The sequence below is a fragment of the Schistocerca cancellata genome, chromosome 12 (genome assembly GCF_023864275.1).
Source record: "Schistocerca cancellata isolate TAMUIC-IGC-003103 chromosome 12, iqSchCanc2.1, whole genome shotgun sequence".
NCBI lineage: Eukaryota > Metazoa > Arthropoda > Insecta > Orthoptera > Acrididae > Schistocerca > Schistocerca cancellata.
This window is the reverse complement of record NC_064637.1, coordinates 166,843,214-166,915,302: the sequence shown is the minus strand read 5'-3', so window position 1 is coordinate 166,915,302 and position 72,089 is coordinate 166,843,214.

The window sequence follows — 72,089 nt, the reverse complement described above, 5'->3', positions numbered from 1 at the left end:
TTCCTGCGTAGTCATTCTGACATCCACAGCTTCAAGAGGGGTTTGAAGGGGCACAGGTTCACTACAGACTTTTAGGACTCCACCTGACACTCGATTATAGTCGCTACGGTTCCTGTAATATCCCTTACAGCCAAGGAGGCCAGGGGTCTAAATTGACGGGAACCAGGTTTCCTGGAGGGCAATGCAGATAGCAGGTGTAAAGCTTAACAGTTGCCGTAGCTCAGCCGGGCGGTGGTAAAAACCGCCGCAATTCCACTTGAGGATGGCATGATTGTCAGACTGGGAAGGCATGGAACATTCAGTGAGACAAGAAACTTCCTGGCAGATTAAAACTGTGTGCCCGACCGAGACTCGAACTCGGGACCTTTGCCTTTCGCGGGCAAGCGCTCTACGATCTGAGCTACCGAAGCACGACTCACGCCCGGTACTCACAGCTTTACTACTGCCAGTACCTCGTCTCCCCCAGGCTGTGGCTGTCTCCGCAATATCCTTTCTTTCAGGAGTGCTAGTTCTGCAAGGTTCGCAGGAGAGCTTCTGTAAGGTTTGGAAGGTAGGAGACGAGGTACTGGCAGAAGTAAAGTTGTGAGTACCGGGCGTGAGTCGTGCTTCGGTAGCTCAGATGGTAGAGCACTTGCCCGCGAAAGGCAAAGGTCCCGAGTTCGAGTCTCGGTCGGGCACACAGTTTTAATGTGCCAGGAAGTTTCATATCAGCGCACACTCCGCTGCAGAGTGAAAATCTCATTCTGGATTCAGTGAGGCAGTTAACGCCTCGGGGTCACCTGCTTCCACCGACTTTCTGCCTGAGCGGTCAATACCCATTGTGTCTGAGGGTCTAACGAAATCTAGGTCCTCAGCGGATGCCAGAATCTCCACCCCGTCCTCAGCCGCAGAGCTCGTAGGTAGCGGTCGTGTGGGCGCCACCGCAATTTCCTTCTTATTAGGGGTCTTCTTTTTCGGTTTCTCACGCTGTTTCTTGGGTTTCACTGGCTGGGAGGACTTCACTCAGTCTCCAGGACTGAGGATAGGCGTTAAGCCCTACAACCAGCTTCTTTTAAGCTGTTCAGTCGCTGGTGGGTGTCATCTTTCCCATAAGCAGAAACCTGGGAAGGAGTTACACATAAGGGACCCCTTCCTAGCGAGAGGAGCCAAAGAAGCCTTACACTTCTCTGGACTGAAATCCTCGATGGGTGGTGGGCGGGGGGGGGGGGGGGTTGTTGTTGCTACCGAAGTAGGTGGTGCGGGAGCAACAGGGAGGGAAGTGGCCCCTACTATCAAGAGGGCAGGTGTAGTCTTCTGGTTCTGAGAAGCGACGGGAATTCGATGAACTGATGGGGCGAGAAATGTTCTCGTAGCAGCAGTGTATGAGCAGGTCATAGCCACAGGATGTAGGTGCTCAAATTTCCTCTTAACCTCAGTGTAGGCCAGTCAGTCCAGGGTCTCATATTGCATGATTTACCGCTCTTTTACAGAAAGAGAGGAAAGTCTGGCGAGATGCTCTCTGCTGTTGACACAGATGGGAGGCGGGACGCAGAGTATTGGGATGCGATGGACGTCCACAATCTCGGCCATATGTCTTCCCGCCTTACTTCCAGCCCCACCTGTCGAGATTGTGGGGCTGGAAGTAAGGCGGGAAGACATATGGCCGAACTTCCTGCACTTAAAACACCGCATCGGGGGAGGGATATAGGGCTTGACGTCGCAGTGGTAGACCATCACCTTGACCTCCTCAGGCAATGTGTCACCCACGAAGACCAAGATGAAGGCACCGGTGGCAACCTGATTATGTCCAGGACGCCGATGGACGCGCCAAACGAAAGGAACATGTCGCCGCTCTATATTGGCGCGTAGCTCGTCGTCAGAAGGTCCGTGTGGAATGTAATACCCTGGACCATATTTAAGCTCTTATGAGGCGTGATGGTAACAGAAACATCCCCCAACTTACCACAAGCGAGTAATACCTGGGACTGGGCAGAGGATGCTGTTTTTATCAAAACTGACCCAGAGCGCATTCTGGACAAGCCCTCCACCTCCCCAAACTTGTCCTCTAAATGCTCCACAAAAAACTGAGGCTTCATGGACACGAAAGATTCATCAACTCTCGTACATAGGAGGTACAGGGGCGAATAAATTTCACTCCCATCATTAGCCTGGCGTTCCTCCCGTGGTGTGGCCAGGGAGGCAAACGACTTGGGGTCATATTTCTTAGCATTAAAGCTAGACTTTGCCCGCTTAGAGACTGCTGGCGGCGGACGACCAGCAAGAGATGATGCACTATGCTTCATGGCGTGTCATCCGCCCTGATGCCACCCACTCTGACCAGGGGCCCTCCCCACGGGCGCCACCCAGCCGCAGCAAAGGCCACCTGGCAGGAAGGCCACTGCCGGGAGACGCGATGCCCCAGGGTGACGGGCATCTACTACTTGGCATAAATGGGGAGTTAAGGGCGCAGGCATCAGCAGAGCGATCCCTGTGTGGTCAGGGGGCTACAGCCAACAGGGTACATGGCGGCCCCACCACAACGGACTGGCTACCGTGCCGGATATGAGGTACAAAGAAGTCCACGGTCGTCGTCGGCACAGACAGTGACACCGCACAGTGCACGGTGGAAAACGCACCCAGGAAGATATCTTCGCCCAAGACATGGAGGATGAGCGGGACTGCAATACCACGACGAGGAAGTGGGCTGAAGATCTCAATGCACGATGGACACTATGCACCATGTAAGGCGCCCTTCCCCTATTGTCTCGCTCTTCGGGAAAATTTCGAAAAACGGAGGTCAAACCCTACAGGGGACCACCGCATAAGGGCCGAAACGTGAGAGACTCCTTTTAGTCGCCTCTTATGACAGGCAGGAATACCTTGGGCCTATTCTTACCCCCCAGACCCGCAGGGAGGATTTTCAGTTATTAAACCACTTATAAAACCGAACTGTACATTTGATAGCAAATTATGTGAAATAAAATGATTTCCTTTTCGGAAACTTTAGCAAATGCCAGTAGCATAGAAATGGGTCTAAAATTGTCTACACTATCCCTTTCTCCCTTTTTACAAAGCGGGTTTATTACTGAGTACTTTAATCGTTCAGGAAACTGTCCATTCTTAAAGGAAAAATTACAAATATGGCTAGGTACAGGGCTAACATGTGCAGCACAGTACTTTAGTGTTCTGCTAGACACCCCATCATATCCGTGAGAGTCCCTAGTCTTCAATGATTTAATTAGTCACTCAATCTCCCTCTCGTCTCTATCACAGAGGAGTATTTCAGACAGTCTCGGTAAGATATTTTCCATGAGAGTTATGTGATTCCCTGTGAAAACAAAGTTTTTATTTAATTCACCAGCAATGCTCAGGAAACGATTGTCGAATACTGTACGTACATGTGACTTATCAGAAACAGAAATGTGATTCTTCTGATGATGGCAACAAGGTCGATTGCCGAAACATTGTGTCCTTTGTACACTCTCACTAGGCTGTTCACACGAGATTTATTTCGTCAGAAACTGAAATATTTTTACTACGCACTGACTTTGTATCGTCGACCTTGTGCACTTTCTTCGCAACTGACCATAAGGTTTTAATTTTATCCTGTGAATTAGCTATTCTATTTGCGTACCACACACTCTTTACTTTCGTAATAACATTTTAAGCACTTTACAGCACCGTTTGTAATCGGCAACTGCAGCTTGATAGTGATTACTTATAACATTTTGATGTAATTCCCACTTTGTTCCACATGATACCCTTAGCCATCAGCCAGCCACCCAGGTTGCCTTGTACTGCTAGTACCCCGTTTAGAAGATTCTAATGAAAAGCAAATTCCGAAGAGCATGAGAAATGTGTTAAAGAAAGGTTTATATTTGTCACCTATGGTATTGGCACTCGTAACATCCTACCACTCTTGATCCTTAAAGAGGTTTAAAAACTCTATTGCCGTAGGATTAGCTTTTCAACGTAATTTGTAACTATATATAACATTTGCTTGAGTACGATAACCTTCTAGTGTTCAAATTTGTGCATCATGGTCTGAAAGGCCATTGACCCTTTTACTAACGATGTCCATCTAGTAATGAAGAATGAATAGAAATATTATCTACAGCTGTGCTACTGTTCCCCTGCACCCTTGTTGAAAGGAAAAACACCGTGGCCATCAGATCATATGATTTCAGGAGATGTTCTAACATCCTTAATATTTTGGTCAGCACATATAAATGATTTTTGGTACCTCCTATAAAATGAACAAAGAACACTCTCTCGCTTGAGCAGAAATGCTCTGAAGTCAGTGGACCTATAAATAACAAAAATCGGAAGCGTGGTTTCACTAAATTTAACTGCCCCTCCACCACATTCAAATCCCTGTTCATTGTAGTGCTGTGATACGTCTACGGACTCAAATGGAATACTTTTTTTTTCACGAATATGGCTACTCCTCCACTCCACAAGGAACTCCTTGAAAAACAGCCAGCTAATCTGTATGCTGTTAAAGGAAGCCTCTGAATTGTCAAATTATTTAAGTGATGCTCCAATACACAAATAATGTCAGAGTCAACATCTACAGGGTGTTACAAAAAGGTACGGCCAAACTTTCAGGAAACATTCCTCACACACAAATAAAGAAAAGATGTTATGTGGACATGTGTCCGGAAACGCTTAATTTGCATGTTAGAGCTCATTTTAGTTTCGTCAGTATGTACTGTACTTCCTCGATTCACCGCCATGATTTCATACGGGATACTCTACCTGTGCTGCTAGAACATGTGCCTTTACAAGTACGACACAACATGTGGTTCATGCACGATGGAGCTCCTGCACATTTCAGTCGAACTGTTCGTACGCTTCTCAACAACAGATTCGGTGACCGATGGATTGGTAGAGGCGGACCAATTCCGTGGCCTCCACGCTCTCCTGACCTCAACCCTCTTGATTTTCATTTATGGGGGCATTTTAAAGCTCTTCTCTATACAACCCCGGTACCAAATGTACAGACTTATCGTGCTACAATACGCCATTATCCAGGGCTGCATCAGGGATTCCATGCGACGGAGGGTGGATGCATTTATCCTCGCTAACGGAGGACATTTTGAACATTTCCTGTAACAAAGTGTTTGAAGTCACACTGGTACGTTCTGTTGCTGTGTGTTTCCATTCCATGATTAATGTGATTTGAAGAGAAGTAATAAAATGAGCTCTAACATGGAAAGTAAGCGTTTTCGGACACATGTCCACATAACATCTTTCCTGAAAGTTTGGCCGTACCTTTTGTAACACCCTGTATAAGCACTAATTTTATCTCGGGTCGACAGAAGCGTCCGATCCCACGCGTCGGCTTTGACCCGTGACGTAAGGGTGTTGTCGTGTGTGACGTCATGACGGCGCGGAGTTTGGTTTGAGTGTGGCTGTCTCCAGTTCTGTTTTATCTTATTTTGTTTACTTTTCTGATCTGTTCGTTCTATCTCGTGAGATTTTTTTAAATTTAACAACGCTTATTTCTTATTTTAATTATCTGTTTCCTCCTATTCCTGTTTTAGTTTATTATATTTATCTTTCTGATCTGTTCGTTCTATCCCGTGAGATTTTTTTTTTTTAAAAAGACAAAAAACACTAATCAGCTACTGAAGCATCTTTATCTTCTATGGGTTGCAGGGGTTAGGACCCCTGGGGAGGTGGGTGGGTATTCATGCATGGCTGTCTTCACTTACACGTTGTAGCTACGCAAGGCGTCTAAATTTGTTTACATTTAGTTTGCCCCCCACCCAACCCAAAACACCCCATTTCCCGCGCTTGTCCCGTTAGTGTCATTAGGCTTCTTGTGGAAAGTGTGTGTGTTTGTTTTTGTTTCCGCCATATTTGTGACGTCGTGGGTCAAAGCAGACGGGCGGGATCGGACGCTTCCGTATTTCCTTTATCTCTAATACCTATTTTGATGAAATGTGCTAATTCCTTCTCTACTTGGAAAACATTCCGTCCTCTGAAGGTGAGCCCTTGGTTAGAGGGACTTCCTTTAAGCAGGTATACCTATCAACTGACTTCAATCTAAAAAAGGTGCAGCTCCAACTACTACAGGAATTTTTCCCACCACCACCCACTACGCTGTCAGCTATAAGCTTTGCCAGCCTCCCATTCCCATGCCTACTGAGGTGCAGGCCACGCCTAGTGGAAACCGATCTACTGATAGACACCACTGAGATGTGACCCATGCCTTCTGCCATCAGCACCCTCCCCAGGCCCATTTTAACGCGCTTAACAGCCGTGTTAAGATGAGGCCGATCATGACGCCGAAACAGTTGCACGAAATGCACATTAGTGCCACCAGGTCACCACCCACATCATACTCCCGGTCCCTGTCAAGACTGTTCCCTGCTCCACCCACTATCACTACCTGACCCTACATAGCTCCCCTATGTCACCTGAGCCAACCCTGCACTAGGCTTCACAATGCTGGTGCCCTGGTACTCACTCCCCAACACTTCCTGCAACTGCTGGCCCACACCTGTAGCATGTGAACTACCTAGCAGCAGAACCTTCTTCTTTCTGTTACAATTTGCAACTGACTTAGGAGCCCTAACTGCTGAGGACTGCTGCATGCTCCCAACACATACAGCTACAACAGACTCATGTCCATTCAACTCTGACATTTGGTAAAATCTGTGTGTTATACGCAAAGTACAAATGTCTCAATATCTCCTCCTCTTAGCTGCCTTCTTACCAACTTCCTCCTCAAACTTTCTAGTTCCTCCTTTGCGTATTGTAATTACACCTGAAGGGCACAAATCTTACGCTCCTGTTCCTCTGTCAACTTATTTATGCTATAAATCCTGCATTTCTAGTAGAGGATCACGCTAGGATTCGCAGTGGCTTCCCCAATGCATCCCCCCCCCCCCTAATGAATGAACAAATCTCTCACCGTAAACCGCTACTCACAAATCTACGACAAACTCTTCTCATAAAAATATGGTTCCGGACTGCAGCGCCTAGAACCGCACGGCCACCGCGGCCGGCTAGCACTTCTCACTCACGGTAAAATGTCTACAGTTACTGAAAAAACTAAACGTCTACGTTACCTAAGTTCAATTACAACAGCAGAACTATTTAAAGAGCTGGCAGTAGTGATCCTGAATTTCGCTCTATGCTAAGAAAACAACTACTTTTATTAATATTACTAAACCACAACTAATACCGATACCACGAAAACTTCATGCAATTTCTTATCTAAAACCAAAAATTCAAGCGACGATTGGAACACTCAATGAAATTAAACACAGTGAATGAAAATTTTACTGAAATATTTCACTTCAAACAATAAGAAACGTCAGCTGAAAGCTGCTGTACTAAATTCATAAATGACTTCAACGCACAACTCTAAAAAATACAGAGGGCTAAGTTTCCGAAGGTTTATTAAGCCCTTATTTCGCGAGAAACAGTACGAGGCACCGTTGAAAACTATTAAATTTAATAACCGAATAACGGTAATCAAACAACTTTGTCAGAACTTGAGAACCGCGACAGGTGCAACTGCACGCCGTGAAATGTAAACACACTGCTAATATTTGGGTGAACGACTGAAACCAACTAAATTTAATATTCGAATACAACTTTGTCAGTACTTACCTTTAGAACCGCTACAGCTGCAACCGCGCGCCGCGAAATGTAAACACACCGCTGCGACTTCGATGGACGACGGAAGCACAATCACGAATAACAGACCACTCGAATCAAAAACAAAGATTGAGATGAATGAAAATCCACTAATAAATTAGTTTACAGCAAATATTAACACCAATAAACTTTAAAATAAGTATCGGAAATGTAAAACTTCATGAAGTGCCGGCGAGCGATTTGAACAGCAGTCCACAGTACGTGACGTCACACCAAAGATCTCAATCACAAACCATCTCCCCAGAGTGTAAAAATTTTTTGTTGGCGCCAACCTACATAGCGAGAAATGATCACCGTAAGAAAACAAGAGAAATTAAAGCTCCCACGGAAATATTTAAGTGTTCGTTTTTTCCAGCGCGCTGTTCCAGAGTGGAACGGTAGAGAAATAGAGGGTTCGATAAACCCCCTGCCAGGCACTTAATTGTGAACTGCAGAGTAACTATTTAGGTAGATGTAGGTATATGTTTTTGTACTTTCTACATTGCAGCACAGTCACGTGATAATCTAATATATAAGAAACTGTCACCTTGATTGCGGTAATCAAACCAATCTTTACCTAGGTTTCAGCCCAAATAATTGAGCCTTCTTCAGAGGATATGTCTGAACCTATAATTTGTTTAAGAGGGCATTGTCTAGAAATTCAGCCTATTCAGGCTGTTTCAGTTTTATTTCTAGACCTTGCCCTCTTAGACAAATTGTAGGTTCAGGTATAGCTTCTGAAGAAGACTCAATTATTTGGGCTGAAACCTAGGTAAAGGTTGGTTTCATTACCGCACTCGAGGCTGATAGCTTCTTATATAGTAGATATATGTAGTAATAACCGGATAAGAAAAGCGGCATATTAATGTGCCGTAGCAGCAGTGCTGAAATTTTTGGTTTTTAAGTAAAATACTTTTAAAAATGCGTAACGTTCATTCGTAAAACTTCCATTCTTTTGAAGTACTGGAGTATTATAGACAGTGGTAAAAGCGATCGCCACTATTTTAACAGCAATGCGTACTGTTAGAAACTGGGAACAAACACGTGACACGAGAATCGGCAAAGCACTGCAGATACAGTAGTGTGCGCGCTGCCGTGAGGCGTGTCGTGTAGGACGGTTTGTATGTGCAGCGTGCGGGACACGTACGGCAGTTCCTCAAAAAGATGATTCAAATGGCTCTGAGCACTATGGGACCTAACATCTGTGGTCATCAGTTCCCTAGAACTTAGAACTACTTACACCTAACTAACCTAAGGACATCACATAACACCCAGTCATCGCGAGGCAGAGAAAATCCCTGACCCCGCCGGGAATCGAACTCGGGAACCCGAGCGTGAGAAGCGAGAACGCTACCGCACGACCACGAGATGCGGGCGGCAGTTGCTCGCAGTCATCTTCAGACACCCGTTGTACGCCAGAATGGCGCCATCCCTGGTTCGTGGAAGTATTTTAAGAAGTGCGGTAGCAATGAGGTACGATGCTTCATTTGGTTTAAAAGATTAAAAATGGGAGGAGGCACAAGAAAATTGTGACATCTACAAATACATCTAGATGGATACTCTGCAAACCACATTTAAGTGCCTGGCAGAGCGTTCTTCGAACCAGCTTCACAGTTCTCTATTATTCCAACCTCGTATAGCTCACCGAGCGAGGTGGCGCAGTGGTTAGCCCACTGGACTCGCATTCGGGAGGACGACGGTTCAATCCCGCATCCGGCCATCGTGATTTAGGTTTCCCTAAATCGTTCCAGCCGAATGCCGGGATGGTTCCCTTCAAAGAGCACGGCCGACTTCCTTCCCTAATCCGATGAGACCGAAGACCTCGCTGTCTCGTCTCCTCCCCGAAAACAACCCCAACCCAAATCGTATACCACGCGGAAAAAAGGAACACCTGTATCTTTCCGTGCCATCTCTGATTTCCCTTATTTTATCATGGCGATCAGGTCTCCCTACGTAGGTCGGCGTCAACAAAATATTTTCGCTTTCGGTGGAGAAAGCTGGTGATTGAAATTTCGTGAGAAGATTCCTCCGGAACGAAAAACGCCTTTATTTTAATAATGTCCACCCCAAATCGGGTACCATGTCAGTGATAATACAAAACGCGCTGTCCTTCTTTGAAGTTTTTCGATGTACTGCGTCAATTCAATTCGGTAAGGATCCCATACAGCGCAGCAGTATTCTAAAAGAGGACGGACAAACGCAGCGTAGGAAGTCTCTTTAGAAGGTCTGTTACATTTTCGAAGTTTCCTTCCAGCGCAGTCTATGATTAGCCTTCTCCATAACATTTTCCACGTGTTCTTTCCAATTTAAGATGTTCGTAATTGTAATTCGTAGGTAATTAGTTGGATTTACGGCCTTTAGATTTGACTGACTTATCGTGTAACCGAAGTTTAAGAGATTCCTTTTAACACTCATGTGGATCACCTCACACTTTTCGTTATTTAGAATCAATTGCCAATTTTTGCACCATACGTCTTTTCTAAATCTTTTGCAGTTTGTTTTTTTTGATATTCCAATGACTTTACTAGTCATCTGCAAACAACCTACGACGGCTGCTCACATAGTTTCTCTAATCGTTTATGTAGACAAGGAACAGCACGCGGCCTATAATACTACCTTGGGGAACGCCAAAAATCACTTCTGTTTTACTCGATGACTTTCCGTCAGTTACTACGAACTGTGACCTCTATGACAGAAAATCACGAATCCAGTCACATAACTGAGACGATATTGCACAAGGACGCAGTTTCCCTACAAGCCGCTTGCGTGGTACGGTGTCGAAAGCCTTCCAGAAACCGTGAGTACGGAATCAGTTTGACATCTTGACTGTAACACTCAACACATCGCGCGAGTGAAGAGCTAGTTATGTTTTCTAAATCGGTGTTGACTGTGCGTCAACAAACCGTTTTCTTCGAGGTAATTCATAATGTTCCAACACAATGTATGTTCGAAAATCCTGATGCATATCGACGTGAATGATATGGGCCTGAAATTTAGTGGATTACTCCTGCTACCTGTCACGAATATTGGTGTGACGTCGTATAAGGAGAAGAAACATCCACAGATTTGGAAAAAAAAAATACGCTTGACTGATACTTCTATAATTTTATTGATGTTCTGTAAGCTTGGGGAAAAACTGTGCCCTTAACACTACGGCTACTTCTGGGTGAGAAACCGATGTCGTGCGAAAGTGACGATGCAGGCGAGTCACCAGGCTGGACGCCCCCTCCACCCCCGCAGCCTCTGCTGGTGAGAGCGACTTCTGATGCAGCCTCAGCCCCGTATTCATCGTGTTGTCCTACTGCATCACCTTCATCAGAAATTTTCAGTCTTTTTCTCTATGTCTACATTCATAACAGGAAGTAACAGCGACAAAAAAAGGGAAATAGGTTATTTGAGAAACCGGTTATTTTGAGCGGCTTTAACAGTCTAGTTAAAAGAACCGACGCAGCGCAAAACCGTTTGTTTCGGCGACAACCGCCATCTCTGACAGGCAGTCGCGGGGGGGGGGGGGGGGGGGGGCGCCGACTCAGCAGCTTTTTTTTTTTGCTTTTGGGACGTGTCGAGACAACAGTCTCAATTACGACGATACGATCGGAAGGTCAACACAGCGCCGACCCCCGTGCGTCGGAGCAAATGTCCTACCCAGCCAGGAATCGAACCCGGGCCCTTGGCTCGGCAGCTGCGGAGTGGGACAGTGCGGCGTTCAGCCCCAGACAGGCAGACTCGCCGCTCACGGTCTGTGCAGCAGTGACGCTGCGGTGTCAGCATGCCGCGCCAAAGTGCGAGGCGCAGAACTTGTGCCCGGGGCGTGTCTGTTAGTCGGTGTGGAAGTCGTACGTATTGCGACAGATTTGCTTGCCTTGCAAAACACGAGAGGAAATTACGCAGAAGGGACGAAATAAGGCCGCAAAACTTCTAGTAAACATTTCAATATATCAGGGACTTACCAGCTGCAGCACAGGTTCGTAAACTACAAATTAAACCAATGAACAGTGGAACTTATGGTATAGATGTGCCGTTTTCTGCACGTATTTGTCTGATGTAAGAACTGTTGCAAACGAAATCAAACAATTATTTACTGATTATAAACGTAGGCTTCCGCGGCCATTGTGACAGTCAATAAAATTCTTCTGGGTTTGTGACGGCATTGTCATTATGTAAAACTTCCGACGTTTCGGTCACTGTTGCAAGAGACCTTCTTCAGAGTGTTTTTGTTTACTGCTGAATGACAAAACGTTGATTCTTATTTACTTGGAGACGTGGCTGTCATCCAATTTTGATAGGCTGTTAAGGATGAAGGGGAGGGATGATAGAAGTTTTTTATTGGCGTTTTTATTATTTCTTTTCATTGGTGGAAATCCGAAATTTTGATTGGTAAAATAGAAACAAAGAACTTCTACCGTCCCACCCCTTCATCCTTAACAGCCTATCAGAACTGACCGACAGCCACGTCTGCAAGTATATAAGAAAAAAAGTTTTCTTATTTAGCGGTAAACAAAAACAACCCTGAAGGAGGTCCCTTGCAGCAGCGACCGAAACGTCGGAAGTGTTGCATAATGACAATGCGGTCACATATCCAGAAGAATTTCAGTGACAATTATTTGGCGATCACTCATTGAGAGTTACGTCACCTTGTGTGGTTCGTGTGACAGCTGACCTGACGTGATCTCTGGAGAACTGTGACAAGTGACGTAAGCATCTCCGCTCTCACTGTGAAGGCACAGCCAGGCTGCCGCTGCGGTCAGAAAGGCGTCCGGCGCTTCCTGAGCGGTCCGCAGTTGCATTCCTCAAAGCAGTGCGCAGTACTTCGGTATACGTCCTTCAGCAGACTCCCTCATCCTTTGTCACATAGTTTCTGTAGTTTTTGGCGAAAATTCATTCGGAGCGAAATGAATTTGATTGCTCAGCACTACCTCTATGCTGCGCAGTACACCAGTGTGCCAGAACGTGACGGTCAGCTACCTGGCAGCCTCGTCACTGAGAGCAGCGGGGCCCCGGTAGGTCGCTGCAGGGCAGCTCTGACGCCACGTTCGGTCACATCCCAGGCCGGCTTCAGACGTGGCGAGCTCGGGGGCCAGCAGTACACCAACCGGAACTCGCCGCTGTTTCCCGAACCACCCCATCACACTCTCGGCCTTGTCACACGGCGCATTATCTTTTTGAAAAACGCGACTGCCGTCCGGAAACGTGATCGTCACGAACGAAGTGCGTGGTCTGCGACCAGTGTACGATACTCCGTAGCCGTCACGGTGCTCCGCTCGATCCACGGATGGCCACACGAACGTTCCCCAGAGTACAATGAAGGTACGGAGCTACCGCCAGCTTCCCCCCGTCCCGCAGTACAGACGTGAAGGAGCTGTCGTCCTGGAAGACGACGGATTCGCGCGCTCCTATCGCCACGATGAAGGCGGTATCGGGATTCGTCAGACTGTGCAACGCTGTGCCACTGCGTCAGCGTCCGGTGCCGGTGGTCGAGGCCCATTTCAGCCGTAGCTGCCGATGTCGCGGTGTTCACATTGCCACAGGTCGTCGTCTGCGGAGCCCAACTGCTGGGAGTGTTCGGTGCTCTGTGTGTTCAGACACCTTTGTACTCTGCCCAGCACTGAAGACTGATGTTAGTTCCGGCACAGTTTACCGCCTGTCCCGTTTCACCAGCCTACGGTCTCCGACATCTGTAGTGAGGGGTGGCCGCCCAACCCCACGACGTCTGGACGCTGTTTCGCCGCGTATTGGAGACACAGCAGCACAGCACCGCACCAGTCCTCGACCACCCCACAAGTCGCGCTGCTTCCCACATGCTCAGGCCGAGCCTCCGGGCCATCGTAATCTGCCCTCCGTCAAATTCAGACAGATGGCGCGCCTTCTCCATTCTAAACACGGACAGCGCCCTCACTGAAACAACACGGGCAGTCCGCGTGTCTGACTGGCAGCCATTCCTCGCGAGGTGACGCTGCCACCGCACGGACGGGTTATACCGATAGTAGGTCGTCCGTTATAATTTTCTGTCTGTACAGAGTATTGCAACGTGGAGTTTGTAACATCATAGACGGAGGGTCGACCTGCGACAGCAATCGCACGACTTGCGTACGGGCCGCTAGACGCCGCCGCGAGCGCTGACAGTGCACTGCGGTCGGAGGCGCGCGCTTTGCGTGCGGGCCGCGAGCGCAACCGTATGTAAGTGCCGACGGAGTTCGGCCAGCTCTAATTTTGCTGGCATCTCATGTTTGCCTATTCTCTTATTTGCTTAGTTGCTTAGCTCTTATTCGTTTATGGCTCATGTTATTGTGCTCTCTTTCAGCCATTCCCATTGTTTTGCTTTACTCCCAATTGAGAAGTGCTCATTTTGGCATTTCACTTTTGCATATTTCTCATTTTGCTAATAATATGCAAATAATATACAAATGTAAGGATGTAGAGGCTTATCTCACTAGGGGTAAGATAGATACTGCCTACAGGAAAATTAAAGAGACCTTTGGAGATAAGAGAACCACTTGTATGAACATCAAGAGCTCAGATGGAAACCCAGTTCTAAGCAAAGAAGGGAAAGCAGAAAGGTGGAAGGAGTATATAGAGGGTCTATACAAGGGCGATGTACTTGAGGACAATACTATGGAAATGGAACAGGATGTAGATGAAGATGAAATGGGAGATACGATACTGCGTGAAGAGTTTGACAGAGCACTGAAAGACCTGAGCCGAAACAAGGCCCCCGGAGTAGACAACATTCCATTGGAACTACTGACGGCCTTGGGAGAGCCAGTCCTGACAAAACTCTACCATCTGGTGAGCAAGATGTATGAAACAGGCGAAATACCCTCAGACTTCAAGAAGAATATAATAATTCCAATCCCAAAGAAAGCAGGTGTTGACAGATGTGAAAATTACCGAACAATCAGTTTAATAAGCCACAGCTGCAAAATACTAAGACGAATTCTTTACAGACGAATGGAAAAACTAGTAGAAGCCGACCTCCGCGAAGATCAGTTTGGATTCCGTAGAAATACTGGAACACGTGAGGCAATACTGACCTTAGGACTTGTCTTAGAAGAAAGATTAAGGAAAGGCAAACCTACGTTTCTAGCATTTGTAGACTTAGAGAAAGCTTTTGACAATGTTGACTCGAATACTCTCTTTCAAATTCTAAAGGTGGCAGGGGTAAAATACAGGGAGCGAAAGGCTATTTACAATTTGTACAGAAACCAGATGGCAGTTATAAGAGTCGAGGGACATGAAAGGGAAGCAGTGGTTGGGAAGGGAGTGAGACAGGGTTGTAGCCTCTCCCCGACATTATTCAATCTGTATATTGAGCAAGCAGTAAAGGAAACAAAAGAAAAATTCGGAGTACGTATTAAAATCCATGGAGAAGAAGTAAAAACCTTGAGGTTTGCCGATGACATTGTAATTCTGTCAGAGACAGCAAAGGAGCTGGAAGCGCAGTTGAACGGAATGCACAGTGTCTTGAAACGAGGATCTAAGATGAACATCAACAAAAGCAAAACGAGGATAATGGAAAGTAGTCGAATTAAGTCGGGTGATGCTGAGGGAATTAGATTAGGAAATGAGACACTTAAAGTAGTAAAGGAGTTTTGCCATTTCGGGAGCAAAATAACTGATGATGGTCGAAGTAGAGAGGATATAAAATGTAGACTGGCAATGGCAAGGAAAGCGTTTCTGAAGAAGAGAAATTTGTTAACATCGAGTATAGATTTAAGTGTCAGGAAGTCATTTCTGAAAGTATTTGTATGGAGTGTAGCCATGTATGGAAGTGAAACATGGACGGTAAATAGTTTGGACAAGAAGAGAATAGAAGCTTTCGGAATGTGGTGCTACAGAAGAATGCTGAAGATTAGATGGGTAGATCACATAACTAATGAGGAAGTATTGAATAGGATTGGGGAGAAGAGAAGTTTGTGGCGCAACTTCACTAGAAGAAGGGATCGGTTGGTAGGACATGTTCTGAGGCATCAAGGGATCACCAATTTAATATTGGAGGGCAGCGTGGAGGGTAAAAATCGTAGGGGGAGACTAAGAGATGAATACACTAAGCAGATTCAGAAGGATGTAGGTTGCAGTAGTTACTGGGAGATGAAGAAGCTTGCACAGGATAGAGTAGAATGGAGAGCTGCATCAAACCAGTCTCAGGACTGAAGACCACAACAACAACAACATGCTCCTTAGCTATTTACAGTTGAATTGATTAACATAGTCTGATGTACTGTTTGTTCATTTAGGCCTGTTCATATTTTGATGTTCTTTAAATACTGTAACAATTATCCGAAGCATTTCTTCCCTCAAACTTGTGTAAAGTATTCTTGATGTAGAATTTGTTCTGTGACACAGGTGTAAGGTTTTGAGTATAAATTATATACGAAACTGTGCTTTAAAAGGAATTTATTTTTTCAGTTTGTACTACATCAGATGACAATTTTGTGATATGAGGGACAAATTTGAGGGGCGAACCCATGGAAATAGTCTTAAGTGATCCCCTTTAAAAAATTAAAATTTGTGTGATACTGAAAGACGTGACACTGTAGGCACCGAAAATTTATATAAAACTATACGTCACAAGTTTACGTGCAAACCGGTGACGAGTGAAATAATAACAAGTACAGAGGACTTGCAAGATATAAATAATTTATTACTGATCAACAGTTTAACTTAAAGGGCACCGTATTTACCAAAAATTATCTACAAGTGTCTCTTATTCACAAGTCAGAAAAATACATTACACAAAACCTTTCTGATTGAATTACTTGCAAACAAGAACTTCTCATTACTTCTATAGTAACTGTAACCACTTCAATAATAAAAGGTAAAATCAGTTTCATTTAACAAAGGGCACTCGAATAATAAAGGTGAAATAAGTTTCTTTTACATAGGTCACCTGGGCAAGCGCAATAGGACAATTCACATAATTTCCAATTTCCGCTACCCATCAAGTATTTCTCTTTAACATGCACATAAGCTCAACTCCCGCTGCACGTAAGGTATAATTCAGAATACTACTCTCCTTCCTTTATGGTTTCGAAGGTAAATATATAAGCAGTATATCAAACGGAACAGACGCCTTGGCGTCCCAATGCAGAGGAAACTTAACTTGATGCACGATCCCCACTCACTGCAACCCGAAGAACTCAGTGGCCGCCTTATCGGCTGCCATTTTCCCCGCAGCCAAAAGAACCTCCCGTTCCCCCTGGTACTGGTCGGCCGAGGCGTCGTACTCCGGACGTCGATTCAGACTCGGACCAGGTGACCGCTGCAGGGCTGCGACAGAAAAGCACAGACACACAGCCACAGCCAAGAGAAACAATGTTAACAGCCCCAGAATACAGTAAGATAAAATTCTGCAAAGATAGATCACATCGAGACAAAGGAAAATTAAAAAAGGTTAAAAGCATTAACTGTAGACTTCAATTTTAAAAATATGTAAAATTGCCCCAGCACAAACAGACTAGTTTTAAAAGGGCAACGATAATACAAAGCATAATATTATTACCCCAGTACCTCGCAGTTCCAATACAGTATTGACACTCATAAGGAAAGGTAGAAGCTGGTGATAACACGGGGAGGCCCGATTGCAAAACCAGAAGCTTGAATGTCTACTTCTTCAATAGACGCCACCAGGCGAAATGAATAACACACTGCTCAGCGTCCTGTGTAGAAGACCACGGCCCAGTCACGCCTCAGGAACTTGCAGTAACAGGCCCGCTTCCGCACTCCTAACCACATACACCGGTCAAATCCAGCCAACTCCACGCAAACACAAGTTTCACCCTCTGAGCAGCGACACGTACCGGCCGTTCCGAAGCCAAAACCCAGTCTGCCCGCCAGCCCACCAGCACCACCACCGGCCAACGAGGCAACCATAAGCGACGCCAGAGGGAAACAATCGATACGGGTGAATCGAACGGAGAAACCCCTCTGGCGCCAGCCCTCCCCACGTATCAAGTATACAGAATGAAATTTTGACTGCAGCGGAGTGTACGCTGATATGAAACTTCGTGGCAGATTAAAACTGTGTGCCGGACAGAGACTCGAACTCCGGACCTTTTCCTTTCGCAGGCAAGTGCTCTACCAACTGAGCTACCCAAGCACGACTCACGACCCGTCCTCACAGCTTCAATTCTGCCAGTACCTCGTCTCCTACCTTCCAAACTTCACAGTAGCTGTTCTGCGAAACTTGCAGAGCTAGCACTCCTGGAAGAAACGATATTGCGCAGACATGGCTTAGCCACAGCCTGGGGGATGTTTCCAGATTGAGATTTTCACTATGCAGCGGAATTTGCGCTGATATACAGATGATAATTTTAAACAAAAACTGAGTACACAACTGTGCACAGTTTTCTTGTCTTTCTTGGAGTCGATTTTAATTAAAAAAACTCTACTTATACCAAAAAGAACCTGCATCGACCAAATCTATGCAATCTTAGCCTGTCACAAATTAAAATCATGCGAAATACTGTCGCTAAGGCTTCTATCCTCACAGATCCAGCACCTCGAGAGGTCTCTCTCGCAAACCGTATACGACTCATTTTAAGCGACTTCAATTCCTAAAGCATTCGTTGGCAATAACAATAAACAAAGCTCAACATCAGATAGAGCGGGAGACAGCAAATCGACAGAGTGTGTGGGGAGGGGGGAATGCATACAGAAATAGGGGGCAGAAGGAGATGGACACAGAGATGGCGAGGAACAGGTGGAGAGTGATAGGGGGAGCAGGTGAGGGACGGGGTTGGAGGTGGACAGAGAGAGGGGAGAGGAGGAGGAGATAGACCGAGGGAGGGGAAGAGCAGGGGGGAGGGGGTGAAGGAGATCACGGTGTACACCCAGTTACCATACACATTTAGCAGTCGCTGGATTCGCTACTAAAACTACACACTTCAAAAAAAGTTTTGCATTAATCCGGTTCCCAGAACTCCTGAAGATAGGCATTGACTGTGGATATTGTACCACAGACACAGTCCCTTTGACTGTTTAGAGATATCACTAGAACCGCCCAAAGATGTAAACAACCATGCATGAGCAGCGCCTATTAGACGCAGGGGGTCCGACAGCCGATCAGTTCCAGTCATTCCACCAGGAAGGAGGTACACGGCTCGTGTTGTCTGTAGTTCAACCATGCATAGACCGACAATACCGCGCTTCGATCGCATCACATTGTTTTACTTTGTGCCAGAAAGGCCTCTCAACGAGGGAAGTGTCCAGGCGTCTCGGAGTGAACCAAAGCGATGTTGTTCGGACATGAGGGAGACACAGGAACTGTCAATGACATACCTCGCTCAGGCCTCCCAAGCGCTGCTACTGCAGTGGATCACCGCTACCTATGTGTTATGGCTCAGAGGAACCCTGAAAGCAACGCCACTACGTTGAATAATGGTTTTCGTGCAGCCACAGGACGTCGTGCTACGACTCAAACTGTGCCCAGTAGGCTGCACGATGCGCAACTTCACTCCCGACGTCCATGGCGAGGTCCATCTTTGCGACCACGACACCATGCAGTGGGCTACAGAAGGGCCCAACAACAAGCCGAATGGACCCGAGCAGGATTGGCATCACATTCTCTTCACCGATGAGTGTCGCATATGCCTTCTACCAGACAATCGTCGGAGACGTGTTTGGAAGCAACCCGGTCAGGCTGAACGCCTTAGTCACATTGTCCAGCGAGTGCAGCTGGGTGCAGGTTCCCTGCTGTTTTTGGGGCGGCATTATGTGGGGCCGACGTACGCCACTGGTGGTCACGGAAGGCGCCGTAACGGCTGTACGATACGCCAATGCCATCTTCCGACCGATAGTGCAACCATATCGGCAGCATATTGGCGAGGCATTCGTCTTCATGGACGACACTTCGCGCCCCCATCGTGCACATCTTGTGGACGACTTCCTTCAGGATAACGACATCTCCAGACATGAACCCTATCGAACTTGCCTGGGATAGATTCAAAAGAGCTGATTATGGATGACGTGACCCACCAACGATTCTGAGGGATGTACGGCGAATCGCCGTTGAGGAGTGGGACAGTCTGGACCAACAGTGCCTTTATGAACTTGTTGATAGTATGCCACGACGAATATAGGCATGCATCAATGCAAGACGACGTGCTACTGGATATCAGAGGTACCGCTGTGTACAGCAATCTGGACCAGCACCTCTGAAGGTCTCGCTGTATGGTGGTACAACATGCAGTGTGTGGTTTTCATTAAGCAATAAAAAGGACGGAAATGATGTTTATGTTGATCTGTATTCCAGTACAGCTTCCGGAACTCTCGGAACCCAGGTGAAGCAAAACTTTTTTTGATGTGTGTATAAAACTGCAAAATAATCCGAGATATCACGTCCAATTGGAAAGTTTTACACGTAAGTTATCAAGTCCTTTGTTTCGAAAAACTAGGCTGTAGATTGGCTTCATCACAGAGAACAATCTGGTATCACATGTTATACAGAATATAGAGAAGAACCAAAAATATAACATGTCAGATGCATATAAAAATATTATGTAGGGAATGTGATAAATTTTATTTTGGACAATCAGGGAGAAACTTCAAAACGAGATCCAGCGAACATATTAATGTCAGTGAAGCCAATCCCTCAGCATTTAGTGATCACTTAAGAGAGTGCTAGTATTCTGCTAATGACATTAATACAAACACCACCATTCTTCATACAGCACACCATACGTAATGAACAAACAGAGTTAGGGAATAAGATGTATAGGTAAATTTTCAATAGTGCTTTAACCGAACAAGTTTGGTTCGGAGTCTTTCTCCAACTTGCAGTTAAAATTGTCTAGTTTGACGTGGTTTGTTGGATTACTTTGAAATTTTATACCTTCATACATTCTACCTTAATATGCTGACTGTCAAAAGGCTGTATTTTATATGTATATGAACGCATTAGAAATAAGGAAAGAGAAGTAATGTAGAATTTTTGACCTGTCAATTCTTTGCACTACGTGACAGTTGCGTCAGACGTCATCAAGAATTGTCACTGTCTAAGATCTGACAGCGATAACATACGAGACAACCTGTGTACTGTGTGACGGAACGGATTTCATATACTATCGTATTAAATAACACACACACACACACACACACACTCCTACAGAGATACATAATGTGAGTACACTTCTTTTCAAGTTTCTGCGAGGGGCGTTCAATATGTAATGTAACACTTCTTTTTTCTGGGTCAGTTACGGTTTAAGAAATGCGGAGTTTGCTGTGGGACATCGTGGAATACTCCCGCTCCAGCCCCTGTAGTTTGATGTAGTTCCCATAGGTGGCGCCGCTATACGCAGTCTGTAGCGGAGGTGCGTTCCAAACGCAGAGCGGACGCTGAGTTTCTGTGGGCGGGAAACCAGAGCACCGCAGATTTTCGTGGCCTCTTGCAGAATGTCTACGGAGACCTGGCAGAGAACAAAAGGACGGCGAGTCGTTGGGCGAGGCGTCTGTCGTCATCGCAACGAGGTCGCGCAGACACGTGCCGGTCGGCCGCACAGAACTGTGGCTCCTGCGGTGTTGGGGCGTCCCAGTCGAGGTGACGGACGGATCGCAGACCAACAGCTCGCTGCTCGGGTGGCCGCCCCCGTTCGCTTTCCCGACACACTCGTCCGCCAGTTGGGGTACTCAGAGGTGTGCGCCCGCTGCGTTCCTCGCCGCCTAACAGAAGACCACGAACAGCAACGAAGGACCGCCTGTACGCACTGCCTGTGACAATTTCTTGTCGAACATCGTCGCAGGAGATGAGGCCTGTGTTCGTCACTTCGAACCGGGAATAAAACGGCGATCGGTGGCGTGCCGCCACAAGAGCTCTCCTCCAAAGTAAAAGATCGACGCGTTCGATAAGCAATGCAAGACATTGCTTATCCTGGAAGTAGATCGGTATTATTCAGGATTGCAATACAGCATATTAGTCTCCACTCTCTCGGCTACAGAACCCTATTTTTCAACAGAATCTCCGTTCAAAAAAATAGCTCTGAGCAGTATGGGACTTAACATCTATGGTCATCAGTCCCCTAGAACTTAGAACTACTTAAACCTAACTAACCTAAGGACATCACACAACACCCAGCCATCACGAGGCAGAGAAAATCACTGACCCTGCCGGGAATCGAACCCGGGAACCCGGGCGTGGGAAGCGAGAGCGCTACCGCACGACCACGAGATGCGGGCAATCTCCGTTCAAAGCGACGGCTTTACGCCACTTTACTGCACGCCCTCTCCTCCATTATGGTGCAACGATCGAATCTGAAGTGTATTGTGCTGCCCTCAGGAAAGTGAAGCAACAACTTGAGCGTTTTTGTCGCCGGGAGAATGGAAACAAACTAGACCATTCCCGCGACAAGGCGACACATCCCACAACGCTGTGCACCGGAGAGGAGGCCACGAGTCTGCACTGGTGTGCTCTCCTCTCCTCTCCTTCGCCCACTCCACTCTGCTGCCCGGGTCTCGCACCTCCCCACTCCCAACGCAGGCTGCCCTGCACTCCGCGGCAAGCAGCGCGTGGCCCACGGGCAGGTTACCGACCAGCAGACAGGTAGAATGCGCACATACAGGCCGTCCCGTGAAGGTGGCGTAAGGGCGTTACACTAAACGGAGATTATATTGAAAAACAGGGTTTTTTACCAAAAAGACTGGGGAATAATATGCTGTATTGCAATCCTGAACGAGACCGATCTACTTCCAGGATAAGCAATGTCTCGCATTACCTACCGACCGCTGCTCGCAGCTCTGCTGTGCCACTGTACTGGCGCACGGAGCGGCCGCGCTCGTACGCCTTCCTCCAGCCGGAAGATGCGACGTGTTGTCACCGCCAGTCCGGAAGCTGCTCTGACGCTGCTCTCCGCGCTAGCTCCTCCAAAATTGCCCAACAGCGCTTCGCGAGAGCTGCGGCTTACCTCGTCCGAGAATTTTCATTTATGTTCCCGAAACACACGTGTTTCGGTTTCGTGTGCACTTTCTCGTCCTCTTACAGCGCCCGTCTCAATTCATTCGACAGCTCCTGTCGTTGTTCCTACACGTGCTGCAACGTACGCTGTCTGGTCTGAAGTACGCCGACGCCGCTACGTAACCGCTGCGTGTAGCCGGAGGCGGACCCGCCAGTACAAAAAGAGGCAGTCAATAGAGAAGCAGCAATGGCAGAGGCGACCTCCAAAGCCGACCAGTCATCGGATGTCACCTGCGTAGAAACTCCATCACGGACATTTCGACCCTTCCACTGCTTCCGCTAATCGTCTTCTGTGACTGTAAAGTGGAAACGAGAAGGAGCAACCGCATCTAAACCGAGACCCGGCAGACTTCACGAACTGTCGGGCAGGAATGGTCAGAATTGTGGAAAGTGAGTGTAAAAAGTCACACGAAATTAGCGGATAGAGTCACACGTGAGTCCTAAACCGCCACCAGCAGCCCAGACAGCACGTGGACCGCAGGTACGGAGTAAAACACAATGGCGTACAGTGGTGGAGCAGCCGCTCATAAGCCGCACGTTTCTGTACTGAATGCTAAGCGACGCTTGGGGTGGTGTAAAGGGAGAGGCAGCGGACGACTGGAAAACAGTGATTTGGACTGATGGACCGAGCTACATGCCCCGCCAAACCAGTGCAAGGGTTTGCGTTTGACCAATGCCTGGAGAACGTAGTGGCAGCAGGGAAGCACAGATGAGATTTTGTTTCCCTATGGGTCTCTTTTTCGCGGATAGTACGTGCTCCCCTTATTCGAGTTAAGAAAGTGGTAAATGCAGACCGATACGAAGTTATCTTACAGCATTTTGTACTGCGTAGAGTCGACTAATGACGATGACTGTATCAGCGAGACAATGCACGCTGCCATAAAGCGGCATCAGTGAGGCAGTGGGTTGTGGACAGCAGCGTTCCTGAGATGCACGGAGCGGCAGCCTCTGCCCAGTGGTGGTACGACAACTTCGGACTTCGCTCCGCACCCCGGCGTTCGACACGGCTATCTCCTCCGGTTTCGGATCTCGAGGAAGAACGCGCCGCCGCGGACGCTCGGGCACCTGACTGAAACTGTCTCGAGCAGCGTTCGGCCCGTCACAAAGCCGAAGGCCGCCCACACGCTGCGCTAATGTGCGCTCACTGCTAGTTGTCCGGATACTTTTGATTAGCTGCTGCAGAGCGTCTCGTGTGCGATTTCCTTTAGAAATCACTGCACTTCTCAGAACACTTCCTACAAATCCAAATCTTCCATTCGCTTCACTAATACTGGTTTGGCGTGTTCGTCGTATTGCAGGTAGCTCGTTGGTATTAGCTCTCGGTACTAATATGATTTTACGTGCTCAACGTACAAATCGAATAACACGGAGGGAACTCTACAAATTTCTCTCATTCCCCTCTCAACTAATAGTTTTCTCTCATCTCCTTCGGGTGTTATCACTACACCCTCGTTTCTGTACATGGTGATTATAACCTTCCGCGCCATCTATTTTTTCTCAGAGGTGGATTTATTGCCACACCACCACAACACTGGTACCACACTTTTAATTGAAATAGTACGACTTCGTCCTGCATAAAAAAACCGAACCTGGTATTTTTATTACCTTGCAGAGAAAAGCTGCATTCGACGGCTACAAAGGCGCACGTAACGGAAACCGGAACTGTGCGTCCCAATAACGCCAGAACGTTGCCTCGAGCTAGAGAGAGTCCCTGCGGTGGAGACTATAGGCGACCCGCGAAACAGCAACGGCAAAAGGGATGCCGGCATCTGGGCGTCACAAAAATTTAATTACGCCCGGTGCTGCTGGGATCGGCGTACGCGGCGACGAAGCGAGCGCGGCGTCCGGAGAGCCAGCGGCGGAATGCCGGCCCAGAGGGCGGCGGCAGCCACGGCGGTCCGCGTTTACATCCAAATATCCCGCAAACATGCGGGCACGTGGAGAGCGTGCGAGAGAGTGTTTGGCATCGTATCACCCACTACAATTCCTTCTCATTCGTCTCGACTTCCAGCGCGGGAAGAACGAGTGCGCACGTTGTCTTCACAGTCCCTACGTGAGGGAGTAACGTTACGCGGCAGGACAGGGCCGGCCAGAGGACACGTGCACCAGCTCGCTTCAAACCTGGACATAATAGTTAAATGGATATAAAATTCTACGAAACTGTGTTCTTCTCACATTCTTTGGGTCGCTGATTAGGAACCCGATGTCGAAATTACAAAACTCAAAATGGCGGATCCAATTTTGGCGGAAGAAAATTCATAAATTATTCGGGTATAAAGTACTGTGAGGTTGTTGATAACGAATTAGAACTCGATATTGCCTTATTGGAACGTTTTATTTGATATTTTACATTTTTGAATCAAAACCAGAGTCACGTTAGTCGCTTGCGGCATTGCTGTAGAACAGACGCTGTACGGTTGACCACTGAGAAGGAGAGTGTTCGAGAAGCAGATCTTTTACCTTAGATGGGATCTGTTTATCTTCTTCATAGCTCATTTTCAAAACTCTCGACACGAATGGTACCGGAGATTCCAGAATCCGATGGAATACGACAGGCATCGTTTCCTCACGGAATATTCGTGTGTAAAATCTTCTCGGTAATATTGGGTATCCTTATTTCGAGCTTCCTGGGCATCTTCAGGCAGCCGAGCAATAGGCAACGGAGCAGTTTCGATTATGGCACACTTCCGAGCATTAAAACTATATGGACTGACGTCGGCACCGGGCACCGTTTACAATATTGTGAGTCCAGTGAAGATGGCATCACTTTCGCGAAATATACATTTTTTTCAGATTCTTTGGTAAATATGTTTTAGTTCTAGAGTTCAATGTGGAGAATTTAAATAGTTCTGCTGTATTTCGTGAGTAAAATAATATTCCTCGGGCAAATTTTGAACTTGTAAAAAAAAGTCATTTGCCAATTTGCAAAATAAATATCAGCGCAGTTCTGAATAGCTCCCCAAGAATTCTACGGAAAACGCTAATTGCTTGTTTGTGCACACAATAATTTATAATTGCAATAATGGGCACTGCTCCACGGTACGAAAATGACCGTCCACTAAAATCGTGTAAATATGTGCACGCAAATACGTTTGCAGTCGTTAAATATACTATTGTAGCATGAGAACCATTTACTAAAGTGGAGAGACGTAGAAGAAATTTTGTAGACAATGATTTCGGATAGTTTGGTAGTAGTTTAGTTGAAGTGTGTGTATGTCATTGTCCCAGCTACAAATGTCATAGACATATCTTCTCGACTACTACGCATATTTTATCATGACATCTGGGCAGTATCGATGTCATATATCAAACAGGCCACGCAAGCAGTATCTCAAAAATGTGTCGCCCGATTCTCTGTTTACTGTTGACTGCCGCGGCACGCGTCGCGTCGATCTGCGGCTGCAAATGACACTCCAGCACTGGGCAAGTGTGCATTAATGCGGTGTGCACCAGATTTTCCGGGACTGAAGTCGGAAAACGCAAGTTATTTTTTTCATATTGTGTGCAGGTGTTGGAGCGAGTTGTCCAACTGCACAGGCCACGGCGCGTGCGTGCGGTGCGAGGCGCTGCCCGTCGCTCGGCTTTGCTCGGTCCCTTTCGGAAGTAGGCGAGACAGCGAGACGTCTCACTTAGCGGTGCGGCGCGGCGTTTTTCGGTCAGCACAGCTCCCTTCACTTCGGCAGAATCTGCTGTCAGCGCTGTTTACCCTCCAGAACTTGTTCACGGTACGAAGGACGTTCGCGGGTCAAATGGCTATTTCCACGAAAACGGGCAGCCTAGCGATCTGTCATCACCAGGCTTTAAAAGTTAGTGGATATCACAAAAAAGAGCGTTACGAGATGCCTGTGAATTTTAGGTTAATTCCTGTCCCAGAATGACTTTCTGCGCGGAACCGCCCTTAAGGAACATTACTGAAATCTATGCGTATCGGACTATGTTTTTCGGCCCCAGTAGTGAAACCTCAGTTGGTTCCTTGCGATACAACAGTAATTGACATGTCATGTTCCACGAAAAGAAATCAAAATTAGTAAATGAACAGGATATATTCTCTATTGAAGTAAGAAAAGCTACTCATTGATATGTCTAATTTTTTCCACCAGAATCGTGCAATCGTGACATATGATGTTTTATGTAAGGACTACACGTGTAGATCACGGCTAATTCAGTAATAATGCTCCGGTCGCAAAGATGCACGAAGAGATGGGATTCTCTATGCGAAGCCTCCCTCCTGGTGTAACAACGGCAACACCATCTGACTCACAGACTATCTCACATGGCAGCGCAAGTGAAACACGAAAATGGATAGCTATACGACATACATTACTCGAATAACTACAGCTGTAAGCTGAAACAACACGCCACTGAAGTTTGCCTGTGTGACGGAGCACCAGAGACGGCCGTCGCAGACAGCTGCCCGCCTCGAGCTCAGCGGTGCAGACGACCACCCAGCCGGTCCTCCGTGGCCGCGACGCCCCTGCTCGGGCTGGAACGTCCGACTCCGCCGCGATTTCCAGCCACGGACCAGACGCTGCGATGCGTAAACCTCGCCGGCCCCCAGTTAACTCTTGTCCTCGAGATTCCGGAAGGAACCCCGATGAGCAGCAACTCGTATACTCCTAGCTCACTCAATTGTTACATAGTTTAATTCTTAATTTCTTTGCGTGTTTTTGGTACTTGCATTGTTTAATTCATAAATTTCGGGCGTATTATAGTATTTGAGAGTTGTAGCATCGCGTTTTAGTACCTGAATAGTGTAAATTCGCGCAGTCGTCTGTCATCTGTTTTTGTTTTGAACGGCCAGTGTCGGTTGGTCACAGTCAGTGTGCTCCCTGCCGCCGTTGGATAAGCAGCTGCAGCAGCAACTCGTATACTCCTAGCTCACTCATTTGTTACATAGTTTAATTCTTAATTTCTTTGCGGGTTTTTGGTACTTGCATTGTTTAATTCATAAATTTCGGGCGTATTATAGTATTTGAGAGTTGTAGCATCGCGTTTTAGTACCTGAATAGTGTAAATTCGCGCAGTCGTCTGTCATCTGTTTTTGTTTTGAACGGCCAGTGTCGGTTGGTCACAGTCAGTGTGCTCCCTGCCGCCGTTGGATAAGCAGCTGCAGCAGCAACTCGTATACTCCTAGCTCACTCATTTGTTACATAGTTTAATTCTTAATTTCTTTGCGGGTTTTTGGTACTTGCATTGTTTAATTCATAAATTTCGGGCGTATTATAGTATTTGAGAGTTGTAGCATCGCGTTTTAGTACCTGAATAGTGTAAATTCGCGCAGTCGTCTGTCATCTGTTTTTGTTTTGAACGGCCAGTGTCGGTTGGTCACAGTCAGTGTGCTCCCTGCCGCCGTTGGATAAGCAGCTGCAGCAGCAACTCGTATACTCCTAGCTCACTCATTTGTTACATAGTTTAATTCTTAATTTCTTTGCGGGTTTTTGGTACTTGCATTGTTTAATTCATAAATTTCGGGCGTATTATAGTATTTGAGAGTTGTAGCATCGCGTTTTAGTACCTGAATAGTGTAAATTCGCGTAGTCGTCTGTCATCTGTTTTTGTTTTGAACGGCCAGTGTCGGTTGGTCACAGTCAGTGTGCTCCCTGCCGCCGTTGGATAAGCAGCTGCAGCAGCAACTCGTATACTCCTAGCTCACTCATTTGTTACATAGTTTAATTCTTAATTTCTTTGCGTGTTTTTGGTACTTGCATTGTTTAATTCATAAATTTCGGGCGTATTATAGTATTTGAGAGTTGTAGCATCACGTTTTAGTACTCGAATAGTGTTAAATCGCGTAGTCTCCTTCCGCCGCCGAGCAGTGTGTCAGCAGTGCACAAGTGGCAGCATTACTGCATTTGCTAGGCAATCTTGTATTTTAATAACCGCTTCAATTTTGTGTCGTTTTGTTTGCGCTCTCTGTAGATTAGTTCAGACGTTCTTTGCACAAGTTTTTAGCATGGATAGGGACTGCAACTGCTGTGTTCGGATGTAGGCTGAGTTGGCATCCCTTCGCTCCCAGCTTCAGGCAGTGTTGGCTTCGGTCACACAGCTTGAGGCTGTTGCCAATGGGCATCACTGTGGGGGTCCGGATGGGGGTTTGTCGGGGACGGCCAGCTCGTCCCACGCATCCCCCGATCGGACTACGACTGTGGTTGCCCGGGATACTGCCCGCATTGAGGCTGATCCCTCACCTGTGGTAGAGTGGGAGGTCGTCTCAAGGTGTGGCAGGGGGCGAAAGACATTCCGGAGGGCTGAACGGAAGGCCTCTCCAGTTTGTCTGACGAACCGGTTTCAGGCTCTGTCTCAGGCTGATACTCATCTTCAGCCTGACATGGCTGCTTGTCCTGTTCCAGAAGTTGCCCCTCAGTCTGCAAGATCCGGGCAGTCGCAGAGGGTGGGCTTACTGGTAGTTGGGAGCTCCAACGTCAGGCGCGTAATGGGGCCCCGTAGGGATATGGCAGCAAGGGAGGGGAAGAAAACCAAAGTGCACTCCGTGTGCATACCGGGGGGAGTCATTCCAGATGTGGAAAGGGTCCTTCCGGATGCCATGAAGGGTACAGGGTGCACCCATCTGCAGGTGGTCGCTCATGTCGGCACCAATGATGTGTGTCGCTATGGATCGGAGGAAATCCTCTCTGGCTTCCGGCGGCTATCTGATTTGGTGAAGACTGCCAGTCTCGCTAGCGGGATGAAAGCAGAGCTCACCATCTGCAGCATCGTCGACAGGACTGACTGCGGACCTTTGGTACAGAGCCGAGTGGAGGGTCTGAATCAGAGGCTGAGACGGTTCTGCGACCATGTGGGCTGCAGATTCCTCGACTTGCGCCATAGGGTGGTGGGGTTTCGGGTTCCGCTGGATAGGTCAGGAGTCCACTACACGCAACAAGCGGCTACACGGGTAGCAGGGGTTGTGTGGCGTGGGCTGGGCGGTTTTTTAGGTTAGATGGCCTCGGGCAAGTGCAGAAAGGGCAACAGCCTCAACGGGTGCGGGGCAAAGTCAGGACATGCGGGGACCAAGCAGCAATCGGTATTGTAATTGTAAACTGTCGAAGCTGCGTTGGTAAAGTACTGGAACTTCAAGCGCTGATAGAAAGCACCCAAGCTGAAATCGTTATAGGTACAGAAAGCTGGCTGAAGCCAGAGATAAATTCTGCCGAAATTTTTACAAAGGCACAGACGGTGTTTAGAAAGGATAGATTGCATGCAACCGTTGGTGGAGTGTTCGTCGCTGTTAGTAGTAGTTTATCCTGTAGTGAAGTAGAAGTGGATAGTTCCTGTGAATTATTATTGGTGGAGGTTACACTCAACAACCGAGCTAGGTTAATAATTGGCTCCTTTTACCGACCCCCCGACTCAGCAGCATTAGTGGCAGAACAACTGAGAGAAAATTTGGAATACATTTCACATAAATTTTCTCAGCATGTTATGGTCTTAGGTGGAGATTTCAATTTACCAGATATAGACTGGGACACTCAGATGTTTAGGACGGGTGGTAGGGACAGAGCATCGAGTGACATTATACTGAGTGCACTATCCGAAAATTACCTCGAGCAATTAAACAGAGAACCGACTCGTGGAGATAACATCTTGGACCTACTGATAACAAACAGACCCGAACTTTTCGACTCTGTAAGTGCAGAACAGGGAATCAGTGATCATAAGGCCGTTGCAGCATCCCTGAATATGGAAGTTAATAGGAATATAAAAAAAGGGAGGAAGGTTTATCTGTTTAGCAAGAATAATAGAAGGCAGATTTCAGACTACCTAACAGATCAAAACGAAAATTTCTGTTCCGACACTGACAATGTTGAGTGTTTATGGAAAAAGTTCAAGGCAATCGTAAAATGCGTTTTAGACAGGTACGTGCCGAGCAAAACTGTGAGGGACGGGAAAAACCCACCGTGGTACAACAACAAAGTTAGGAAACTACTGCGAAAGCAAAGAGAGCTTCACTGCAAGTTTAAACGCAGCCAAAACCTCTCAGACAAACAGAAGCTAAACGATGTCAAAGTTAGCGTAAGGAGGGCTATGCGTGAAGCGTTCAGTGAATTCGAAAGTAAAATACTAGGTACCGACTTGACAGAAAATCCTAGGAAGTTCTGGTCTTACGTTAAATCAGTAAGTGGCTCGAAACATCATGTCCAGACACTCCGGGATGATGATGGCATTGAAACAGAGGATGACAAGCGTAAAGCTGAAATACTAAACACCTTTTTCCAAAGCTGTTTCACAGAGGAAGACCGCACTGCAGTTCCTTCTCTAAATCCTCGCACCAACGAAAAAATGGCTGACATTGAAATAAGTGTCCAAGGAATAGAAAAGCAACTGGAATCACTCAACAGAGGAAAGTCCACTGGACCTGACGGGATACCAATTCGATTCTACACAGAGTACGCGAAAGAACTTGCCCCCCTTCTAACAGCCGTGTACCGCAAGTCTCTAGAGGAACAGAAGGTTCCAAATGATTGGAAAAGAGCACAGGTAGTCCCAGTCTTCAAGAAGGGTCGTCGAGCAGATGCGCAAAACTATAGACCTATCTCTCTGACGTCGATCTGTTGTAGAATTTTAGAACATGTCTTTTGCTCGAGTATCATGTCGTTTTTGGAAACTCAGAATCTACTATGTAGGAATCAACATGGATTCCGGAAACAGCGATCGTGTGAAACCCAACTCGCTTTATTTGTTCATGAGACCCAGAAAATATTAGATACAGGCTCCCAGGTAGATGCCATTTTCCTTGACTTCCGGAAGGCGTTCGATACAGTTCCGCACTGTCGCCTGATAAACAAAGTAAGAGCCTACGGAATATCAGACCAGCTGTGTGGCTGGATTGAAGAGTTTTTAGCAAACAGAACACAGCATGTTGTTCTCAATGGAGAGACATCTACAGACGTTAAAGTAACCTCTGGCGTGCCACAGGGGAGTGTTATGGGACCATTGCTTTTCACAATATATATAAATGACCTAGTAGATAGTGTCGGAAGTTCCATGCGGCTTTTCGCGGATGATGCTGTAGTATACAGAGAAGTTGCAGCATTAGAAAATTGTAGCGAAATGCAGGAAGATCTGCAGCGGATAGGCACTTTGTGCAGGGAGTGGCAACTGACCCTTAACATAGACAAATGTAATGTATTGCGAATACATAGAAAGAAGGATCCCTTATTGTATGATTATATGATAGCGGAACAAACACTGGTAGCAGTTACTTCTGTAAAATATCTGGGAGTATGCGTGCGGAACGATTTGAAGTGGAATGATCATATAAAATTAATTGTTGGTAAGGCGGGTACCAGGTTGAGATTCATTGGGAGAGTCCTTAGAAAATGTAGTCCATCAACAAAGGAGGTGGCTTACAAAACACTCGTTCGACCTATACTTGAGTATTGCTCATCAGTGTGGGATCCGTACCAGATCGGGTTGACGGAGGAGATAGAGAAGATCCAAAGAAGAGCGGCGCGTTTCGTCACAGGGTTATTTGGTAACCGTGATAGCGTTACGGAGATGTTTAACAAACTCGAGTGGCAGACTCTGCAAGAGAGGCGCTCTGCATCGCGGTGTAGCTTGCTCGCCAGGTTTCGAGAGGGTGCGTTTCTGGATGAGGTATCGAATATATTGCTTCCCCCTACTTATACCTCCCGAGGAGATCACGAATGTAAAATTAGAGAGATTAGAGCGCGCACAGAGGCTTTCAGACAGTCGTTCTTCCCGCGAACCATACGCGACTGGAACAGGAAAGGGAGATAATGACAGTGGCACGTAAAGTGCCCTCCGCCACACACCGTTGGGTGGCTTGCGGAGTATAAATGTAGATGTAGATGTAGATGTAGATGAGCACAACGCGTCGTCCCGAATGAACTCGCCACGCCTGTGTTTCGGACAGAACTCTCCTGATCTCCCTCTAAAATCCACACTTCCAAAAAACGTTACTCTATATGGATCCCCTCTGAAATTCGTGCTAGCAACTGCACGTGGCAACATCCCTCGATGCCAATCGTGTACCCAAGAGTAGCCACACCGCCTCCTTTCAGCAGATGGGCAAAAAACTCTGTCACGGCAGAAAGGCCTGCCGCCAATACTTACTAACACCACCACTACGTCTCTGAGGTCACCATCTGCTTCGCAAGGGTGGCGCATATTTTTTAGCGTGTGCAGAAAATCGCTTGGCGTGCGAACCCAATTTCCAAAAAAGAAATTCACTGGCCTAAGCTTTCCGGATACAATACGCCAGGATGTGCTAACAGCAGGCCGTAACGTTAAATAATAATAATTATTATTTATTAACATTAGAGAGTGACCCATCATCTTGGTAACTATAGCTGGTCGTTTCCCAGTACAAACCAGACAATTTTCAGAATTTTAGTACTTTTGTGTTTTATACGATTAAATTGTTAAGTAAAAAAGAAAAACAAAACTAAATAACACCAGATACATAAAGTACAATTGGGGAATAATTACTATATTCTTAAGAAGAAAATAATACACGAAAGGAAAGATTTAGATAGCAAGAGGTTCCTTTACCTGGCTACTTGAAGTGGAAGGGCTCCGTCTCGCCTGAATTGGCGTATTCTAGTCTACTACAGCTACCACTACATGAATGTGCGTATGTTGTGATATTAACTCTAAGTGACTTGAAACTTACTGGCAGATTAAAACTGTGTGCCGGACCGAGACTCGAACTCGGGACCTTTGCCTTTCGCGGGCAAGTGCTCTACCAACTGAGCTACCCAAGCACGACTCACGCCCCGTCCTCATAGCTTTACTTCTGCCAGTACCTCGTCTCCTACCTTCCAAACTTTACAGAAGCTCGCAGGAGAGCTTCATGGTACCAAATGCCCCTGACATTCTCAACAATACACCTCTTTGTCCACGCCTCAATGTGGTTTTTTGGGTCGCGAGTGACAATCTATGTATCCAGGCAGTCGCTGCGAAACACATTATAGATTTAAAGAGGACTGTATCATATATTCGCAGTGTCCGGAATGGTAGTCTCTAGTGAGTTGAGTTTAGCGTAGCGAGTTTATGCATTAGTCTTGTCGGTTTTTCAGTTGTAGGTCTTATGTGGTCGTTCAGTATCAGTCGTTCGTGGAGGTGTATCCCCAGGTTTCTTGCTGTTATTTTCCTTTGAATGCTAGTGTTGTTCAGCCTAATGGTGAGGCTTCTCAGCGAAGCCCCTTTGATCAGTAAATATACTACCCTGTTTGCCGCAGTTGTGAGCTTGTCATGACTGCACCAGTCACTTATTTTTTTGCATTTGAGTCGCATTCTCGAGTTTGCGGTTATTACTACCGGCAAGTCGTCAGCACAGGCTACAGTAAACTTCACCCCATCATCTTCGTGCAGAGTGTTTAGTTCTTTGGCAATATCCCAAAAAATTGGCCCAAAGATTGAGGCTTGTGGCTATCATTTTGTTGTTTTCTCGATAACCGTGTGTGTTCCCACTCGCCATTGCACCACCATATCTTTGCAGCAGCCGAGTAAGCTACTGTATAAGACTGTTGGTGTCTGCATCTCTCGTAGCGTTGCGAACCACGCAGGCCAACGGAGATTGCTGAAGGCGCCTGCTATATCTATTGCCATTGCTACTGCCTATTTTTCTCGTGTGTCCTGTATTATTTCCAGAGTGCGGTTAACTGCATCGTCGATTGAGCTTTTAGGTCTAAAACCGAGCTGGTGTGGACTAAGGCCGAAGAGCGTCCTGTGTGACTGCAGTCGGTTACACAGGAGGCCCTCCAGCACCTTAGCCAAAGTGCTCAAGAGGCAAAGGGAGCTGCTCTAAGTCTTTGGGGCTGTTTTCTTGTGTTTTATTGCTAAAGCTACCTCTTCTTGGTCCAATGGGACAGTAACGGGGCCATTGGTGTAGGTGTTCTCCACTGTCGTCACCAGGGGGAAGCTCCTTCGGCAGGTAGCCTGCTGGACACCTGCAGCCGCTTGTGGCACTGCCGTCTATGGGCCTGAGACTTGACAGTACTGTCGGCGTCTTCACCTTATCTGTTAGAAGTTTAAATGCTCCCCCGTGCACTGTTTTGTTGCTGAATTTTAACAAAATTGTTCCAGTGATCCTGTCTAGTCTAGTATAATTTGGATTTATATTTTTGCTTTGCATCAACCTAAAGTTCCAAAGTTGCCATCCTCCCTTGTGCTGTTTTTGCTCTTTGGTAATGTTTCCTGTTGTCTCAAGCGTCTTTCCTCGGTTTTGTTAACCCACTGGACCAGGGGAGTTTCTGTTTCGGCGCACGGTCGGTCTTTCGGACAGGTAATGTTGTGGTTTTTGAAGCATCTGCGTCAGAATGTGAGCTTCATAGTCTACGCTGCCATTGACTGTATGGAGGAAAATTTTTCGACCACGTCCCTTAATTATTGCCAGTCGTCCCTGTTTAGAAGTCGTAGTTTTTGCTGTGTGAGCTTGTGTATTTGTCTCGATGAGTACGGCTTTATGGCCACTGTGTGTAGCATTTTCTAGTACTTCCCATTTCTTGGCTTATATTTTCAATTTCGCATCTGCTAGTGAGATGTCAATATTGCTGCATCCTCTTGCATTATTGTAGCATGTAGGTGTTTGTTTAGAACGGAAAGGCTGCGTTCATTTACTGTGTCCACTGCGATATGTCCTCTATTTCCTGCGTGCCATAGAGTCGACCGTGCATTGATGTCCCTAGAAAACTGCGCTACACCTCTTATTTGGTCAGCAAAAGGCTCTATGTCACATGTCCCCAGACGAAGTTCTTGCAAACTTTATCTGTGTTTAAACCTTCACCTCTTCGTGCGCGTGCTTGCCCTAAAAGTCTGCAGAGCTCACGATGGTCGGCTGCCAGGTTCTCTGGCCTAACTATCATTCTGTCAGTCAGCTCTGCTGTACGGACACATATTTTTTCCCCTTGCGGATGATTGAGGCGTATCACCAGACACAGAGCTGTCTGGAAAATTCCCCTATCTCCTAACCAACTTATGCGTAGGTTACTCTCAAGACTATCGTAATCAATTACGTGAAAGCAGTCAGAAGGCCTCGTGCGCTCTCCCCATTCTACCTGCTGATAGCCACTTGTGCTTTCCTGGAATTTGTTGTTGGTATTGTTGTTGTTGTTGTTGTTGTAAGTTGCTATGGAAGCAAACTGCTGAGGTCATCGATCTCTAGGTTTAAACACTACTTAATCTAACTTAAACTAACTTACGCTAAGGGCAACACATATACCCATGCCCGAGGAAGTACTCGAACCTCGGACGGGGGGTAGCCGTGCGAACCGTGGCAATGCGCCACAGACCGCGCGGCTACCCCGCACGGCTCTAAGGCGGCCCTCGTGTAGGGCTCCGAGCACCATGTTTCTGTCCACAGACAGAGCACAAAATCTTAGTCGACAGAAGGCAAAAGCCATCATCTCTAATTACGCACTGCAACTAGATGCCGAGGCATGCGGTATGCCATCACCGTCCTACCACCTCACTAAATGTCATAATAATGTCACAAGTTGGAACATGGTCGCGAATGGAACAGTGACCCGAAAAATGTATATCGGAAACCGACCCATACGGACTTATATTTACATGCAAATAGCTCTCACCATCCTTCGCAGACGAGTAGTTCTAAGAACGAGCACACGTCATATCTGATGAAAGTAGTTTAAAAGACGAACTTTTACATCTGAAGAGAGTTTTTGAGGACAACGGGTATTCTCCACAACAGATACGTAATGCACTACGCACTACAAATAAAACCTGAGGTGTCCGTAAGGAATGCAGAAGATGACGAGGAAACATTTAAATCTATGGCTTTCCTGCCGTATGTGGGAAGCCTTTCATCCAAAATAGGACGGATCCTCACTAAACATAAAGTAAAAGTGATTTTTCGTCCACCGGCGAAGACGGCTGCACTCCTGGGTTCCGTTAAAGATGACTTACTACTCCGCAAGCCTGGAGTTTACAAGATACCATGTGAATGTGGCCTTTCATATATCGGACAAACGAATCGTACAGTCCAGGAGAGGTGTACGGAACATCGCAGGTACACTCGGCTCTTACAACCCAGTAAATCGGCTGTGGCAGAGCATTGTATTGATTCTGGTCACTCTATGGTATATGAAAATGTCGAAATTCTGACTTCTGTTTCATCTTTCTGGGACTCCGTAGTAAAAGAGGCCATTGAAATCCGCTTGACGAAAAATTTAATTAATAGAGACAGCGGTTTCACAATAGATAAATCATGGAATCCGGCACTTTCAATATTGATCTTACAAAGACGTCGCTACAGTTCAGCTCCCAGTAATACATCGACCTCCCAGCACGGATCGAATGCGCAGCCACAGACGTAACTCATGCACACTGTACGTCTTTGCCGCCGATCAACATCACTGGCGCCTTGTTCATCTGTGGCCACATGCGCAGCGGCGCGGTCCGCGAGTTTAAAAGGATGGAGCGTGCGCTGGAGCGTCAGTCGTACGGCTCTCTCTGAAGATGGCTGAAAGGTATACAGCCGAAATATTAGAAGAAGAAGCAGAATTCATGCGGCTGCATTCCCGAAACTTAATGGAGCAGTCTTTGCGCCGCGAAAACCTGAAGATTCACATCAATGTAGAATAAATTTCTTTTATTTCACTTCTGTGGTCACGAACTTGTAGGTGCTCAGACTACCGGTTTCGGTCAGCAATGATCATCTTCAGATCTGTTTTATAAGAACATGTCCTCCGTGGCTCCAGTATAATAGGACATGTTTTTATAAAACAGATCTGAAGATGGTCATTGCTGACCGAAACCGGTAGTCTGAGCACCTACAAGTTTGTGACCACAGACGTGAAATAAAGGGAATTTATTCCTCATAGTAATGATAAAAATAAATAACGATGTTCCAAAAGTGCTACAATATTTCGATTAACATATGTGTGGGAAAGACCGTTTTTCGATTATAAAGCTATATAAGTCTCGATTACATCACAAACTGAGTGCGAAAGTCTGTGAAATTGTCTGCGTCTGGCCGAAAGCCAACAATTTGTACCAGATACAAATTATATCATGTTTTCAGCGCGCCAAAAGTAATGGAATAATAGTGAAAATTTGTTTTGTTTATGATCTATGTTGTTGAAAACTGTGAAATATAAGAGCAAGTCGTGTGCAGTGCGGCTGCGTCGCCATTTGAACGTGGTGCGTGGCGTGGCGTGGTGGTGGGGGAAGAGTGTGGCTAGGCGCGCGGCTCCTGCTCCAGGGTCCGTCACCTGGAACAGGTTCTCCAGACGCGGTAAGCAGGCTTTCACGGGACAGTTCGCGTTCATCTTCGAGCACCTGCCATTTCAGGTTTTAAACGTGTATATGTAACAATCTCCTTAAGTCAAACGAACTGGTGACCATTCGTTTCGCTCTTCTTTGTTCATCCTCAGTGTTCTGTTAGTTCTATCTCCCACAAATCTGCTACAATGGTTCATTTGAGTATATTGTAAGAAACCTCTTTGGTAAAAGGCTAGCAGAGTGTTTGTGCTGGAAACAGCAGGTACGTATTGAGTATTATCGACAGCAGATCTCACATTAATTCCATATCCCTCTGTTTCCAGAAGGCTTTTGACACTGTTCCTCACGAGAGACTTCTAATGAAATAGTGTGCCTACAAAATATCGTCTCAGTTGTGCAACTGCATTAATGACTTCCTGTCAGTGATGTCACAGTTTGTAGTAATTGACGGAAGTCACCGAGTAAAGCAAAAGTGATATATGGCGTTCCTCAAGAAACTGTTGTATTGTCATGGGAGACAATATGGGCAGCCCTCTTAGATTGTTTGCAGATCATGCCGTCATTTACCGTCATGTAAAATGATCAGATGATCAACATGAATTGCAAAATGATTTAGGCAAGATATCTGTACGGTGCGAAAAGTGGCTATTCACTCTAAATCAGGAAAAGTAGAAGTCATTCACATGAGAATTAAAAGAAATCTGTTAAATTTCAGTTATGCGGCGAATCGCATACATCTAAAGGCCGTCAAATTAAATACCTCTGAATTAGCAACATGAACAACTTAAACTGGAGCTGTGAAAGAGAATATGTTGTGGAGAAGGCAAACCGAAGGCTACGTTCTGTTGGCAAAAAGCTTAGAAGATGCAGCCGATCCGCTACGGAGACTCCTTACGCTACACTTGTTCGTCTATGGGTTCCTTTTTTTTTTTTTTTTTTTTTTTTTTTTTTTTGTTTGGTCGTCAGTCTACTGACTGGTTTGATGCGGCCCGCCACAAATTCCTTTCCTGTGTTAACCTCTTCATCTCAGAGTAGCACTTGCAACCTACGTCCTCAATTAAATTATTTGCTTGACGTATTCCAATCTCTGTCTTCCTCTACAGTTTTTGCCCTCTACAGCTCCCTCTAGTACCATGGAAGTCATTCCCTCATGTCTTAGCAGATGTCCTCTCATCCTGTCCCTTCTTCCTTAGCACATAGAATTCATGGAAGACATCAAGAGAAGTCCAAAGAAAGACAGTTCGTTCTATGTTGTTGTTGTTGTGGTCTTCAGTCCTAAGACTGGTTTGATGCAGCTCTCCATGCTACTCTATCCTGTGCAAGCTTCTTCATCTCCCAGTACCTACTGCAACCTACATCCTTCTGAATCTGCTTAGTGTATTCATCTCTTGGTCTCCCTCTACGATTTTTACCCTCCACGCTGCCCTCCAATACTAAATTGGTGATCCCTTGATGCCTCAGAACATGTCCTACCAACCGATCCCTTCTTCTAGTCAAGTTGTGCCACAAACTTCTCCCTAATCTTATTCAATACCTCCTCATTAGTTATGTGCTCTACCCATCTAATCTTCAGCATTCTTCTGTAGCACCACATTTCAAAAGCTTCTATTCTCTTCTTGTCCAAACTATTTACCGTCCATGTTTCACTTCCATACATGGCTACACTCCATACAAATACTTTCAGAAATGACTTCCTGACACTTAAATCTATACTCGATGTTAACAAATTTCTCTTCTTCAGAAACGCTTTCCTTGCCATTGCCAGTCTACATTTTATATCCTCTCTACTTCGACCATCAACAGTTATTTTGCTCCCCAAATAGCAAAATTCCTTTACTACTTTAAGTGTCTCATTTCCTAATCTAATACCCTCAACAATACCCGACTTAATTCGACTACATTCCATTATCCTCGTTTTGCTTTTGTTGATGTTCATCTTATATCCTCCTTTCAAGACACTGTCCATTCCATTCAACTGCTCTTCCAAGTCCTTTGCTGTCTCTGACAGAATTACAATGTCATCGGCGAACCTCAAAGTTTTCATTTCTTCTCCACGGATTTTAATAGCTACTCCAAATTTTTCTTTTGTTTCCTTTACTGCCTGCTCAATATACCGATTGAATAACATCGGGGATAGGCTACAACCCTGTCTCACTCCCTTCCCAACCACTGCTTCCCTTTCATGCCCCTCGACTCTTATAACTGCCATCTGGTTTCTGTACAAATTGTAAATAGCCTTTCACTCATCTGGTTTCTGTACAAATTGTAAATAGCCTTTCGCTCATCTGGTTTCTGTACGAATTGTAAATAGCCTTTCGCTATATTATCGCGAAATAGGGAAGAGAGTTTCTATTCGAAAAACATTCGTTAAAACAGGATGTTTTCCGTTGCGGCGAGATCTTTTAGCGAAATTTCAGTCACCAAGTTTCTCCTCCCACAGTGAAAACGGTTTACTGACGCCAACCCTCGTAGGAAGCCATGGTTGTCGTAATAAAATAAGAAATCAGAGATCGTACAAAAAGATTTAAGCGTTCATTTTTTCCAAGCGCTGTTCGAGAGTGGAAGGTTAGAAAAATACCGAAGGTGGTTCGATGAACTCTCTGCCAGGCACTTAAGTGTGAACCGCAGAGCAGTCATGCAGACGTAAGCTCAGACAAAGAATGCGTATCACGTAGTTCCAATACGACTAATGTAGAATAATTACGGGCAAAGTTTAAACTTCCTGTAAATCGCGCTCTCGAGAAATTTGCACTAAGAAAGTGGATTGAGGATGTAAAAGACCGAGGATATTTACATAATATAATTCGGAAGATGCTGAGGAAACTTGGTTCGGTGCATTCTCGGTTCCAAAAAGAACCGAGGTATACCAACATGCAAAATTTGTAGAAATTGGCTGAGTCTGTACGAAGATCGACGCTCGAAGCACACAACTTCCACTGTCGTACGTTTGCGGAAGATCTTGCCGAGAGGCTGAGAAAATTCTGGTCGTACGTAAAATTTCTAAGCGGCTAAAAGATTTCTGTTCAGTCACTCGTTGACCAGTATGACGTGATAACAGAAGAGAGCTAAAGGAAAGACGAAGTTTTAAATACTGGGACCGCCTTTAAGAAAAATTTTACGCGGGAGGATCGTACAGACATACCGTCGTTTCGCCGTCGTACAGACTCTTGCGAAAATAAGATTATTTACGTAGGTACGGTTGGCGCTGAGACACAACTGAAGGAACTGAAAACAAATAAACCGTCGCCAGGTCCGGATGCAGTCCCAATTCTGTTTTACAGAGAGCGCGCGTCACCTTACCCAGCCTGCATTCGTCGAGAGTCTGTCACCCAGTTCCAAGGCCGAAGGCACTGGGCAACAGCGCAGGTTACTCCTGCATGTAAGAGCGAATCCGCAAAATTTGCTGACCAGTGTCCTTAACAGCTGTTTGCTGCAGAATTCTGGAATGTTTTCTGAGCTAGAATGCACAAAAGTTTCTGCCGATAAAACAGCACTGATTTAGAAAGATCGCTCGTGCGAGACTCAAATTGCCTTTTCTCACACGATATCCTACGACCCGTGGGTGAAGAGCAACAGGTGTGTTCCACATTCCCAGATTTCCGGAAAGCGTTTGACGTGGCGCCCCACTGCATGCTGTTGATGAAGGTCCGGTCGTACGGAATAGGTCGTCAGACAGGTGTCTCGAAGATTTATTATGTAATAGAACCCAGCAGGTTGCCCTGGACGGCGGTGAGTGTTCATCAGAGACAATGGCGTCGTCAGGAGTGCCCCAGGGAAGTGCGATCACCCCGCCGTTGTTCTCTGTGGAGACACAAACAGCGAGGGCAGCTGGCCGCCGTTGTCTGCTGATGTGGGGTACAGCAAAGTGACGTCGCTGACTGACTATTAGAGGATACAGGATGCCATAGACAAAATTTCTAGTTGGCGTGGTCAATGGCAGGTAGTTCTAAATGTATAAAAACGTAAGTTAATGCAGATGAGTAGGAAAAACGATCCAGCGGTCTTCGAATACAGTACTGGTGGTTTGCTGTTTGGCACAGTCACGTAATGCTGTAAAGCGATTTGAAAAAAATAGTTCAAATGGCTCTGAGCACTATGGGACTTAACTTCGGAGGTCATCAGTCCCCTAGAACTTAGAACTACTTAACCCTAACTAACCTAAGGGCATCACACATATCCATGCTCGAGGCAGGATTCGAACCTGCGACCGTAGCGGTCGCGCGGTACCAGACTGTAGCGCCTGGAACCGCTCGGCCACTCCGGCCGGCAAAGCGATTTGAAACATGGTCCGTAGTAAGGAAGGCGAATGGTCTGCTTCGATTTATTGGGGGGAATTTTAGAAAGTGCAGCTCATCTGTAAAGGGGACCCCGTATAGAACACGAGCGCGACTCATTCTTGAGTATGGTCACCTGACATTTTGCGAGCGGCTCCTAAATATGTTTATGATTAGATGATAGTGACGCGATGGTTAATGTAATGTAGGTGACCTCAAGATGGTAATTTAAACTGCCGAAACTAGTCGTATATATATATATATATATATATATATATATATATATATATATATATATATATATATATATATCGGAAATTCTGGTAGTGGTTGGTTTACACTGGCTATAGTTCGTTGTGAAAACGCCTCCCTTCCTCGACTGCAGTCCTTCGCCGATCGAGATGTCATCGCCTACAAGCCCTCCCATTGTGGAATTGACCCCAAGACCCAAATTAGACCTAGTTATGTGTACAGTAATATGCCATTTACATTGTATACACGTTCTTGTAGAAAAGCTAGTAATGATGAAGAAATACATGTATGGATGAAAGGACTTGGTCTACTTGCTGAGAATGTAACTGTAACTGGAGATATTACTTTGTACTATAATGTGATCAATGACCTCTATAACCGGGGAGCGTACATCGCGAACCGGGACTCAAGGATGCAACAGTTTGAAAACATTCGAAAGCGTAGCGCCGCACTGCCCGCTGAGCGCCTGTCGAGTCGGTGACGCAACCCGCGCGACTTGGCTCGGCGCACCAGGGTAGGTGAGACTACAGCAAGCGTACGGGAGAATTCTCGCCTGAGTCTTAAGTCCGTCATCAGCGCGGTACGTAACCGAGGTCACTCGCTCTGTATATAAGCGGGCAGTGCAAGCCAGCGGCACCATTCCGCTGTGAGCTATGTCTGCAACAGCATTGAAGCACTGTGCCTCGCCGACGTGCGTATCGTCAACGCTGCCACCGCATGCCTGTCTACAAACATATTATTAGCCTCGAGAATAAACTTGCAGGAAATGGAACAGCTCGAGCTGTAATACTGAATGGACCTATATTCTTTCGTGGGTGGAGGGTTAATATAGTGATCTGGGCAAATAAAATTTCTGTTGTAAGAAGGTTACATTTTCCACTGTCGAGTACTGCTCGAATGTATGAGATGTTCGCCAGATCGGGTTAAATAAAGACACCGAAGCCATTCACAGACGTGCTGTTATTTTGGCCTTCGGTAGGTTCGATCAGCAGGCGAGTGTTACGGACATGCCTGTTTTTCATTCGAGACAATTTCGTAACGGTTGCTGTTGCCGCTGCCACGATGAAAATAATTACGGACACCCTTCGGGAACTGCAGCAGGAATCTCTGGAGGGATTGGACCATCTGGCGTCTTGCGGAGCAGGTGTGTACACCGTGCGCGATAAGTCCCCGTAGCCCTGTAACCTCTGTTATCGTGCGGGTTGCTAGCTGTGTCACTTCTTGTCAGTTGTTGGAGTCAATTGTTAGAATTCATGTTTACGTGTTTTCGCAACCGCAGTCGGGTTTTAATTTGTAGCCACGGCAGAAGTGAGCGGTCGCGGTAAATTATTAAGGGGCGCTTAGTGACAAGTGTGTGGATGCACGAAGGACGACATACAGGGCAGGCAGTGAGACAGAGGTTCTGGCAGCGTTGTAGGAAAGATTTGATAAGGCTCCACCGCGGAAGGCAACGGTTCTGGACTGGGAAAGACGTGCTTCTGCTTTTGGCGGAGTTACGGGCAGGCCGGGGAGTGGAAGGAACAAGACGAGAGAGGAAAGAAGCGCCGCAGTCTTCACTTAAACTGAACGGTCTCCTACGAGATCGAGACGTAAACGTACTTTGAGATCACACGAAGAAAGACCTTGGGGTCAGACCCGTCCGACGAAAGTTCGTAAACGAGTTGTCGGACACAGACCGGAATGTGCGCGTATCAGCATGCCGTGCTCTGTTAAGTCAATTTCCAAATGCAGTGAACCGCGCCAAGGCTACGGTATCAGATAAAAGTGACATCTGTTGCACATCACGTGCCACAGATATTTTCGTTTTCACCAAAGAGAATCCTCATTACACAGTCGAGTTAGAAAGAAACCCAGCTGAGGTAATGACATTGGCATCGAGGACATCACAACATCCGTTTAGACCGTACTTTTTTGAAGGGACTGTGAACGACGCAGATTATTTACAGGTCTTAGAGACACGGTTAATACCTCGGCTCGAGGATAGGGTCCTCACAGAACACATCCGCTTACAGTGTGCGACTTCCCAAATGAACGCCCTCCTGGACGGTGGACAGGTCGTCGTCCATCGCCAACACTAGCTCCCTCGAAATGGCCGCCCAGAGGTCCCGACCTCGCCACGCCTGACAACTCGTCATTGAGACGCGTGTGTCTGCACTGCGCCACGCTGCTGAGTATCCACTTCGCACCAAGACACCGGACACGCCGGAAGCTACAGGATGACAGTCATTAAACTATGTCAAACAAAATCGTCATTATTTCTGAAGGACTCGAGTTAGGACGTTCAAACTGCACGGTTGACCGCGGGCCGTGATGGGAGTTAGTATGTCCAGTACGGTCTGCTTTAGCGACGAGGCCCACTTTCATTTGGATGGGTTCGACAATAAGCAAAACTGGCGCATCTGGGGGACTGAGGATCCGCATTTTGCGATCGAGGAGTCCCTTCACCCTCAACGGGCGACTGTGTGGAGTGCAGTGTCCAGTCACGGAATGATCGGTGCGATATTCCCTGATGGCACGGTGGCAGCCGAACGGTAGATGAAGGTTTTGGAAGATGATTTCACCCCTGTTATCCAAAATGACGCTGACTTCGACAAGATGTGGTTCTTGCAAGACGGAGCTCGATACCACCGAAGCAGGACAATGTTTTATGTCAAGGAGGACCGCATTCTAGCTCTGGCGTACCCAGAGGCCACTTACATGGGCCTCTACTGGCCGCCATTTTAACAGCACCTGCTTTTCATGCGACAGCTTTTCGTGCGACTATATTCAATACAAGGTGTACAGCAATAACCCTAAAACCGTTGCTGAGCTGAAAAAGCCGACCACTGGCGACAACATCGATGTACTGTGGAGACCTCACGCCCCACGGTACGTCCACCCGGCCTCCCGCTTGCCCACTATACGCCCTTGCTCAAAGTCCGTCAATTGCACATACGGTTCACGTCCACGCTGTCGCGGCATGCTACCAGTGTTAAAGACTGCGATGGAGCTCCGTATGCCACGGCAAAGTGGCTGACACTGACGGCGGCGGTGCACAAATGCTGCGCAGCTAGCGCCATTCGACGGCCAACACCGCGGTTCCTGGTGTGTCCGCTGTGCCGTGCGTGTGATCATTGCTTGTACAGCCCTCTCGCAGTGTCCGGAGCAAGTATGGTGGGTCTGACACACCGGTGTCAATGTGTTCTTTTTTCCATTTCCAGGAGTGTTTGTAAACAGGCAGGATACGGCGCTGCGGTCGGCAACCCCCATGTAAGACAACAGGTTTCTGACGCAGTTAGATCGGTTACTGCTGCTACAATGGCATATTATGAAGATGTAAGTGAGTTTGAACGTCGTGTTATAGTCGGTGCACGAGCGATGGGACACGGCACCTCCGAGGTAGCCGTGATGAGGTGGGGATTTTCCTGTGCGACCGTTTCACGAGTGCACCGTGAATATCGGGAATCCAGTGAAAGATCAAATCTCCGACACCGCTGCGGCCGGAAAAGGATCCTGCAAGAGCGGGATCAACGACGACTGAAAAGAATCGTCCAACGTGACAGAAGCGCAACTTTCGTCAATTCCTGCAGATTTCAATGCTGGGCCATCAACAAGTATTAGCATGCAAACGATTCCACGAAACGTCGATATGGGCTCTCGGAGCCTTAGGTCCACTCGTGTATCCTTGATGACTGCACGACACGAAGCTTTACGCCTCGCCTGGGTCCGTCAACAGCGACATTGGACTGTTGATGACTGGAAACATGTCGCCTGGTCGGACGAGTCTCGTTTCAAATGTTATCGAGCGGATGGAGGTGTACGAGTATGGAGAAAACATCACGAATGCGTGGGTGTTACGTGTCAGCAGAGGCGTGTTCAAGTTGGTGGAGGATCTGTAATGGTGTGGAGCGTGTGCAATTCGAATGATACTGGACCCCTGATACGTATAGATACGACTCTGGCAGGTGACACGTACGTAAGCATCCTGTCTCATCACCTGCATCTATTCGTGCCCATTCTGCATTCCAACGGACTTGGGCAATTGCAGCAGGACAATAGGACAACCCACACGTGCAGAATTTCTACAAAGTGGCTCCAGGAAGATTCGCCCGAGTTTAAACACTTCCGCTGGCCACCTAACTTCCCAGACACGAACATTATTGAGTTATCTGGGGTGCCTTGCAACGTGCTGTTCAGAGAAGATCTTCACGCCACAGGTCTCTTACGGCTGTATGGACAGCCGTGCGGGATTCACGGCGTCAGTTCCCTCCAGCACTACTGCAGACTTTTAGCCTAGTCGACGCCACGTCGTGTTGCGGCACTTCTGCGTGCTCGTGGGGACCTTACACGATATTAGGGAGCTGTACCAGTCTCTTTGGCTCTACAGTATATGATAAAAGGTACGATTGCCGCAACATTCCAAACAATGGTGGCATTGTTCTCTACTGTATTTGACTTCTGCTAATCAGCTGGTTGTTATCAACACAGTGGTGTATGACAAATTCCATCTCCTCGAGAAGATCCAACTTTCCAGCCTTCCGAGAAAGGTGAAGTTCCTAAAGTTTTCCAGTCGGGGAGACTGGTGCCTGCTCGACTTAAGATGCTCAGCAAACGCGAAATTCTGTTTAATGTGGCGTTTCTTACTTAGGACGTGCTCAGTGAAGCTGGTCTTAAACATTCTGCCGGTCTGGCCGATGTATGACATTTCGCAATCACCACACTGTAATACATATTTTTTATGGGGCCTTTCGTTATGTAATTATGCTGACGGTTATCAACAGCAGTGAAAACAACACGCAAATCCTGGTTTTCTGAAAGCTTAACCAAAACTCAAGACGCGTCCGCCATGAACGGTATCCTCCCAGCAGATTTGGACCTCGAAAGCAGCGACACGGGGGGGGGGGGGGGGGGGGGAGCCCTGCGCTCAGCTACTGCCGTCTGTATGCCTCTGGGGGAAAGCCGGCCGCGGTGGCCGTGCGGTTCTAGGCGCTCCAGTGCGGAGCCGCGCTGCTGCTACGGTCGGAGGTTCGAATCCTGCCTCGGGCATGGATGTGTGCGATGTCCTTAGGTTCGTTAGGTTTAAGTAGTTCTAAGTTCTAGGGGACTGATGACCACAGCAGTTGAGTCCCATAGTGCTCAGAGCCATTTGAACCATTTGAAGCTCTGGGGGAAAAAATTAGTACACCCTTTTAAATGTTTCCAGTTCAATCAAGATTAATTGTTGAAACACTGGATATGGAGTACGTGAAATGATTACATTTGCAGATCAATAGGACAAGAGCTTGAGAGGTAGCAGGTAGCGACCCGTGCTGAAACACCCGTACTAGCACGTGGTGTGGCGTGCACGGGCAGCGACGCAGGCGCAGACTCTGGCGGCCAGTGGGTCGTACAGGTGGCTCGGCCTGTCCAATCAGAGCTGTCGGTTGACGAGTCGCTTCTCATCCCAGGCGTGCTCTATTCGAGACGAGTCTGAACAACCTGCTGACCAGGGAAGCTGCAGACCACGTTGGGTTTTACTGGCAGTGTGTGGGCGAGCGTTTTCCTGTCGGTACAACATATCACATTCGTGTTGCAAGGACGGCAAAACAACAGGTCCGACAATATTCTGCGCGTACCGAGCGCTGGTTACCGTCCCCTCCAGAAACACCGGAGGTGAACCGCAGTTGCAGCTCATCGCACCCCAAACCATGACGCCTGGGACGGGGCCAGCACGTCTGGGACGAAAGCGCTACGAGACAGCACTCGCCAGGTCCACGTGATACGCGCAAACGACCGCTGCTTGCCTGCAGACAGAATCTGCCTCCATCGCTGAGGACCACGACGCAGCGTTGCGTCGCTGAAGCGATCCTCTGACGGCACTAGTCGAAGCTGAGGCGTGAGTGAACGGCTGGCTGGAGGTGTGCGGCCCACGGCTGCCCATCACTGGTCAGCAACAGCCCGTGTTGACGCGCGCTGCGCTGCCCTTGCAACACGACGATCCTGGTGGCCGTCTCCGCTGAGTGGGCGTCCAGAATGTCGTCTATGGGTGCGAGGATGTCCACCTGACCCCTGACACAGCATCTCAGACTTGTGTCAGTTCTCCGACAGCACAATCCCGTCACGCGGAAAGCCTCAATTTGACACCTTTCGAACTTGTTCGCTTGGCTGTGGGAAGCACGAGTGCGACTCCGTGGTACGGCAGCCATCTCGCTGCGAGCATTCCCCACTACAGAGTAGACACAGTGTCGCGTCTGTAGTTTCCTGAGAGCGGATCAGGATGGGGGCTAGACGCTAAATCCAGTAATGAGGTGGCTCGTCCGACTCCAAGTCCTGGTGCTGGAAAACAAGCTGGAAATTATTTGCAGATAAGAGAATCGGTGGGATAAAGGAAGTATACTTCTGATGAAATAACTGAGACGAAACACTAGGTAGGATAAGACCACTGTCGAACCCTAAGAGGCACCGACACACTGAATTAAGTTGGGCAGTCGTGCATGTACCCTGTGCAGGCAAGTCCCGTCCCGAGGCAGCTGTCGGAGGAACCTCCCAGCAGCGGCAGCGGCTCGCCTCACGCAGTCCCCCGCCCCTCCCGTGTCCGGTCGTCCTCCCGGAACATTCTGCCGCGGCTGCTCACGCAGCTCCAGCGTCCCTCGCCACATAAACGCAACCTCTCCTGCTTCTGAGCGACCTGGCTGGCCTTACGTTGCTTTCCTAAACGTTCGTCTTATGCATTTCTACTCACATACGCGACCCATTCGCGACAATAGATGGCGCTCTGGTAGCTCTGCCACTACCCTATCCGCTGGACAACGACGCTGAAAAATGGTTCAAATGGCTCTGAGCACTATGGGACTCAACATCTGAGGTCATCACTGCCCTAGACTTAAACCAAACGAAGGACACCACACACACCCATGCCCGAGGCAGGATTCGAACCTGCGACCATAGCGGTCGCGCGGTTCCAGACTGTAGCGCCCAGAACCGCTCGGCCACACTGGACGGCCAACGACGATGAAACCAGTGTCAGTAAATCCGCTACCCCCACGTGGCGCACGCCGCCATCCAATCAGACTCGACACCGTCTTTCCAGGTGCACCAATTTTTTGCGGCAGTCTAGTTTTTCAACAACTGCAGGACCGTATGCCTTGCCTACAGCAATGTATTTCAAATTGCCCAATTCTTTTCTGAGGAGCACCGATTGAGCAGTACGTTAGTAATGCGGTGCACCGTACATTTGACAAAACGCAACTGCTGTCGATGGGGGTGGCAACAGAGAGCGTGGACTGTAACCGAGTCGCCGGCCACGCGCACCGCGTGGATACCTACCTGTTACCGCGCTGTCCGTGCCGTCTTTTGCGTCCTGGTCTGTCACAACAGTATTTGTATATGCGCCGAACGGACCCTCCGTGCTGTGTGCGGTTGATACCGCCTTCATTTTGTAAGCGTGGCCCTATTCTTTACTGCTATGGTGGAGTCACCTAATGTGCTTAACGTAAGATGCGACAATCGTTAAAATTTCTCCACCACCTTCTTGTACGTTCCTGTTGATATGCTGGCCCACCCAGGCCCACTCACTACACTGAAGAGCCAAAGAAACTGGTACACCTGCCTAATATCGTGCAGGGCCTCCGCGAGCACGCAGAGGTGCCGCAACACGACGTGCTGTGGACTCGACTAACGTCTGAAGCAGTGCTGGAGGGAATTCACACCGTGAATCCTGCACGGCTGTCCATAAATCCGTAAGAGTACGGGGCGGCGGAGATCTTTTCTGAACAGCACGTTGCAAGGCATCCCAGATATGCTCAACAGTGTTCATGTTTGTGGAGTTTGGTGGCCAGCGAAAGTGTTTAAACTCAGCAGCCACTCTGTAGCGATTTTGGACGTGTGGAGTGCCACATTGTCCTGCTGCAATTGCCGAAGTCCGTCGGAATGCACAATGGACATAAGTGGATGCAGGTGGTGAGACAGGATGCTTACGTCAGAGTCGTATCTAGACGTATCAGGGGTCCCGCATCACTGCAGCTGCACTCGTCCCACGCCATTACAGAGCCTCCACCAGCTCGAACAGTCGCAGGGTCCACGGATTCGTGACTTTGTCTCCATAACCGTACACGTTCATCCGCCCCGTTTAATTTGAAACGAGACTCGTCCGACCAGGCAACATGTTTCCTGTCATCAACAGTCCAGCGTCGGTGTTGGAGGGCCCAGGCGAGCTGTAAAGCTTTGCGTCGTGCAGTTGTCAAGCACACATCAGTGGACCTTCGGCTCCGGTAGCCCGTATCGGTGATGTTTTGTCGAACGGTTCGCACGCGACGCTCGTTGATGGCCCAGCATTGAAATCTGCAGAAATTTGCATAAGGGTTCCACTTCTGTTACGTTGAAGATTCTGTTCAGTTGTCGATGGCCCCGTTCTTCCAGGGTCTTTCGCCGGCCAGTGATGTCGGAGATTTGATGTTTTACCGGATCCTGATATTCACGGTACACTCGTGAAATGGTCTTATGGGAAAATCTCCGCTTCGTCGCTACCTCGGAGATTCTGTGTCCCACCGGTCGTGTGCCGACTACAACAGCACCTTCAAATTCACTTAAATCTTGATAACCTGCAGCAAGCGATCTAACAGCTGCGCCAGACACTTATTGTCTTACATACGCGTTATCCAACGCAGCGTCATATGCTCCCTGTTTATATATCCCTGTATTTGAATAAGCGTGTCTATTAGTTTCTTTGAAGCTTTAGTGTATTTCATGTGTTTTTAGGACGGATGGGTTACACATCCAGCAACTTTTGAATAAGTCTCTAATACTTTTATTTTATTTTACCTGCGTAGTCCTACAAGATAGGACACTCTGTTTGTTTGTAACAGATTGGTGTCTTGTTTTTACGGAGAATCTGATGGTGCCCCAAAAGGACGAAAAGCATCTTTTATATTAAATACCTTTGCAACCGTGACTGTTATTATTCCGAAATAATTCAAAACCGGTTGATATACCACCCAGCACAATGGAAATGAAAGTTTTTATGATGAATAGGCCTTTAATTCAGATTCAGACATCTATGTAGGCTACATAATGCTGACAAGTGGAAGTTTGCCAAGAAATTTGTTAACGGCCAGTAAAATTTTTGTGTTTGACCATGTTAATTGATTAAAGTAATTATGTAATGTAGATTACTGCCTACAAAACATATTTTGAAAATTTTGAACGTATGCTTCTTTTGACTGTTATTGTGTTCTACGGTAGACGTAAACGCGGGCCCAGCGGTACACGAACCCGCCCCGTACCCGGGACGTGTTTACGCGCTCTACTTGAGCCTACACAAAATTATTTTGCACTCTTAAATGTAATGTTGAGTCGGAACTGTGGACCCACACCCACGTACAGACTCCGCAAGCCAGAGTGTTGCCCTGTACCACTACTAGCCATTTACTTTCTTGTCCCACTTGGAGATGGAGTCAGGGAAAAAACGGCTGTCCGTGTGCCCCATGATGACCCCTAATCTCTCTTATCTCATCTTCGCCGTTCATTACGCGATATGTACGTTGGCGGCAGTAGAATCGTTCTGCAGTCAGCCTCAGATGCCGGTCCTCTAAACTTCCTCGATAATCTTCCTCGAAATGAACGCCGAATTCCCTCCAAGGATTCCCTTTTGAGTTCCCGATGCATCTCTGTAACACCTACCTGTTGTTCAAACTTACCGGTAAAAGCCTGCATCTGAATTTCTTTGATGTCTTCCTTTGATCGGACCAGGTGCGGATCCCAAACACTCTACCAGTACTCAAGAATGGGTCACACCAGTGCCATATATGTGGTCTCCTTTACAAATGAACCATACTTTCCCAAAATTCTTCCAATGAAACGAAGTAGACCGTTTGCCTTCACTGCCGCAATCCCCAAAAGCACGGCACTACTAATGCTGTACACGGACTTTACAGGTTTGTTCTTCTCACTCATCAGCATTAACCTACGTTTTTCTGCCTTTAGGGCAAGCTGCCATTCATCACACCAACTAGAAATTTTGTCTAAGTCATCTACACCCTGCTACAGTCACTCAATGATGACACTGCATGGGGGCTTAATTAAAAAGAAAAGACTAATATTAATGAATAAGTGCAATAATTTTACTAGCTGTGTGAGCGGTTACGAAGTCTCGTAACCGATTGGCCCTGTCTGTTATTAGCACGCAATCTGACTGCATAAAAAAAAGAATGATAAGGAATTTCCATTAACACAATTGGTTAATTAAGTCCCCCGCAACTATAAAAGCTACGAAACAACGAAGCACAAGTGTAACTGTTCTGTGTGTGGTAGTGTGACTCAACATACATGTATCTCGCTCGGTTCTTTCTCAATACGACAAAATATTTTAAACACCATTTACAGTGAACTAATTGAAAAAACAGAAATACCATAATAGCACATAGAAAACCAGAATTACAAGTCTAATAAATGAACACGAGCCAGATGCTTTGTTGACTGTACCTGTGAGCAAGAGGGATTGTTATTAAAGAAAACTGTAATACATTTTTACCTCATTATATATTGACGAAAGTATTCCATTGCACCAGCATCATAAATCAAAAGCCCATCTCCTTTCTCAAATATATTCGGACAATTGCATCTTCTTCCATCTAAACATTACACCAACCGAATAGTACCACATTTCAGTCAACATTCAGATCGTCTGCTCTCTCGCCCGACAGAACAACGACTGCCCTCGACATCCTCTGAACCACTGCTGTGCCCAGCGGAGGCGGCGGAATAATAATCTCTGGCGCAATCTCTGGCGCTGCGACTCAGCGTAGCCACCTTTCAACACAGCATCATCAGCAAACAACCGCAGACTGCCAGATCATGTACGTACATACAGAACAACAGCGCTCCTACCACACATCCCTGACAATACCCTTGTCCCTGATGAACACTCGCCGTCGAGGATAACATACTGGGTTCTGTTACTTAACGAGTCTTCGAGCCACTAACATATCTGGGTACGTATTCCGTATGCTTGTACCTTCGTTAATAATAGGCAGTGTGGCCCCGTGTCGAATGCTTTACGGAAATCTAGGAGTACGGAATCTGCCTGTTGCCCATGTTCCATAGTTCGCAGTATATCACGTGAGGAAAGAGCTTTTCCCTCTCCAGGAAATTTATTATATTCAAACTCAGAATATTATCAACGATTCTGCAGCAAACCTATGTTAAGGATATTGGTCTGTAATTTTGTGGGTAATTTTCTTTCCTTTCTTATATCCAGGCGCCACCTGTGCTTTTTTCCAGTCACTTGGGAGTTCGCGCTGAGCGACTGATTCACGCTAAATGCAAGCTATGTAAGGGGCCAATGCTGAAGAATACTCTCTGTGAAACCGGATCGGGATTACATCCGGACATGGCGACTTATTTCCTTTCAGCTGTTTCAGTCGCTTCTTTGCACTGGTGATCCGTATTACAACGTCTTGCTTACGGCAGTCTGTGCGACGGTCAAATGATACCAGGTTATATTACAACCTCACGAAACTACAATCGCCAAGTTTAACGACCATGAAAAAATTTCTTTCACTATTGAACTCGAAAACGAAAACCGCCAATTACATTATTTAGACTTGACGCTTACAATGGAAGACAATAACATCACTTTCAATATTTTTCGAAAAGAAACGTATACTGACCAAATCGTGCCTGCTTCCTCTTTTCATCCACAGTCTCAAAAAATGGCCTTTTTTCACTCTGCCGTCCACCGAGCCACCTCCATACCACTTTCAACAGAAAAGTTTAATGAGGAGATTAACTTACTTAAAACCATAGCAGTCAATAATGAATATACGCCTACAATAGTGGACGATATCTTAAAAAAGAAAACTGCAAGAACTACCACGCTCAACACCTCATGCACTGAAATTAACCCAAAAAAACGTTTTTCTATTCCTTTCACAGGACCCATTTCCTATCAGATTCAGCGCATGCTTCGCAACAAATACAACTACAATGTTGCCTTCTCTACTAATAATAATCTAAAGAGAAACTTCATTCATAATTTGAAATCCATTCGCTCCCCTACAGAAAGTTCTGGCTTTTATAAGATCATCCGCGATACCTGCTCCTCCTATTACATAGGGCAAACTGGACGTGCTTTCACCATCAGATATAAAGAACATCTTTTGAGAAAGAACGGCACCAGTCCCCTAAATTCATTTTTTTTCGATCATCTCTTAATTACTGGACACGTGCCTAAAGCCATAGGCGATAGCAATATTCTGCATACCGAAAAGAAGGGGCGTAGGTTAGATGTCTTAGAGGAATTGGAGATTTTCAAACATCTCTCTCGTCATGATGGCTTCATTCTCAACGAACAGCTGCAGCTGCGAAATAAAAACTTTTTCGACTGTATAAAGCCATTGCTTGATCTTTGATTCAGATTTCCTCATGCAGTTTACCGAAATGTTGTTTTCCTGTCACATCTTTGCTGTTTTTCTCGTATGTCATAACTAACGTTTTTTACGTTACAAAATGTATCTCTATTTAAAGCAGATAAATATGTAACTTTATCCTATTATTATTAGTGCTTACGTTATGCCTGAATCAGCTGCATCACAATTGCATTTGTCTAATTTTGAATGTACAGTACACTAGTTGTTTCCGCGGCTACTAGATGGCGCTCGTAGCAACACCATGTTTACTTGCCCACGCTTTCTAACGTGGCCACCTCAGTCTTGTTGCAACCTTTGTTCACAGTACGAGCAGCCCTTAGCGGCTCGCCGTCTCACTTACAACTATTCGTGACGTCGCCTTTCCGGCTTACATCTTTTTTAATATGTGACTTGTAAGTACTGCTTCTTTTTCCAGTCAGTACAAACTTTAATTTTATTAATGCATTATATACCTAATACGTTTTAGAACAGTTAGTCTAATTCTGAAGACGACGCTCACAGTAGCGTCGAAACCTGGTCAGTTTTGACTTAATATTTGTGACCGAGGTCTTATTTGTTCTAATATAACCGTGGGTTGTTTGTTTTGCTCTGGGAGGTGCTGGAGTGAAAGTACAACATACGAAATATTAGAACAGTGATCGAAAGATTTACTTAACTTTACACGACCCATTGCCACAGGAATGTGCCATGTGCTCACAACTGTCTTTGAACACTGAAGCATCACTTGGTGCACACTTTTGTTAATCTCCTCCAAGCACAAAGTTCGCAGAGTTCAGAACGACAGTTCAGTCTAAGCTACGAGTAGCGTACGTGTGCTGACTGGACGAAGTTCTCTGCGCCTTCCTCCGCTCGGCTCGATGTTGGCCTCCGTGCGGTGGCGCTGCGGTGCTAGGAGGGGGGCGTGGCTTCCTCCGCGCCTGCCATTCGCCGTTGCAGAATGTAGCGAGACGCCGCCGTCTCCTGTGGTATCGATGCGAGTCGCCGACTTTGATATGGCACGCGTTCTTTGGAGAATACCAAAGGGCAGTCGGACAAGTCTGCTAAAGAAGCGAGAAAGTAAGTGTGTGTCGTGAACAACTCAGCTCTCGACGTAATCTCCTTTGAGGTACGTAAAGTTGGTGCAGTGATCTTCCAGCTTTTTCGTGCCTTAGGAAAAGTAGGCTCTGTCAAACTCTGCGAAATACACGTTGACTGCAACTCCTCATTTGATGAAAATGTCTTCCTAGCAAGCCACAGTTTCAACTTAGTTAACAGTGAGAAATCACTTGGGACTAAGTCTGGTTAACAGGGGTGGATGAGGAATCAGTGCAAAGCCGTCCGTGCGCTGATGTATGAGATGGTTCATTTTCTGCGTCAAAGAGCACTTTTTTGAGTGCCAAGCTCGGTCTTTTTCCAGTGAACCCAAGTTTCAGACAATCCAGCAATGAAGCGTAATAGGTTCTGCCTTTTCCCAAGTAATCTATGAGGAATCCCAAAAGAAACAGTTGAAACGTCCCCTTAGAAAAATTTATGAATGACTGTGCTGATAAACCTCTTACATTATTTGCTTTTCAAACAGCTGACCAAACTGAACGTACTCAGACATTACTCTCTATACTTATTCTGAGCAACACTAAACCGACACACAATATTTTTAACGCAACGCAATCTGACCTTCAAAAATCCCTACAAAAGAATGGCCCTGACCAACAATGAATCACTTACCTCACAAAAATCTTCGTTACTCAAACTACTGCAATACAGCGAGTGCCAATACTGCCAGCTAAATAAAAGAGGGACTTAATGAAGAAGATTTGGCGACATGAGGAGATGCCAGACGAGTTGCGAACTAGTGCACTGATTCCCATATTTAGGGGAAAGGTGATGTGCAGGACTGCAGTAACTATAGAGGTATTAAACTGAAGGCACACACAATGAAAATATGGGAAAGAGTTATAGAAGCAAGATTACGCAAGGAAACCGTGGTGTGTGAAGAACAGTTTGGGTTCATGCCTGGAAGAGGAACGACTGATGCAATAGATGCTTTAAGGCGGATAGTGGAGAGAAACGCGGAGCTACAAGCCGATCTACATATGGCTTTCATTGATTTGGAGAAAGCATATGACAGAGTCCCAAGGGACGAAATATGGAGAAGCATGAGAGAGCAGTGCGTGCCAGAGAAGTATGTGAGGTTAGTGAAGGAAATTTACAGAGCAGCAATGACACAGGTGAGAAGTAATGTGGGCACGACAAAGGGGTTTCCAGTAAAAGTAGGGTTACATCGAGGGTCTGCGCTTAGTCCGTACCTCTTTGACCTGATTATGGATGTGCTGGTGAAAGATGTGAAGAAGGAAGCGCCGTGGAATATCATGTTTGCGGATGATGTGGTTCTTTGTGAGCAGAGTATCGACAGACTTGAGGAAAAGCGTGAAGATTGGAGGAAGGCACTAGAAGAAAGAGAGATGAAAATTAGCAGGACAAAGTCAGAATATTTAGCACTGATGGATGTGCAGACGAGGTCTTACAAGATCAAGGATGATGAACTGAAATCAGTCTGCAAATTTAAATACCTGGGGTCGTACATACAGAGGGACGGAGGACTGGAAAGCGAGATACAACACCGAATAAATTGCGGTTAGAACAACTGGAGGAAAACGAGTGGAGTGTTGTGTGACAAGAAGGTGAACACTGGGTTGAAAGGGAAAGTGTACAAGGCGGTGGTAAGGCCTGCTATGATATACGGGGCAGAGACATGGCCAATCACAGTAGCCCAGGAAAGGAAGATGGAAGTGGCGGAAAAGAGGATGCTGAGGTGGATGTGTGGGGTAACAAGGAAGGACAGGATTAGAAATGAATTTGTTAGAGGAGCTGTGAAAGTGGGACCCATGGGGAAAAAGACACAAGAGAGCAGACTAAGGTGGTACGGACACTTACCGAGAAAAGGGGAAGAGTATATCGGAAACAGAGTTGAAGATATAAAGATTGAAGGAGCAAGAAGGAGAGGAACACCGAAGATGAGGTGGAAGGATGAGATATCCGGGGATCTAAGGGAGAAACGATGGAAGAAGGAAGAGGCAATGGATAGAGAACTATGGAGGAGAAGGATCCAGAAGAGCAACGCCGACCCTACGTGACGTGGGACAAGGCGACGATAAAGAAGAAGAAGATTTATTTAGTCATATTCAAGAATTCAGCTATGGTATAGAAAGAGTTGTCAAGGAGATATGATGTCAATTTGTTTTTGAAACTATTACTGCTTTCTGTCAGACATTTTATTTCATCTGGTAATTTATCAAAAAGTTTTATTGCTACATATTTCACCCCTTTCTGTGCCAAAGATAGGTTAAGTAAAGGATAGTGTAGGTCTTTCTTTTTTCTGGTATTGTAATCATGAATGTCGCTGTAGATTTTAAACTGGTCCACGTTGAGAAAAAATTTCATTACTGAGTAAATGTACTGTGAAGCAGCTGTAAGAATTCCTAACCTTCGAAACAGATGCCTACAAGATGTGCGACTATGAACCCCACACATTATTCTAACTACTTTCTTTTGAGCAGTGCCGGCCGCGGTGGCCATGCGGTTCTAGGCGCTTCAGTCCACAACCGCGCTGTTGCTACGGTCGCAGGTTCGAATCCTGCCTCGGGCATCGATGTGTGTGATTTCCTTAGGTTAGTTAGGTTTAAGTAGTTCTAAGTTCTAGGGGACTGATGACCTCAGATGTTAAGTCCCATAGTGCTCAGAGCCATTTGAACCTTTTTTTTTTTGAGCAGTAAATACCTTTTGCCTAAGTGTTGAGTTGCCCCAGAATATTATTCTGTATGACATCAGAGAGTGGACGTATGCAAAATATGTTAGCTTAGTAATTTCTACATACTCAAAATTGGCAATTATTCTGATTGCAAAAGTTGCTGAACCTAGTCGCTTTAGGAGATCCAAAATATGAATTTTCCAATTAAGATTCTCATCTATATGTACACTTAATATGCTCTACCCTGGCTACTGACTTCTTTTGAAGTGTTATGTTTATTGAAGAAATTATAATTTTTGCAGCAGAAAATTGGATGTACTGTGTTTTTTCAAAGTTCAGAGCAAGCCCATTCACAGAAAACTTTTCCAAAGACTTTATTTGTATCATTTTCTATCGGACTTTCTTTTACTGGATTACTAATTATGCATGTATCATCGGCAAACAGTGTCAGTTCAGCATCTTGTTTCACATAAGAAGGGAGGTCATTCACATATATCAAGAACACGAGGGGACCCACGATTGCACCTTGTGGAACACCAAATGTAATTTCACCCCAGTTAGATGAAGTGGCAAACTCCTTTGAAGCATATAAAGAGACCGTCCACAGGTGGGCAGGTTGGCAGCCGCCCCCAGACGCCGCCCCCAGACGCCGCGACCGCCGCAGGCGCCAGGCGGGCGCCGGTCGACCCGCCACTCGCCAGCGATCGATACCCGCTAGGCGAGGCGCGCTCGTAAAGTTGGCGGCCCTGCGGCCGTGCATAGCCTCGATATACGGCGCGCCGTCGTCGTTTGTCTCCCTGTTTACAGTCTCCCCCCACCACCACTGTGCGTCGTGCTCCACACGCAAATTTCAGTACGTATCTAGCCTTTTCAGCGCCATCATCCCGTTACCAATCTTCCAGTCAAACTGCACGCCCCTCTCTATTTTTGCTCTTTCCTCGCGACCAGCTGCGGGCCGCTTTATTTGGACAGAGCTTTCCCTCCAGAGTTCCGCACGCACCCGACAGTGTCGCACCAGTTTTCACTCAGTTTTGTATCGTGCAACCAGCTTTGAGCCTCGGGTTTTTTTTCTTAAAGTTCCGATGTTTAACAAGTTTCCTTTTGGAAAGGTCGGCTCTTGGAGGTTATCATTTCTGATCTCGACTTCCCGGAGGACCCGGGGGACCGTGGTGACTGTGAGTGTAAGCCTGGTCGGCGGGCGGACCCCTCCTGGTTGGTGCCCTGTGCTGTCCTCCTCTGGCCGGGCCAGCGGCCAGCAACAAACTGGACTCACACCAGAGAGGACTGCGGTTCAACCCGGGTTAAGGTCTTCCGTGATTTCCCGAAATCGCAGCAGGCAAATGCCGGGATGGTACCTTCGAAAGGGGACGACCGAGTTTTTAACCCTCCTCCCCTAATCCGAGCTTGTGCTCCGTCCCTAATGATCTAGCTGTCGACGGAACCCTAAAACATCTTCCTTTTTTCTCTCCTTTACCACACACAGGAACACTTCGTTGTCAAGCTATCTGTTGTACAGATGCGAAGCGCACTGCACAGCATCTTCCTTGTTTTTGTTTTTCTAACGCCGATCAGTTTGGCTGTAGGAAAGGTAAAGGCACGAGAGAGGCAATTCTGACGTTGCAGTTAATAATGGAAGCAATACTACAGAAAAACCGAGATACGTTCGTAGGATTTGTCGACCAGAAAAACTCGTTCGACAGTGTAAAATGATGCAAGATTTTCGAAATTCTGAAAAAAAGCAGAGGTAAGCTATTGGGAGAGACTGGTGATACACAATGTGGACAAGGGCCAAGAGTGAATAATAAGAGTGGACGACCAAGAAAAAAGGTGAAAGACGAGGATGTAGCCTTTCGCCCCTATTGTACATCTAAGGATGGCCGGCCAGAGTGACCGAGCGGTTCCAGGCGCTACAGTCTGGAACCGCGCGACCGCTACGGTCGCAGGTTCGAATCCTGCCTTGGGCATGGATGTGTGTGATGTCCTTAGGTTAGTTAGGTTTAAGTAGTTCTAAGTTCTAGGGGACTGATGACCTCAGAAGTTAAGTCCCATAGTGCTCAGAGCCATTTGAAAAATTTTTGAAATAAAAGAAAGGTTCAGGAGTGGAATTAAAATTCAAGGTGAAAGGATATCAATGATGCGATTCGCTGATGACATTGGTATCTTGAGTGAAAGTGAAGAAGAATTACATGATCTGGTGAATGGAATGGTCTAATGACTACAGACTATAGATTGAGAGTAAATCGAAGAAAGCCCAAAGTAATGAGAAGTAGCAGAAATGAGAACACCGAGAAACTTAAAATCAGGATTGATGGACACGAAGTAGATGAAGTTACGGAATTGTGCTACCTGGGAAGTAAAATAACCAGTGACGGGAGGAGCAAGGAGGACATCAGAAGCAGCAAAAAGGACATTCCTGGCCAGGAGAAGTCTACTAATATCAAATATCGGCCTAAATTTGAGGAAGAAATTTCTGACAACGTACGTCTGGAGTACGGCATTGTTCGGCAGTGAAACATGGACTGTGGGAAAACCGGAACAGAAGAGAATCGAAGCATTTGAGATGTGGTGCTACAGACGAATGTTGAAAATTAGGTGGACTGTTAAGGTAAGGAATGAACAGGTTCTGCGTAGAATCAGAGAGGAAAGGAATATGTGGAAAACACTGACAAGGAGAAGGGACAGGATGATAGGACAGCTGTAGACATGACGGGATGACTTCCACTGTATTAGAGGGAGCTGTAGAGGGCAAAAACTGTAGAGGAAGACAGAGATTGGAATAAATCCAGCAAATAACTGAGGACGTAGGTTGCAAGTGCTACGCTGAGATGATAAGGTTGGCACAGGAGAGGAATTCGTGGCGGGCCGCATCAAACCAGTCAGAAGACTGATGACAAAGAAAAAATGCAGTAAAAGCTTGGTATGATTCTTTCTTTTTCAGTGCTGTCCAACACAGTTAGGTGTATGAGAACAGTGAAAATAGTGTGAACATGCAGAAAACAGATAATAGCTCCATTTTCAGCGTTCCGTGCTTCAGTCTATATGAACGGAATCCGTATACGATCACTTTGTTGTATCACATTGAACTTTATGTCACGTACTGAACTTCTAAGTCAATAAATCAAACGATACGGACACTTACGTCACATATTTTAACACTCGCAAACTAACTCATCCAAACTTATATGCTACTTTCTATTGGCCTAGAAACATGAATTTTTGCCAAGAACCAAAGTTTCACAGCAGAACCAAGGAAAAAATTCTAAAACTGTACACCTGTAAGTATATCAGGCGAAAAAAATGTCCGTCTGATTGTCAAAAACTTTTTCTCAGGAAGGGCTAGATGTATCAAGTGAAATTTAGGTCACATATTAAGGTCTGTAGGTCCTTGGCGGTGTAATAAATGTAAGCTTCTAGTCAACGTAAGCAAAAGATATGGCCGTTTACGTCACATATTTTGACGCTCGCAAACTCACTGATCAAAACCTATAGAGTTCTTCCCATTGATGTACAACGATGAACCTTCGCAAGAAGTAAGGTTTCACAGTACAGGTAAAGGAGAAAAATCCAGAAACTGTTAATTTGTAATTACATCAGATGAAAAAAAAATTCTTTTGTCATTCACTATCCGGCGACAAACTTGAAATTAAAACCATCAGTAGCTCTGCGTTCAGGCTGATGGGACAGACGTCACAAGGAGTGATGGTACCACTCATATGACAAGTTTTGGAATTTATCCATCATCAGATAGGCAGGACCGATTACTGCACGTAGATATACCGTTTTAAGTTGTGTGTGAGACAAATATTCGCAGATTATACGACAAGTGAAGAGAGGGAGAGAGAGAGAGAGAGAGTTAGAGACGTGGTATGATAAACCTTTCCCTCGAAAATATCTCTCCTTCACACCTCCTCTGTGTTACCACAGATTACATGTCACTGATCTCATTCGAACTAAGATTTCAGTATGGGCGAGGTGCTCATTTGCTTCCACTGCCTTCAGTGGAATGCATAAGTTATAATAAATGTTCACCAACCTGCAGTCTTCTACAGTAGTTATTCTCGTCTGCGCAAAAAACAGCAGGTAGGTCGCCAATCCGTTACCTCAAGGCTGTAAGAAACCCATAGCGAGGAACTGATATGTGAATAAATAAATTTCCAATCGGTTTGTTTCTATACCCGCCAAGTTATCCGAGAGCGCTAAAGCACTGCTTGCTGGACTCAGGTGGGCGCGCCAGCCCAGGATCGAATCTGCCCGGCGGATTAACGAAGAAGGACTGGTGTTCCGGCCAGCCTGGATGAGGTTTTTAGGCGGTTTTCCACATCCGACTAGGTGAATACCGGGCTGGTCCCCCTGTCCCGCCGCAGTTACACGGCTCGCAGACATTTGTGACACGTTTGCACTCTTTCACGGTTTACACTAGACACAGACAACTGGCGTAAAGTGCTTCTGTCCCGGGGGGGTCTGCCTTTTCGGTTAGCAGTTGTTTATTATTCTGTTATTATGGTTCAAATGGCTGTGAGCACTATGAGACTTAACTGCTGCAGTCAGCAGTCCTCTAGAACTTAGAACTACTTAAACCTAACTAACCTAAGGACATGACACACATCCATGCCCGAGGCAGGATTCGAACCTGCGACCGTCGGTCGCGCGACTCCAGACTGTAGCGCCTAGAACCGCTCGGCCAGTCAGGCCGGCTGTTATTAATACTTGTGAAATAATTGAATGATACCACGCTATTGAGAGATGCTTTAATTTGAAATGAACGTAAAAACGCTGTTTAGTTTGTCCGATATTAATAACGTCAAATTACCATTTTGGCACGGACCTACCGAACACAGCAGCCAATCGCGGAGAAGGATCAGAGTGAGGGCGGTCTTTCTCTCTCTACCCGTCCCGAGCAAACCACCTGCCATCGGGTACCTCACACCACATTACGTCATCTTGCCACTGATGCCTTCTCTACTGCTCCTAGGAAGAGCTTCTTGTAGCCGAATATGATGGCTGTAAAGCCGAAACTATTACAACCAGCCTGTCTGACTTTCACCACAGCGACCAGTCAGCCAGAATGGGGAACTGCTGGTTACTATACTGTAGTAATCGCTTGGCTCCTGCATGACTTTATGTCGCAGTTATATTGTTGAAATTAAAACTTGCGGAACATCTTGCAATGCCTGCGGCCGATATCTCGCCGGTATGAGTGTCGGTAACGGGCGAAAATGGTCGAGACTGTCTGTTCCCGGCACGGATGAACCGTTCGTATATACGTAATTAAGTTTGTACGGAACGCTGAGAGCGCGCGGGCTGCTCGCACCTGGTCAGTTTTGCACGCGCAGAATTGCCTAGAAGTTGCTGGGTATCGGCGCACACAAATCCCGAGTGATAGATGTGAATTTATGCGGTGCTCCAGAAAGATGAAAGCTGCGAGACTTGTGATGATAAGAAATGCGGTGTCCCGGAAGAGCCTGCTCTAGTTGCTCATCTCTGTCAAAGGCCACCTCGCTAGCACGTGGCTGTGGGAGTGTGGTGGCTCGCGAACAGGAGGTAGCCCTTTCGAATCCTGGTGCCGGGAGAAGTTTTCGGCCCCAGTGTTTGCCCGTCAAATGGAGCACAGGTAGTGGCACGAAACCTGTGCTCGGGACGCTTGGCCAGTCTCTCGCACTAAATTCCGAACCTCTGTCCGGCGCGCGGTACGGCGGGCGGAGTGGGACGCCGGGCAGTGGCGACGCGGCGTCGGACTGCACGTCGTGCCGCCGTGGGCAGATGCGGTGTACAGGCAGTGCACGTCGTTTTAAGTTAACAACAGCCTCAGTTGCAATGTTTACCTAGATTTACCTAGGTTTCAGTTGGGATACCCCAGCCTTCTTCAGAATAAAAGGAACTACGATTTGACCATATCGGACAACGTCAAAAACTAAAAACTGTAATATAGTACTACATCGTCGTATTTTTTTCCCAGATAAGTTATGTGACGATGTATTACTATTACTATATTGGGTTATCCCAACTGAAACCTAGGTAAACATTGCAACTGCGGCTGTTGTTAATTTAAAATTAATGTTTATACAGTTGCTGACAGGGCCGAGAAGAGTTGAAAATATGAAAAGTGCACATTGCTGACGCACCGCTCGCGCCCTGCGGCCAGGTGCGTGGCGACCGGCCGCGCCTCAGCGGGGCAGCGAGCGCGCGACGCGTGCTGCTGGAGGCCGGCGCCCAGCACCGGGTGTCAAGTGGCGGCTGCGGGAGCACGCCGCACCCGCGTACATGTCGGCCACGCAGCGATCGTCAGGATAACATTAGATTACTTACATCGAGCAGAGAGGCATTTGGACCCGCGCTGCATACGTGACTGGAAAGGGACAAAATACTAATAAACGGTACGGTGTGATGCACCCTCGGCCATGCGTTTCACAGTGTTTCGCAGATTGCAGGTTGTAACACCTACAGCGCCTCTCGGTGTTGAAAAAACAAAAATAGCTCCCAAATTAGCTCCCATGTCCTTAAAATATCAATTCACAAAATGACCCAAGTCCCTCCACAAGTGCCCGCATCTCGTCGTCGTGCGGTAGCGTTCTCGCTTCCCGTGCCCGGGTTCCCGGGTTCGATTCCCGGCGGGGTCAGGGATTTTCTCTGCCTCGTGACGGCTGGGTGTTGTGTGCTGTCCTTAGGTTAGTTAGGTTTAAGTAGTTCTAAGTTCTAGGGGACTTATGACCACAGCAGTTGAGTCCCATAGTGCTCAGAGCCATTTGAACCATTTTTTGAACCCTCCACAAGTAGTAATTACGAAAAATAAATAAAAAACAAATACAGGGGAATATCTAGTATAGAAAGCAAAAGAAAAGAAAAGGAAAATTTAATTACAAATTTTAGAAACATGGGAAGGGGGAAAACAGTAGAAGATATTAAAATATTAGTTATTCCACTACGTAAGAAAATCAATATTATAGTCATAAAACGTAGGTCTGGGACACCAAAGATAGTGTTTATTAAAGTATAAATAGCCATACGTTGTAATTACGATACTCCAGTCTCTAGTCTGTTCTAGTTCGGAAGTTATTTAGGACGTACAGCTTTAGAGAACAACAACTGGGACTTTATTAAACGGGGATCAAGAATAGATCGTGACGAGACAGTATTTGAGAATTCTCAATTCAAGACTTTACTATTCACCTTCCCGTTTATCTAATCTGATAAGTGTCCAAATTAATCTCTTTGGCTTTAATGTCAGTTCGTGTGAATATTTAAACGCTTTACTGAATTGAGAATTTTAACCGGATTCGGACTTTGAACTGTGATAGTGGGAAACTTTAACTTCACGCGACTAGTGATCATAGTTAATGACAGTTTGCGGATATTAAGTAGAAATAACTTATTTACCGAAAGTGACAGGATATTATCTAACATCTCTGATGCTAGCTGGAATCTTACTTAGACATCTAATTAAAGAACTTCTTTGAATCAGATAGTATGAGTGAACCTATTTATTAATAATTCTTGTCAATAAACTGACGTTGTTAATTTGAAACATAATACGAGTCTTGAACATTAATTTAACTTAGATTAATAAACGTTAAGGTTATGTGATGTATGCCAAGAGCAAACTAGCGATTCGTAACTAAAACAATTGAACGAAAGGTCAAAGTATCGTGTTCTGTAAACATTGGTAGTAAAGCTACTACAGATTTTTTCTCTCACAGTTGGGAGTCTAAACGTGTAGTGGCCCACGTTTAACATTCGGTTTTAAAAGTAATCAAACTGATACTTAGCCGGGACAATACTAAATAAAAGTAAAACCCTTCAATGACAGTCAATGTGTAAAAAATAAAATCAAACTTTCACCTATTAGACGAAAAAGCGAAAACAGAAAAAGGGCAGCTGCAAGACGTAGACGTATATCTGAGACGGCTCTTTGCTCGCACCCAGATACAGCGGCCACGCGTTCTGGACTGAGGTGACAAAAGTCACGGTACTCCTCGCAGTGTGACGTCGCATCTCCTCCTGCCCGGCGTAGTGCAGCAACGCGACGGGGCGTGGCGTGGCGTCGACTCAACGCGTCGTTGGACATCCCTGCACAACTGCTGAGTCGTACTGCCTCTACAGCCGTCCCAAATTACGAAAGCGATGCTGGTGCAGAATTTTTTTCTTTTCCACGTACCGACCTCTCGATTACGTCCCATAAATGTTTGACAGGATTCGTGTCGGGCAATCTAGATTGCTCGGTTGATTTGGTGGAGAGGACCAGACAGCGAGGTCATCGGTGCCATCGGATTAGGGAAGGTTGGGGAAGGAAGTCGGCCGTATCCTTTCAAAGGAACTATCCCGTCATCTGCCTGAAGCGATTTAGGGAAATCGTGGAAGACCTAATAAATCAGAATGGCCGAACGCGGTTTTCGACTGTCGTCCCAAACGCGAGTGCAGTGTTCTAACCACTGCCCCACCTCAAAAGATTCAGGGCACTATATGGCATTTAACATCTGAGGTCACAGGTCCCCTAGACTTAGAACTAATTAAACGTAATTAACCTAAGGACATCACACACATGCATGCTCGAGGCAGGATTGGAACCTGCGACCGTTGCAGCAGCGCTGTTCCGGACTGGAGCGCCTAGAACAGCTCGGCCACACCGGCCGGCACTGCCGCACCTCGCTCGGTGGCGGTGTGCGTGGCCAAACCATCCGCTCCAATTGTCCAGATTGCTCTTCAAATCAGTCACGAACAATTGTGGCCCAGTGACACGAATCATTGTCACCCATAAAAATTCCTTCGTCCTCTGGGAACATGAAGTCTAACTTAACCTTCTCCAGTCAATGATTGGTTCAGTTGGACTAGAGGACCCAGCGCATTCCATAGCCCACACTATTGTGGAGCTGGCACGCCCAGTGTCTTGTTGACAACCTGGGTCCACGGCTTTGTGGGGTCTGCGCCACACTCGAGCCCTACCATCGACTCTTACCAACTGAAATCGCGACTCACGTGACCAGGCCACGGTCTTCCAGTCTTCTAGGGTCCGACCGCTACGGTGACGAGCCCAGCAGAGGCAGTCGCGTCGGTCGTCTGCTGCCATAGTCCAATGTCGCCACATCTGGCCGCACTGTCCGAACGGATACGTCAGTCGTACGTCCTGCGAGGTGCCGGGGCTAGCAGTGTATTTAACACTAAATTCTTCTAGAATCTTCATATGTAAATGATGCTCTAAGCCCCCCCTATTCTAATTCCGACTTTTGCTGTTGCACATGGGTTAAGAAGAAACGCGAACTGACTGTAATCGACCCTGCAAGTGGAGTAGAAAAGAGTTTGGCACCTGCAATAATTTAATTTGATAGAAATTAATTAAATAAAGGAAAGTTTCATTAACATAGTGAGAACTGAAAGGATTGCTCTACTGATTAACAGAATGAAAGTTCTGTCCAAATTAACAATATGATTTATTAAGACTAAACACAAAATAATAAACAAAAACACATGAAACATTTACAATACATCAAATTGGCTCAAATTGTATACTCAAACAAACGCTGTGAATGTGAAGTTGTCCCTAAACTAGATTGTGAGGATTATGACTAAGTGGTATGTGCAGCCAATTCCTTGCAACTCAAATCTTAGAGAAAACACATAGCCAACCCAACATTAATTGCTGCTACCCAAGACAGAACAAAGTTAGAAAAAAGACGAACAGGCGCGCTCTGCTGAGCTCTGATTATCACCTAGGAAAATCCCTGTCTGCCGGTGCTGCGGACATACCTTACCAAACTGTCTTCTTAACTGGCAGAACACGATCTGGCGTACCGGAGGCGATGGCTGGTTGCTTCGACGTCCTCGACCGAAAGGCGAGAGCCGACTACCTAGAGCACCCGTACAGGCCGAACAAACCACATTCCCGCCCCCACGACAGTGGCCGTGGTTAAACGTTCCAATCAGCAACTCGAAAACCGGCGGAAAATTCCCCTCTATTGCCGGAGCACTACCATTCCACCAATGGAGATACTTGGCGCCAATTTCTGCGCCGATTTTGCTACGTCACGGAGCTATGCCCTGAGCAACCCAATCACAGTTACTATTTTGCAGAAAGCGCGGGAATTTTCCCGGCACAACTGCCTGGGTACACAAGTCATTCCCACGCCTCGCTGGTAGCCCGCCAGAAAGTGTTTTCGCTAAGTTTCTGCAAAGTAACGGAACCTCTAGCCCAGCCGCTACTTCAGACCCCTCCGGGCGTGTCTTTTGACAATGTCGGCGTCTGCAAAGCATTCACTCGACTCCCTCACACCCGTCGGCTTAACGCTTTCCAGATCAGCAGAGCCCGCCTGTCACCGGACCACCCGGGTGACGAGAGACGCTGCGTGGGAAGTCCGCGTGTGAAGGAATAGCAACTTGCCACTGCATGCAATTAGAGAGGAGAATCGTAAGATAGAAATATGAGAGGGGGCTCATGCCACCTCTCAGTCCCACATTGATTCCTGCAGGTATTTCACGCAGTGTTGCTTGTCTGTCAGCACCGACAACTCCGTGCACGCGCCACTGCTGTGGCTCGTTACGTGAAGGCCGCCGGCCACTGCGTTCTCCGCGGTGAGAGGCAGTCCCTGAACTTTGCTATTCTTGCCTTAGTCTCGACACTGGATCTTGCAATATGGAATTCCGTAACGATTTCCGAAACGGAATGTGTACTATCCTGCCCACTAGGCTAATATCGGGTGTCTGGGAAGCTGTTTCCTCGGATCGCCACACAACAATTCAAGCAAATCATATCAATGGAGTTTGTTACAGTAAGTTAAACTGACAGCACTTCACTTTGCGTATTCACAATGGAGTCGCAAGCAAATGGCGGCGTGCAAATAATCAATGTCCTTCGGTATATACAATTTCAATGGAAGGAAAACAGATCGGTTCACAGGTGACCGCTGTAGCGTTCGTGTCGGCTCTCGTTCCACTGCGGCCGCGGCGCTTATACGGAGCGAGTCAAAAGTCCTTGGACACCTTCACGAGTTGGAAAATTAAAGGGAAAATTGAAATGCGATAGTGGGAACATAGGTTTGGAGTGGGGCCGGAACTTTCGGAGTTAATGTCATTCATGGCCGCCATCTTGAAATCCACCATTTTGGATTCAAGTCATTTTTTTAAATGGGAAGGGGGTGTATGAGACATCTGATAACACTCGCTTGAGCTCTAGAATTGAGTGGTGTAATTTGTTTTTGTCTATCTTGTACAGTTTAGAAGTTATTAATGTTCAAAGTTACCTTGATACCAACTCATGTCTCTCTTTGTTCCAGGTGATCTAAAATGGGTCTAACACGTGAACAGAAGATCGAAATCATCCTTGTGTCAGGGGAACGCAGCTACGGAACAATAGCAGCTGACTACACCAGACGGCAGCCAGGCAGAGAACCGGTATCGCACAGCACGGTGGCTCGCGTGATCACCAAATTCCGGGAGACGGGCTCTGCTGACGACAGGTCACGTAGTGGGCGACCAAGGACTGCCACCAATGACGAAGCTGCAACTGCAGTTGTTGCGTCGTTTGTGAAAAGTCCTAAACGAAGTACCCGTCGTGTGGCCCGAGCAGTGGAATAAGCCAAACCACCGTTGTCCGGATGTTGCACACCAATAAGCGGCATCCTTACAAGCTGCAGATGCGACATCGACTTGACGAGGATGACCCCGATCGCCGCTTGGAGTTCTGCCTGTGGGCTACTGAACAACACGAACTGGAGACTTCGTTTGGCGAGGGCATACTATTCAGCGACGAGGCGTATTTCACTTTGAACGGAGAGGTTAATCGACATAATCGTCGATACTGGAGTGACGCAAATCCCAACTGGGTTGCCCCAATTCGAGAACATAGTCCAGCGAAGGTGATGGTGTGGTGTGGCATATCGGACACTCGCGTCATTGGGCCATTTTTCATTAACAACAGCTTAACTGCCCCACAGTATCTGATGCTGCTACAGGACCCCGTGTTCCCCTCCACACTGAACGCTGACGGCATTTTCTTCATCTTATTTTCAGCACGATGGAGCCCCTCCACACTACGGCATCGGTGTCCGTGAATGGTTGGAGGAACGACTGCCAGGGAAGTGGACTGGTCGCCGAGGTCCCGTGCAGTGGCCGCCCAGGTCCCCTGACTTTACGCCCCTTAATTTTTATCTATGGGGACATCTTAAGCAGGTTGTGTATGCTGAGAGCGTCCGTGATTTGAGACACCTGGAGGAACGTACACAACACGCCTGCGACCAAATTGCAGGAGGCGCTCTCCTCCGAGTGCAGTCAGAGTGGTTGCAGCGACTACAGTTGTGCATTGCACAACACGTAGAACATGTGTTGCCAACTTTGAATATTAATAACCTCTAAACTGTACAAGATAGACAAAAGGAAATTACACCACCAAATTCCAGAGCTGAAGCGAGTGTTATTTGATGTGTCATACACCTCCTTTCCCATAAAAAAAAAAGACTTGAATTCTAAATGGCGGATTTCAAGATGGCGGCCATGAATGACATTCGCTCCAAAAGTTGCGCTCCACATGAAACCTATGTTCCCATCATCACATTTCAATTTTCCCTTTAATCTTCCGAGTTACGAAGGTGTCCAAGGACTTTTGACTCGCCCCGCATTCTCTTCGTGTAGATGCCGCTGCTGGCGTGGTGCCGTCTCTGCCGGCGTGCTGCTGGCTGTTGGCTGACGTCGCCTCGCAGCCCCCTCTGCTGTGTCGCTCCAGGTCGACGTGCCGGCGCTTCGTGTTACGCCGGAACAGATTGTCCCGTGCGTGTAGTCGAGCTACCATTCCGCAATCGAGAGTCTGTTAATTGTCGTCGTGCGGTCATGATCACGTCGGAAACCTCTCTACATTAATTACCTGGGTACAAATGACAAATGGCCGGACTGGCGTGCAAGTCACTGAGCACGGTGCACCGCCATCGAGAGGCTGCTCTCGTTCGCCGTCTGGTGCAGACCCCCCCCCCTCCCCCCCATCCGTGCTTTCACGATTACGGACGAGGACGCGCGGCCGGCAGGCGGGGGCCTTCCTCGGAGCGCGCGCGGGTTGCGTTGTGGGGGCCGTCACGATAAAGACAGCCGTGCCCAGCCTTTCGTCACGTCCAGGGGACCACAGCGCAGCGCCGTGAATTCGATGCGATTTTGTCTTCCAATAAAAGTGTGGTTTCTGTTCGCCTCAGTGGGTACTTCTTTCAGTTTCCTTGTGCCCTGTCCTGCAGCAGTTATGGGTCACACTTCATCCGGCTATGTTACTTCTCAGTGACACGTCATACTAAAGTCACTTTGGTTCTCAAATTTCGTACGCCACTGTATTTGCGTTCACTGTGTGATCAGATCAGCTGGAAACAGTGCAAGCGACGTTATGTTACTGCTAGAATGCTGTTCATATTAAGAAGAAGTCCGACAACAGCTGGTAAAATCGTTCTTTTATAGGGACACAATCAGTTTCACGACCTAAAGCCGCATCGTCAGGTGCAACCTAAATGCTAATCAGTAGTACACATCGTATCAACTTCGTGGATATTAAAATTAATAAAAGCAATATCTAAAACACACGGCGTTTCCATAGAATGACACGACTTCAAAACTCCATATTTATTAATAAAAACGTACTAACACATAACGGCAAAACACTAGCAAGATGTTAAAGTTTTAGCTATGGCATTACAAATGCGCTGTGTGACCAT